This window comes from Mobula birostris, chromosome 10 (assembly GCF_030028105.1).
Source record: "Mobula birostris isolate sMobBir1 chromosome 10, sMobBir1.hap1, whole genome shotgun sequence".
NCBI lineage: Eukaryota > Metazoa > Chordata > Chondrichthyes > Myliobatiformes > Myliobatidae > Mobula > Mobula birostris.
Window position 1 is genome coordinate 54,747,804 of NC_092379.1, and position 54,821 is coordinate 54,802,624.

At 44.2% G+C, this 54,821-nt stretch overlaps 2 protein-coding genes across 4 annotated transcripts; one reads left to right on the plus strand and one right to left on the minus strand.

The window, feature by feature from the left end:
* Positions 1 to 2,555: 2,555 nt before the first annotated feature.
* On the minus strand, positions 2,556 to 19,504 carry snrpa (small nuclear ribonucleoprotein polypeptide A). Of its 3 annotated transcripts, XM_072270299.1 has the most exons (8): positions 19,225 to 19,290; positions 17,499 to 17,599; positions 13,438 to 13,519; positions 11,850 to 12,022; positions 10,988 to 11,155; positions 8,777 to 8,950; positions 4,284 to 4,372; positions 2,556 to 3,307 (listed from the first exon to the last, which is right to left on the minus strand). In XM_072270299.1, exons 3-8 carry the CDS (start codon positions 13,508 to 13,510, stop codon positions 3,148 to 3,150), a joined length of 837 nt encoding a protein of 278 aa, XP_072126400.1. In that variant the 5' UTR covers positions 13,511 to 13,519; positions 17,499 to 17,599; positions 19,225 to 19,290; the 3' UTR covers positions 2,556 to 3,147. The 3 variants fall into 3 exon arrangements, with proteins under 3 accessions (XP_072126400.1, XP_072126401.1, XP_072126399.1); XM_072270300.1 differs by lacking the exons at positions 17,499 to 17,599; positions 19,225 to 19,290 and adding an exon at positions 19,410 to 19,504; XM_072270298.1 differs by lacking the exon at positions 17,499 to 17,599 and having other exon boundaries at positions 19,225 to 19,326.
* Positions 18,923 to 49,558, plus strand: actmap (actin maturation protease). The gene is made up of 5 exons (XM_072269735.1): positions 18,923 to 19,107; positions 21,222 to 21,585; positions 32,492 to 32,560; positions 37,358 to 37,482; positions 49,335 to 49,558. The coding sequence occupies exons 2-5, from the start codon at positions 21,371 to 21,373 to the stop codon at positions 49,556 to 49,558; spliced, it is 633 nt and encodes a 210-aa protein (XP_072125836.1). The 5' UTR covers positions 18,923 to 19,107; positions 21,222 to 21,370.
* The last annotated feature ends 5,263 nt before the right edge of the window (positions 49,559 to 54,821 follow it).

The window sequence follows — 54,821 nt, forward strand, 5'->3', positions numbered from 1 at the left end:
GCAGTTCTGGCAGCGTGTGAATGAGTAAGAATTGTTGATGCTATGGGTCAAGACCCTGCATCTGGTCCTAATGCAGAGTTACAGCCTTCAACATTTACAATCTGTACCCCCCCACACACACACCACAGCTGCTGCTCAGCCCGAGCAGCAGATTGTGCCGGCTCCAGGTCCAGCTCCTACCCTGGAACAGTGTTGATGAATCACAATCGTGCTCGACTGTTTAGAAGTTTGCTGCCTTACAGTCTTTGTAAATGCAACACCCTTGAATAGACCCCATTTCCAGGAACAGTCCCTACAACTACCTCAGTAAAACGTACATATCCATTGCACCTCTCATGACATCTCAAAATGTGACAGGAATCTCGAAGTGCAGTTTCAGTAGCTACATTTGCACACAGGCACCGAAAAGAAACCAAATGTAGATTGGGTGGTAACGTTGCACAACGCTTTAGTTTGAGCTTCCATTACTTGCCCCCAACTCTCCTCCCCACTGAACCTTTAACTTTTTTCCATCCAGATTAAAATTTAAAATTCCAGCAACCACTATGTACAACCTCTGTTATGACGTTTCTGCTCCCACCCTTGTTTTCGTACATTAATAACCAGATGGTTCCAGAAGTGTTGTCAACCCAATCATAGATTCCTTGTTCTGTTCACCCTTTCTCCTCTCAGCAACTAAGATACTTATTTTAACTTTTTTTGTTCTGATGTAAGGTCATCTGAAATATTAACTCCACGGGTGCTTCTCAACAATCCCCAGAGTTCACTTCTGTTTCAGGTTTCTAGCATCTACAGTTACTTCATTTGTTAACCCAACAGTACTGTAGGTTGGTGTGACACCTGTTCCGCCCGCTGGTCTGAATCTGGACTGAGCCCAAGCTCAAATGATTCTCAGTTATCTACAAGCTACAAACCTGATATTGCTGATGAGGCCACAGCAGGAGAGTATCATCAAATGACTATTCCTGCTGTTCGTCAATCCCCATTGGCCAACATTTTCCCCTCTCGCCCAGGGCAAACCAATGGCATTGTTCCCTCCCGGGACATTGCCAGTAACAATGGCCTGACCAGTCCGATGAGAAGACTGCATATCTGATACTGTGAAAGCAGTGCTCAACTCTTGAGCTGATATGGAAAACAATTTCAAAGCTGCCCTGAAAGCCTCCTTGTAAAGAACACCCACTAGCCCTGGGGCAGGACTGCTCGAACTGGAAGAGGAGCACTCAAGCCTAAGAGGCCAGGCACCTTCATCCATCCACCCTACCAAGTGCCACTTTGATGAAGTCTGCAGATCCCACATCATACTTGGTGACCTCCAAAATCCAGGAAGTGGAAACAAATCATGCTAGATTCCTGTAGAGATTCCCTAAGAACTCAAGAAGGACAAGGCGAGGGTATTGTGGGTGCCTGGCTCAGGAAGCAGGTGAGGGAAGAGGTTCAGAAATGGATGCCCAATCAGAGTGGGCCAGGAACTCTTGGTTGTGTAAAAAGACATTAAAGCAATTCATTTTACATGGTGCTGGAGAGAGTGAGGATTATTATTAGGGCATCCGTTAGTCTTGCGGGACCATGGATCTGTGCCTGGAAAGTGTTCACTCTCCAGGGCACAGGCCTGGGCAAGGTTGTATGGAAGACCAGCAGTTGCCCATGCTGCAAGTCTCCCCTCTCCATGATACTGATGTTGTTCAAGGGAAGGGCAAGGGCCGATACAGCTTGGCACCAGTGTCGTCGCAGAGCACTGTGTGATTAAGTGCCTTGCTCAAGGACACTGCATGCTGCCTCGGCTGGGGCTTGAACTCACGACCTTCAGGTCGCTAGTCGAATGCTTTAACCACTTGGCCACGTGCCCACACAAGAGTGAGGATATGGACACCGGAAATATACGGATCTCTCTTGTAACTTAGATGACCATTTACACTAAGTATTACAGATCATCAGACACAGTAAGAAAAAAAAAGACCAGAAAAAGATGTATAAAGTGAGTAAGGGGCAATAAATACGAGACCATTGTAATTTAAATACATTTAAAGGAAGCATTTTTACGATGTGGAATTGATGTGATCATTAGATGCCTTCATTAGATGTCTTAAGCAGCTGAGCACAGAGGGAGTTCGAGGAGTATGGCAGAGTACTGATTAACAGAACGTTTTACAGCACCAGTGACCCAGGTTCACTTCCCACCACAGTCTGTAAGGAGTTTGTACACTCTCCCCATGACCGCGTGGGTTAGTAAATTGTGGGCTTGCTACATTAGCATGGTGACACTTGCAGGCTACTCCCAGCACATCCTCAAACTATATTGGTTGTAGATGCAAATAACACTTCACTATGCTTTGTTGTACGTGGGAAAATTAAAGCTTTAACTAAATCTAAAATAGCCCATTAAACCCAAAGTTGGGGGGGGGGGGGGAGAGAGAAGAAAAGAAGGAATCTCAGATGAAGCCAAAATCTGTGGGGCTGAACAAATGAAATTGTGTAAGACCAAACAGGCTGATAGTTTGACTCTTTAACACTAAATAGCAGATCTCAGATAATAAAGAAATACACACAGCAGGTTATTTAAAAAAAAAACTTTAATTCTTCTATTGGAAAGCTCCAGGTGCAATGTCACTGAGACTCTGGGTGAACAGCTTTCTTGATGTGGTTAAACAAACTTTGCTTCAGTCAGTCAGACACAGACATTCATTCACTCAAAGCTGCAGCCACAACAGGGCACACAAACGCAAAGAAACCAAGGGCACAGGAAGCTCCATTCAGTTCCTTCAGACATGGTTAAGGCTGTTAGCTGTTTCTGGACATTACTGGAAAACGGATGGACTGATTCAGGTTGATGTATGTGGCCGAGGATACAACATCCACAAGAGAATCTGCACAGACCTCTGACTATACACTCAACTCCACTGGAGGAAGAGCTGGCCACATTCACAGAGGGCCCACATGATACTGGAACTGGAACAGAGTCAATTGGGCTGGGTATGATCTCCCAGGGAACAAGGTGAATGCAAGGGGCTCTTCACCCTCACTTACCTGACGCACCTAAACACGAGTCTAACACGCAAACCAATTACTGTACTATTTGTATTAAAAAAAACATGAAAGGGCTTTGAAAGCAAAGCCAAAATTAATCAGTTCGATCCTCTCGAACCTTCATTTCTTTGCAAAGGAGATCTTCATTGCATTTGACTGCGTGATCTTGAATCCCTGCAAGGCATCACGTGCTGCACCAGCCTGGACCTCGTTGTCGAACTCCACAAAGGCGATGTCGTGGCGACCTGGAACCAGCCGGACTTCTTTAAACCCAGGGAACCTGGAGAAAGCAGACAGAAGCTTGGTGGAGTACAAGGCAACTAACAAACCCCAGCACCCACCACCTCTCTATCAGGTCACCCCAAAGAGCTTGCGTGGCTGATAAAGTATTGGGAAGTCAGGCAAAGTAATTTTTTGGAAGAGCTCACTATGTATTAATGAAACAACAAGAGAAGTGTTTGTGGCGATGCCCACTGTGGGACTGATACCAAATACCAGGATACTGATACCAGGACAATACCAAAATGTGCTGTGGGATTTATTTATCATGTCTGAGATACCATAAGCAGCTGCACAACACTCTCTCAGCCAGTCCAGAGCCAGCAGCGCTTCTAACTGGGTGACGAGCTCAAACCATCCTTTGTCACAGAGCAGAAGGCTACCACTGCGTGAGAGCTGGCAAATTACAGCAAACATCTTTGCTATGCCATGAAAAAAATACAGTATGTCAGCATAAATGGCATTATTTACCATTTGTCCCATTGCATCAGGGAGAAGGCTGCATAATATTTACACCAGGACCACCAGACAGAAAAAAGTTACTTTCCCCAAGCAGCAAGGCTGATCAACCTTCACCCACTAACTCCACCACTACTTTATTATTCCCTACCACTCTCCTTATGTACAGCCTAGTGTGCTGTAATTTGTCAACATGAGGTGGAGAGCAAATGTGTAAATCTGGAGGGACCAAAGGGTGTTAGGACTGGCCATGGTGAAGTGGGTGGGACAGATGGCCAAAAGGTGGTTTTCTTTTTTGGATTTCCCTCCTCTCCTACAAGTTGGAGGCTCAGAAGGTCCAAGGAGAATTGGAATTTTCCTTGATCTTGAGAGACATCACTCCAGGAGCCTCAGATGTCCATTGTTGCTCCCACCAACAGTACTTTCCAGCAATATCTGCACATTTATTTATTCAACACCACCTCCCAACGTAGTATACCAGCTGAAGGTCTAGTAGCTTCTATCCCTTCTATACTTACTGATTGAAAAGCATGGAAAGCATCAACTCGTTAGTCTCTTCAGGCAGGTTGGTCAGGAAGAGGATGTGATTGGGTGGATTTTCAGATACCTAGAAAGCAAAAGATGGCATTTAACTTTCAAGCAGGATACTGTTATTTTGCTCCACCGGTGCATCATGTGTGGTATCTCTCCATTTTCTCATCCTCACGAGCACTTGCTTCATTGCAAAGCCAAATCTTAAAGCTGCCTGGTAGTCCAGCTCGGACACTGAGCCCTACCACATAATAGAATGCTTTGAGTGTGTAGCAGAAATAAACCAAGGCCACAAGCCCCAAGAAGTGGAGGAATCAGTTTATTCCCAATGAAATTGGTGGCTTTGTGGCCATGTTTGCAGACAATACAAAGATAGCTGGAGGGGCAGGTAGTGTTGATGAAGCAGGGAGTCTGCAGATGGAATATGACAGAAGGATCTACTGCTTTCCCTGATGAAAATGGCAAAGTCTGTCATCAAAACGTCAGTGATACCTGTACTCGACTGGAAGCCAGAGAAGAGTTAGAAACATAGAAACCCTACAGCACAATACAGGCCCTTCAGCCCACAAAGCTGTGCTGGACTTGTCCTTACCTTAGAACTACCTAGGCTTACTCATAACCCTCTATTTTTCTTTTTTTTTATTTTATTTTTATTTGGATAAGGAATTCACACATATCATGTACTTTTTTCACACATATAACCTTTTCCATTTTTTTATATGTATAAAACTACAATTATTTATACATTCTTAAGTACACATTGAGATGATATAAAAGGAAAATAAACATTTAAATAGATAATTATGTACTGTGGTAAATCTAACCTATTAGGCTAAGTAATGGAATTAGTTGTTAAGAAAAATGGTAATAATAGTTTCCATTTAACCCTTCTGGACCATTTCCACTGGTCCAAAATGTTGTATATAAGCCTATGTATCAACCATTGTAGGTGTTTATAGCCTAATTTGTTCATGCTTGCTCCTCCCCGCAGACATAATTATCCAATCCCTATGTACTTATTTACTTAATTTTTTCATTTTTTTATCCCTTTCCCAAATCTTTCCCTTTACTTGTGTTAATTCTCTATTTTCCAAAAGAAAACAAAAAAAACAAACATTTAGACTAGGCGTGCTTACGTTAGCAATATTACTGTGTTGATGAGAAGAGCAGTATAAATCATTAGGAGAGTCATCTAAAGTCTGCTCGCATTGGGGTTATATATTCAATCCATTTATTCCAGATTTGATAAAATTTTTCTTTTTGAGTTCTCAGGGAGTAAGTCAACTTTTCCATTTTAAATATTTCCAAGATAATTTCGTACCAATCTTCTAATGTAGGTGGTATTGGATTTAGCCATTTTCTAGTGATTGATTTCTTACTTGCCGCTAAGAGGGCCTGCAGCAACTTTATATCTTCCTTCTGTTCAAAAAACAATACATGCCCCAAATAGAGCGTCTCAAAGTTCAGAGGTATCTGGGACCTAAGTACCTTAACTAATGTTCTATGAATACCTTCCCAAAATAGACTTAATTTAGGGCAATCCCAAAAAATATGAAAATGATTTGCCTCCTTGGAGCCGCACCTTCTCCAACACATCACATTTGTATCTTTATATTTTTCCTGATATGGGGTCTTGAAGTATCTTATAATGTTTTTCCAACAATGTTCTCTCCAAATCAAAGAATTAGCCGAGGACCATTGAAAGCTGCAGATTTTCTCCCAAGCCTCCTCTGAAAGTACCAACCCCGCTTCTTTCTCCCACTTCTCTTTAATATACAGTGTATTTACATTTTTAGCATGGGAGAGTGCATTATATAATCGAGAAACTGATTTACTAGGTACTGAACTGCAAGCCGAGTTCAGAATCCTGAAAAATTCTAATTCTACTGTTGATAGGTCTGTATATCTACAACTCTGGTTAACATAGTTTCGTACTTGAAGGTACCTAAAAAAGTCATTATGTTCTAGGCCATGTTTGTCCTGCAGGATTTGGAAACTTTGTAATACTCTTTTATCTATAAATGAGAGGTAGGTTGTAAGACCTTTCTTTATCCATAGCTCAAATCTTTTATCTCCTCTGTTGGGAAGGAATTCGGTATCATATGCACACCATCTAAAGAGTTTTAATATGTTGTTAATTCCACATGAATTAACCACCTTCTGCCATACTTTTAATGTAAGATTTATCCAAGCGTTATTAAATTTTTCCAACTGGGCCACCAATCCTTTGTCAGCTATTGAGGCCTGAAGAGGAAAACTGTCAACTAATCCAAATTCTATTTCCTTCCATCTAGCCTTATATTCCCTATTACACCAATATAACAGAGGGATTATCTGTGAGGCATAAAAATAATTTCTCAGGCAAGGAAGAACCATACCTCCTCCTTCCTTCCCTAACTGTAAGGTGTTATATCGAATTCTAGGTTTCTTTCCTTGCCAAATGAAGCGGGAAATCCATTTGTCCCATTCCCTGAATTGATTATCATCCACCTCCACCGGTAAAGTACGGAAAAGATACAATAACCGAGGAAGAATATTCATTTTTATAGTATTTATCCTTGAATTTAAACTTAAAAAGGGGATAAGATTCCATCTATGCATATCTGCTTTTATCTCTGAGATTAATGGCCCATAATTTACCTGTGACAGTGTTGAAAGATCCTTCGGCAGGGTTATTCCTAAATATTTTAATGATTTAGCTTCCCACTTAAGATCATGTGTATCCTGCAATTTTTTGGATGGTGGATAATTTAGGGACATAACTTGCATTTTCTTTACATTTATTTTATAACCTGATATTTTCCCAAAGTCATCCAACAGTGTAAACAATCCTATAAATGATTTTTGTGGTTCACTCAGATAGACCAAAACATCATCTGCGAATAACGCCACTTTCTGTTCAATCCCTGCCACCTTGATACCTTTTACGATTTCGCTCTGTCTTATTAGTTGGGCAAGCAGTTCAATATATAGCGCAAAAAGGAAAGGAGAAATTGGGCATCCCTGTCTAGTGCCTCTCTCTAAGATGAAGGAGTCAGAGAGGTCCCCATTTATCTTAGTTCGGGTTGTAGGGCTGTCATATAGAGTCTGAATTACTTTAATAAACTTTTCTTGAAAGCCGAATCTTCCTAACACTCTGTATAGGAATGCCCAACTAACCGAATCAAAAGCTTTCTCAGCGTCCAATCCTACTACGATTGTCTCTAACCCTCTATTTTTCTATGCTCCATGTATCCATCCAGGAGTCTCTTAAAAGACCCTATTGTTTCTGCATCCACCGTCGTCGCCAGCAGCGCTTTCCACACACTCACCACTCTCTGCATAAAAAACTTACCCCTGACATCTCCGCTGTACCTATTTGGATTTGGACAGATTAGGAGGATGGACAAAGAAATGGCAGGGAAGTGTAGCGTATGGTTAGATGGAATAAAGGCAGAGAGTATTTTCTAAATGGGAAGCAAATTTAGAAATTGGAAGCACAAGGAGACTTGGCAGCCCTCGTGCAAGATTCCCCAAAGGGTAACTTGCAAGTTGAGTCAGTGGTAAGGAAAGCAAATGCAATGTTATCATTCATTTGGAGATGACTAGAATATAAAACCAAGAATGTAATGTTGAAGCATCGGTCATTGGTCAGACCACACTTGGAGCATCGTGAGCAGTTGTAGGCCCCATATATCTCAGGGTGTGCTGGCATTGGAGGGGGTTCACAAGAATAATCCCAGGAACTTGTCAGCTCTGGGGCCATTCTTACTATAGTTTAGAAGAATTCGGGGGGGGGGGGGTGAGGAGAGAGGAAAGAGGATGATCTATTGAAACCTACGAAATATTGAAAGGCTTAGATAGATTGAATATGCAGAGGATGTTGCAATAGTGGGTGAGAGGACATGGCTTCAGAATAGGAGGACATCTCTTTATAATAAGAATGAAGAATTTCTTTAGCTAGGGTGTGGTGACTTTGTGGAATTCATTGCTACAGATGGCCGTGGAGCCCAAGTCATTGGTTACATTTAAAGCAGAGGTTCTTGATTGATCAGGGTGTTAAAGGTTATGGAGAGGAGGCAGGAGAATGAGATTGAGAAAGATAAATCAGTCACGATGAAATGGTGGAGCAGACTAAATGAACCCAATTGCGCACCAATGTCGTGGCTTAGCAAAAAGAAAGATTTAGGATTATAAATTAGGTCAATGAATTCTCATCCAGAGGTCAACAAGGAGCAAATTTAGAAACATCTGAGAAAAACACAATCTTAAAATGTCAATTTCCTTGTAAAAACTCACACAGGGTCCCTCCAAGAGCAAAATGCAGGTTTAGACACCGTGCAGCAAGTGTGTACTCACTGGCTAGGGACCAAAGTCACAGAGGCAGCGTGGGAATTCACTACATAATGAGCGGCTTTCTTCAGGAATTTTTCAAATGGCAAGTTAACAGTTAAGAGGGTTCTTGTACTTCCATCACCTCCAACAACAGCTGGACACTTACCGTCTGAGCAGGTGGTGGCATCTGGCCAGGCATCATTTGGCCAGGAGGAATGGAACCTGGTGGCATCTGTCCAGGCGCCATCCCAGGTGGAGGCATCATCCCAGGTGGTGGCATGTAAGGAGGCTGCCCCGACATTGGCATCATCCGTGGGGCCTGGCTCATCATTGGCATGCCCTTGAAGAAACAAACAGCAATGAATGAACAGACCGGTTAGTGGAGTAGCGAGCGCTGGATGAACAAATATTGTGTTAATACTCTCCCACCCCCACGAACAGCCATGTTGCCCCCACCCTAGCTGCTCAATGATGGCCACTTAAATATTGCATTGATTATACAAACATTTAACTATTGAAATACAGTGTGAAATAGGCCCTACCAGCCACACCACGCAGTCCCAGTCTAATCACAGGACCACTTACCGTGACCAATTAAATTACTAATTTGGGTTGTAGGCGGAAACCAGAGGACCCGGAGGAAATGCACGCATTCCACAGGCTCTTTACAGATGATGTTGGATTTGAACTCCAATGCCCCAAGCTGTAATGGTGTCGCACTAACTGCACACCCAATGGTACAAATTTGGGAGGTAGTACCTGAGTATACTAAAGATCAAAGACAAAGGTCAATGTGGAGGGAGCCCAGGACAAATTAAATTGATATGATTGATCTCAGAAGCCCCCACTTAGATCAGCAGAGTGCAAGGAAAATGACAGCGAGGAGAGACAGATGACTCCACTGACAATGTTTAGGTTTCAATTCAGCCTAACCAATTGCTCAAGTTCTAGTAAAAGTTCACCTCTCAAAAGTCGAAATGGGCATTATCCAGCAACGTAGCAGGCAAATCAATTTTAAATGCAATGATTCACGCAACAACTGAGATTCGTGCATCCACCTGTGATTGTTCTTTAAGAAACAACTTTAGCATTAAAGAACCAATTTTAAAAACCTAGTGAAAAACATTACAAAAGTTTAGATAGACTAGGCAAAGACACTAAATATCCAGCTGACTGGAAAAGCCCTTAAAGAGTTATCAAAACCAATTCACCCTCTAGCTAAAGAGTGTTCTAAAGTGACACTCTTCTATTCTGAGGCTGTGCCCTCTGGTCCTAGACTCACTCACGATTGGAGATATTCTCTTCATGTCCACCCCATCTAGGCCTTTCAATATTTAAAAGGTTTCAATAAGACCCCCACCGGGCCAGCTGGTGGTGCAACGACATCAGCGCCGGACCCGGTAGCAGAGGTTCCTGGGTTCGAAACTAGTCGGGTCCGCCCCCGAGTACGCTTTCCATCAGTGCCGGGTTAAGTGTCGAGATCGCAACTCGACCTCGTAAAATAAAGGGAAAATACTGCAAAAATATCTGTGTGAGGAGCGGCGCACCACACAGTCTCTCTTTCATTCCGCGCCTTGTAAAAGCCATGAAAAAGACATCATCACTCACGCACGGACACGCAGACGCACGGACTCGCACGCAGGCACACATCAAAAAAAAACGTCCACCCCCACATCCATTTTTCTGAACTCCAGTGAGTACTGGCCCATAGTTATCAGACAGTCTTTACATATTAACCCTGTCATTCCTGGGATCATTCTCTGGCTGTGGAAGCCAAGTGATTAGGTATACTTAGAGTGAAGGCTGATAGGTTCTTAATTAGTAATAGTATCAAAGGTTACACGGAGAAGGGAGGAAATGGGATTAAGAGGGATAATAAATCAGCCATGATAGAATGGCAAACGAGACTCATTGGGCCAAATACTGTTCCCATGTCTTATGGTCTAATTCCAGTCAAGATTCACTTATGGCTTGGCAATGTGGAAAGAAGATAGTTCGGACTACATCAACAGAACCAATGTTGGACTACCATTTGCCTGTTCTCTGTCGTTCTTGAACAAACTTGCACAACACTAATCACTATCTCGGTATAAGGACACCATGACCACTTTGCACGACAACAGACTGATTTTTTTGGTTTGTTTTAACTTGTTCTTTGTGTAATTTATGATTTTCTAGTGAATGTTCTGTGTCTAATGTTATATGATTGCAATGCTGCTGCAAGTAAATTTTTCGTTGCACCTGTGCATACATATGACAATAAACTCTGCTTTGACTTTGTCACCCCAGACCTACACACCCAATCAAGCAAGTGTCCGATCCAACCAGTGAATAAGTAGGCAATATGATTCATTCTAATTCAGATGGCGTCACTTACTGAGACAGGAGGGGGAACAGCATTGGCTGTTGGTGGGGCATTTGCCTTCTTGTTGGCTGAAGGTTCAGGAGCCTTCACCTTCCTCTTCTCCTTCTTCCGGTCACGTTCTACGTAGGTACCCTTCATCTTGGCGATGATATCGGAATCAGTCTTTGCATATTGGATCCGCTGTTGACGGGAGAGAAGTTGCATCAGACTATAGAAATGCCACATGAGGGTTGTTTGCTGAAGTTAAAAAATGGCAGGTGTGGGATCAACTTGGCCTGCAGAGATAACCTTCTGTAGAGAATACAAGTCATAGCAGTGGAGAAGGAAAGAGAAGAGCACTAGCTGAAAGTTAATCAAGTAGCGAAGATCAGACTTGCTGATGAGCCAAGACTTCTATCAAATCATCAACACAAGAGGATCTTCACAATGCTGAAAACCCTGAATAACAGACACAAAATGCTGGAAAAACTCAGCAGGTCAGGCAGCATCTCTGAAGAGGAAAAAAACAGTTGACATTTGGAGCTGACACCCTTGCGTTTCAGCCGAAAATGATGGCTGTTTACTCCTCTCTTAAAAAATGCTGCCTGACTTGCTGAGCTCCCCCATCTTTATTAGATCTTCAGTTCAGTTTGAACTTGCTACATCCCAAGGACATCTTAAGTAAACTAGATCAGAATAGATTATACTGAAAGCATCAACAGAAGTTGGATGCAAAGAGGTACATGAGGAATAAACAGACCAGCAGATACTAGTGGGTGAAATGCCTCAATAGTGACATTATTTCTTTGCACTTGGGTCACATTAGTAGAACAATGAAATTGAAATGAAAGGGCTGCATATACCCAATAAAGCACAACCATCATGAGGAACTCACCATCGGCTTGTCATAGAACGGAAACCCTTGCATAGACCTTAAGGCATTGGTAGCACTGCTGACTTCCTTGAAAATGACAAAGGCTTGCCCCCGCATCTTTAGGTTCCTGGAGACAAGGATGTCCAGAATCTGACCAAACTGGGAGAAGATGGCATAGAGCGATTTCTTCAGCTCTGGAGACACAGAACCTCAATCAGCTTTTGTATCAAGTGAGCACTCAGTGACGTGTCATCACACCTTAATCACCGCCATAGTTCAAAGTGATATACCTCCTCCCTCATTACCATTCAGGGCCCCAAACAGTCCTTCCCAGTTGAGGCAACAGTTCACCTGTGAGTCTGTTGGGGTCATCTACTACATCTGGTCCTCCCGGTGAGACCCAACGCACATTGTCAAGCACCTATGCCAGAAAAAGCAGGATCTCCCATTTTAATTCCACTTCCCGTATGTCAGCCCATGGTCTCCTTTACTGTCGCGATGACGCCACTCTCAGTTTCCAGGAGCAACACCTTATATTCTGGATAGCCTCTGGCCTGATGGCATGAAGATCGATTTCTCGAGCTTTTGGTAATGCCCACCCCTCCCTTTCATCATTCCCCATTCCCATCTCTCACTTTATCACTTCCCTCTGGTGCTTCTCCCCCTTTTCTTTCTTCCATGGCCTTCTGTCCCCCTTCTCCAGCCCTCCAGCTCTTTCACCAATCAGTTTCCCAGCTCGTCACTTCATGCCTCCCAGTTTCACCTATCACCTTGTGGTTCTTCCTCCCCTCCCCTCCCTTTCTTACTCTGACTCCCTCTTATTTCCCCCAGTCCTGATGAAGGGTCTCAGCCCAAAATGTCAACTGTACTCTTTCCCACAGATGCTGCCTGATCTGAGTTCCTCCAATATTTTGTGTGTGTTGCTTTTATTAAATGCTCCCAATACTGTCCATTTCAAATAACCTCTAACAACCAAGTCCAACAGTTAGCCTCCACGTGTGGCTTAACTACTAAGACTGGGCAGAACCGTTTCTACTAACAGGAGAAGGGGCAAATGTGGATTATTGCCACCTTAAAACCAGTCACTCCAGGCAAATGGGGCTCGTCAGCTAAGGTTGGTAGCTCATCTAGGAAAGGGAAAACACTGATCTCAAACCTCCGCTGCCTCGTGACTTTACCCACTAATGGGGAAGGCTACAAGAATAAAGCCAAAAAATCCGCAGTGCCAGGTAGTGTTCAATTCTGACTGTAACCCCTGTTGACGATGCTGGTACCAAACTGAATCACTCTCTGCCATTCTGTTAGATTCATCAGCTGCCTGGAGAGGAGGTGCCAGTTGCACATGCAAAAGCTTGCTCTCCGTATCGTACTGCCCTGGCTTACGTATCACACACACAGCTAGGAAGCAATATCCGTGGTGAACCCTTACCAATGGAGGGTCTCACTCTCCTTGATAAACACAAGGGAGAGTGGGCACAAACCAATTAGTTCAAATGGCCCGCTGTTAAATCAAGTTTCCATGCCATCGTCTGTGACCCTGCTATCAAATGCACGGAGGTGCAACCATTAACCTAATGTGTTGTTGCTTCAGATGCTCTCAAATACTTACCATCTTTTTTAATCTTCTCGTTCAGATTATTGATGTAGATGGTGTGGTTCGGACGGGATTCCTGGACAGACATGACTCTTCACTGAACCAAATGAAATTCAAAACAAGAAAAAAATATGATCAGTTACAGCCGGCAGCAATCAGCAGAACAAACCTCCTTCCCACATGAGAGCAAAAGTTGACCTGGAAATCACAAACTTAAAGTCAATCATAGCAACTTGTGGAATTTAATAAATCCAAAAGGATTTTGGCTTTGTTGACAAAACAGCAACCACAGATCAACACTAAACCCTTACTTGTTCACCAAGAGTCAACACGTGGGTCTAGTGCTGTCTATGACAACAAGCAGGCACACAAGCAGCAACTATTTGTGCCACTTTTCATACAGTCACCCTGTACGGTTCCACAGTACACATACTCTAGAGTAGAACCATAGAAACTACAGCACAGAAACAGGCCCTTTAGTCCTTCTTGGCTGTGCCGAACCATTTTCCTTAGTAAATACAGACGCAAAAAACCTATTTAAGATCTCCCCCATTTCCTTTGGTTCCGCACAAAGCCGACCACTCTGATCTTCAAGAGGACCAATTTTATCCCTTACAATCCTTTTGCTCTTAATATACTTGTAAAAGCTCTTTGGATTATCCTTCACTTTGACTGCCAAGGCAACCTCATGTCTTCTTTTAGTCCTCCTGATTTCTTTCTTAAGTATTTTCTTGCACTTCTTATACTCCTCAAGCACCTGATTTACCCCGTTTCCTATACATTTCATACAACTCCCTCTTCTTCTTTATCAGAGTTGCAATATCCCTTGAGAACCAAGGTTCCTTATTCCTATTCAATTTGCCTTTAATCCTGACAGGAACATACAAACTCTGCACTCTCAAAATTTCCCCTTTGAAGGCTTCCCACCTACCAATCACATCTTTGCCAGATAACAACCTGTCCCAATCCATGCTTTTTAGATCCTTTCTCATTTCTTCAAATTTGGCCTTCTTCCAGTTCAGAACCTCAACCCTAGGACCAGATCTATCCTTGTCCATGATCAAATTGAAACTAATGGTGTTATGATCACCGGAACCAAAGTGCTCCCCTACACAGACTTCTGTCACTTGCCCTAATTCGTTTCCTAACAGGAGATCCAATATTGCATCCCCTCTAGTTGGTCCTTCTATATACTGATTTAGAAAACTTTCCTGAACACATTTTACAAACTCTAAACCATCTAGACCCCTAACAGTATGGGAGTCCCAATCAATGTATGGAAAATTAAAATCCCCTACCACCACAACTTCATGTTTCCTGCAGTTGCCTGCTATTTCTCTGCAGATTTGCTCTTCCAAGTCTCGTTGACTATTGGGTGGTCTGTAATACAATCCCACTAATGTGGCCATACCTTTCCTGTTTCTCAGCTCCACCCATAAGGACTCAGTAGACAAGCCCTCTAATCTGTCCTGCCTGAGCACTGCTGTAATATTTTCCCTAACAAGCAATGCTACTCCCTCACCTTTCATTCCTCTGCCTCGATCACATCTGAAACATTGGAACCCTGGAATATTAAGCTGTCAGTCCTGCCCCTCCTGTAGCCAAGTTTCACTAATTGCTACAACATCATAATTCCACATGTCAATCCACGCCCTCAACTCATCCGCCTTCCCCGCAATACTCCTAGCATTGAAATATATACACCTCAGAAGATTTTTACCATCACTCACAACCTTTCTATCGGCGGATTTGCTTAAACTTTCAACATCATTTATTTTCACCCCAGCCACACTGTCAGCTCTGGCACTCTGGTTCCCATCCCCCTGCAAACCTAGTTTAAAGCCTCCCCAATAGCACTAACAAACCTCCCTGAAAGGATATTGGTCCCCCTGTAGTTCAAGTGTAACCCGTCTCTCTTGTACAGGTCCCACCTGCCCCAGAAGAGGTCCTAATGATCCTGAAATCTGAAACCCTACCCCCTACACCAGTTCCTCAGCCACTTGTTCCTCCTCCAGAGCATCCTATTCCTACCCTCACTGGCACCTAGCACAGGTAGCAATCCTGAGATTACCACCCTTGAGGTCCTGCTTTTAAAAACTGAAGATTTCTGCCTTCAGTCAGCAGATCACACTTTTCCTTGGGTTAAAGCAAATTGTAGGCTGAAGATAGCAAAATTAACACCATGATTAATCGGAAGAAAGTTGTGGAGTGTAAGATACTATCAATGCAATGGCTGACTGCACACAGAAGCAGGAAAGAACAATGTGGAGGAAGTGGCAGAGATTGAACACAGATGGCAAACAAAAGAAAACAGGCGCAGATTCTGCAGATGAAATGGGCACCAGAGGGAGGTGATATCCACTCTCCTCTCTCACTAGATTCCTTCATCGGCACCTATCACCTTCCAGCTTCTTACTCCATCCTCCCCACCCCACCCACCTTCCCCTCACCTGCCAGCTTGTACTCTTTCCCTTCCCCCATTCTTTCCAGTCCTGATGAGAAGTCTTGGGCTGAAATATCACCTGTCTATTCTTCTCCTAAACAGGAGGAGTAGGCCACCAGGTCACTTCACAATGTCCTGCCATTTACTATGATCATGGCTGACCTCGATCCCTCTTCAATGCCAGATCCCCATCACCCTCAATTCTTCGGTCCTTCAAATATTCATCTATCTCCACCTTAAATACTTCTAGCAATCAAGGGCAAGTAACTCAAGATTCACCGCCCTCAGACACATGAATATGCATCTCAGTTTTAAATAGCCACGTTCCCTGTTTGAGACTTTCCCACAAATGGAAACATTACAACATTTACACTGACAAATGAAAACCAAAGCTTATCCAAACGCTGGAATCTGGAGCAAAAACTGCTGGAGGAGCATCTGTAGAGTCAACATTTCCAGTCAAGCCCCCGATAAACTTTTAATGTACAGCAGGTCTATTCAATAGTCAAACACAGCACAACACTGACCATTCGACTCATAATATTGTGTTGACTTTATAACTTACTCCAAGACCTAGACCTTCTCTCCTACATAACCCTCCATTTTTCCATCATCCATGTGGGTATCTAAATATTTCTTAAATGTCCCTAATGTATCTGCCTCTACCATCCCTGGAAGCACATTCCCCACATCCACCACTCTGAAGAACTCACCTCTGACATCCCCCATACTTTCCTCCAAACACCTTAAATTATGCCCCCTGGTATTAGCTGTTTCCGCCAGGGGAAAGGGTCTATGGCTGCCCATAGAAAGGAACAGAGTCGATGTTTCAAGCTGAGACTGAAATCTACAGATCCGACACATCGAAAATCATTCTGCTCCTTTCCCATTCACGAATGCTGCTCAACCCACCAAATCCTCTAGTAAATTATTTGCTTCTGCTGATTCCAGTGTTTATTTTATTCTGCACTCTTACTGATCACCCAGGAGGTGGAATCATAGAAATCTACAATATTGTGCTGATCTAGAAACTGCCTAGAATTTCCCTATCTCTATTCTTCTAAGCACCACGCACCTATCCAAGAAGCTCTTAAAAGGACCTACTGTATCCACCTCCACCACTGTCGCCGGCAGTGCACTCCACACAGCCACCACTCTCTGTAAAAAACTTAGTCATCTCCCTTGTACCTACTTCCAAGCACCTTAAAACTGTGCTCCCTTGTGCTAGCCATTTCAGCCTGGGGGGCGGGGAGAGAACCTCTGGCTATCCACAGAATGCCTATCATCATCTTAAACACCTAGAGGACATGCCCTCTTCTCATTGTTACCATCAGGAAGGAGGTACAGGAGACTGAAGGCACACACTCAAGCGATTTAGGAACCACTTATTCCCCTGAGCCAGGAGACAATGGCACCATGGTCCTGGAAAACATTGTCTCATTTTTACAATGTTCTGTACCAGCAGTTATGGTTGAAATGACAATAAAAAGTGACTTGACTTGAGATTTCTGAATAGACATTGAATCCATGAACACTACCCCACTACTTTATTTTTGCACTACTTATTTAACAGAACTAATATATGTACGTGTACACACATTGCAAGTCATGTTTTCTCTATGCTGTAACTTGCCTCATACGCGGTTCCCCACTACGTCAGAGAGGCATGGAAGGAAATCGTCCGCTAACCGGAGAAACTCCAGATGCAACATACCTTTCCTTTATTGCATAATACTGCTGCCAAAAAGATAACAAATGTCATGACATAGTCAGGTATTAAACCTGATTCTGATCTTTAATTTTATTTTGTACTACCTCTATGCACTTCATAAATAATGTACATGGGACAGTAACAAACCAATTCCAATTGGGTTTCCTGTCCAGCCTCCTGCAATCACACCGCAGCCATTAAAACACCCCATCACTGAGCCAAATTTTCAGCCAGGACCTTTGAACTCCAGACTAGCCCACCTCAGTCTCACTTGAAAAGTGTTTACATGAAATCAAATACACTGGATACTGGTTAATCGGGGCAGCCACTTATTTGGGACAACTCTTAAAGAACAAAGGCAAATCAATAAAATAGCTGGGATCCCTTTCATTAATTTGGGACAGTATGTAACTTAATTGGGACAGGAGACTGTTGCCAACATTTTCTAACTAATGTCAGTGGTGTACTAATTAGATATTCATCATTGACTGCCATGTTGAATGACAGGAGCAGTCATGGTTTCCATAACCATGATTGTTCTTAGCAAATTTTTGCACAGAAGTGGTTTGCCAATGTGTTCTGCTGGACAGCGTCATTACAAAGCAGATAACCCCAGCCCCTATCTATACTCTTCAGAGATTGTCTGCCTGGCATCAGTAGTTGCTTAACCAGGACTTGTGATCTCAACAACCACCCACCACCTGGTCCCATGGCTTCACATGACCCTGATCTGGCTAAGCAGGTGCCACACCTTGCCAGAAGGGGTGACCAGCTGGCTAGCAGAGGGAAGGAGTGCCTTTGGTATCCCACCACCCATATTAGACACTACAGCATATTAGAGTGAACAGCTTTTAAATAGTGTCACTTGCATGTTTGTGTTCAAAAAGCAGTAATTTTTGTCACTGATAGCTAAACATTAAGTCAGTTCAAAACTGTGGTTTCAAGCATTCAGGCTTGAAGATACCATAAACAGCCAGATGTCAAAAATGACACATTTTCACTTCTTCAACAAGTTAGGACTATGAAGAATTTAAAGGTATCAGCAATCACCTTGAGTGTTACAATGAAAATGAAGACTTGGAGGATGCAATCATCAAAAAGCACTGCTTGAAGGTAGTTCTATCTGCATTTTGTTCATTTACAGTCAATCAAAAGGACACAGCAGCATCCACTGACTGAATTCCTCTGTCAATATCATTAGGAACATTTGTTCTCCTGTACCACTTGCATCTGAACGGAATGAATCCACGAGATTCTCTGCTGTAGCGTGTTACATGCGGTAACGTGCCCCTCCCGAAGGCACCAGACCCGCTCTCCCACACCCCCATCATTTCCCGGCGTCCGTCAGCAGGCCAGGGCCGCAGGTGCCCCACGCGTCCCCCTCCCTCCTCTCCTGGACTCTCATCCCCGAGACTCCGGGCTCCATCCCGGGGCCACCGAGGTCCTCAGGCACCTCCCACCCTTCCTGGAAGCCCCGCCCGCCCGACCGACTGAGACCTCGCACGCCGCAGGCCCGTTCACACTCAGCCCGGTAAGATCGTAACTTCGCAGCCGCCGCTGCCAGCGCGCCGTGGGCAGCTGCACACGGAGAGTGGTGGGCCCACTCGATCCCACCGATCCGCCGCCACCATCCCGGCCCAGTACTCACGGATGGACGGCGATTGTCCTTCCACTCCGACCGACAGCCTGGCCGTCAGCGCCGTCTGACGTCCCGCCCACCCCCTATCCCGGTTGGCCGGTTCGGCCGACACGCCGCGCAGTGATTGGCCTCTTGCGGTATCAATCAACTCAACACAAAAAAAGCGAGAGCGCGATCAAATCCGCAGCTCCTACCGGGTTTGTTCGCGTTTTCCACACGAGTCGGAGATCCTGTCAGCAAAAATAATCCTTCGTCTGCCCGTCCTCCCTTTTCTAATCTCCGTCGCCCAACAAAGGTAAACTGATTGGATGAGGGGGAACCGATCGGCCTACCAATTGGTAGGTCTAAATGTCAATCAGGAATTGTGTGCCCTTTCATCCAATAACAGGAGTGCTGAAATATGATTGGTCTATTTTCCAGCGCCGTAACCCTATGATGACCACAGTCTTTTGCTGAACCCAGCGCAACTCTCACACTTCCTTCTTAATTCAGCTAATGAGTTGGTCAACCCACACTTACCTCCATCACCATCCCACATCTTCCTTGGAATGAAGACTGTAGCTACAAAGAGAGGTAACACACACAAAATGCTGGAGGAACTCAGCAGGTCAGGCAACATCTATGGAAAGGAATAAAAGTTATAAAGAGACTGGATAGGCAGGGTTAAAGGAACGGTCGGGGCTGAGGAAATAGAAATAGACTAGTCAATATATTTCACAAGTTTAGGGGAGAGAACAACGAGAGTGTTTAGGTTCAAAGTGACAGGGATTCATTTAATGGAAATCTGAGAGCTAAAATTCAAAGTTGGCAAAAACATCTCCTTACCATCAGTACAGCAACACCACAGGGATGTGTACTGACCCCCCCCCCCCCCCCGAACAATCTCCATCAGTACAGAAACATCACAGGGATGTGTAATGACCCCCCCCCCCAAACAATCTCCATCAGTACAGGAATATCACAGGGATGTGTACTGACCCCCCCTCTGAACAATCTCCATCAGTACAGAAACACCACAGGGATGTGTACTGACCCCCCCACCCCACCCCGGCTCTACTCATTACCCTGATGACTGTGTGGCTAAGCACAGCTCCAACACCATGTACAAGTTTGCTGATGACACCACTCTTGTGGCCTGTAGCAAAGGGGACGATGAATCAACATACCAGAGGAAGTTTGAAATCTTGGCTGAGTGATGTCATAACAACAACCTCTCACTCAATGTCAATAAGACCAGGGAACTAATTGTAGACTTCAGGAGAGGGGAACCAGAGGTCTATGAGCCAGTAATCATTGGAGGATCAGAGGTGGAGAGGGTCAGTAACTTTAAATTCCTGAATGTCACTATCACAGAGGTTCTGTCCTGGACCCGTCATACAAATATTATTGTGAAGAAAACACAACAGTGCCTCTACTTCCTCAGGAGTCTTTGGAGGTTCGACATGTCATAGAAACCTTGGCAAACTTCTATAGATGTGTAGTGGAAAGTCTGCTGACTGGCTACAGTGCACCTTGGTATGGGAACACCAAGACGAGTACATCACTGGTAAAACTCTCCTGACCATTGAGCACATCTACATGAAATATTGCCATAGTAAAGCAGCATCCATCATCAAGGATTCTCTGCACCAAGGCCATGCTCTTTTCTTGCTGCTACCATCAGGTCAAAGGAACAGGAGCTCCAGGACTTGCATCACCAGGTTCAAGAACTGTTACTACCCCTCAACCATCAGGCTCTTGAACTAAAGGGGATAGCTGCACTCATTTAAGGAATCTGATATGTTGTTATCTCATGCTCATTATTTGTTGCTGTTTATTTATGTCTGGATATGCGCAATTTGTTTACAGTTAACAGTTCCTGATGTTTACAGTTTACAGTTACTGTTCTGTAGTTTGCCCACAGAACAAAGAATCTCAGGGTTGTATGTGGTGACATGTATGTACTCCAATAAAAATTTTACTTTAAACTTTGAACTTCGAAATTTACACATTTCCCCCCCTTGTAGATTGTGGATTCCCACTGCTTTGATTGTTGAGGAAAGTTGAGAAGAGAAGAGATCTACATTCCAGGGAATGTGTAGCCTGTCCAATTCAGAAACTGAAGCACAGATTAACTGACAGCATCTCCCAGTGAACACAACATCCTGTAACACGAATGTCGCAGCAACGGGAGGACAACCCCGTGATATCGTCTGATTCACAAGGGTCACAACTTCCTCCGCCTCCACCTCCACCTCCGCCTCCACCAGAATTTTCCAACCAATCATTATTACCTGCCAAAAGATTGTACCAAGTTCTTGCCAAAGGCCAATTGCAGCAAAGAAGTGACCGAGAAGAACTGAAGAAGCTGTTGCAGAACCGATCCAACAGGTACAAAGATGTCAAAAAAGTATCAGCCTGCTTCATGGTTGCCCCCTTACTTCATACTTCTCTGTAATATCAGTAACTCCAGAAGGACATTGAAAAGAAAAAGGAAAATGGTATACAAGATCAGCAGAAACCTGATAGCGGGGTCTCATTGAAACCTGCCAGATATTGAAAGTCTTAGATAAAGTGGGCATGGAGAGCATGTTTCCAATAGTGGGAGAGCCTAGGACCAGATTGGAAGGATGTCCATTTAGAACAAGAATTTACTTAGCCAGATGGTGGTGAAGTTGCCATGGATGCCAAGTCATTGGGCATATCTAAAGAAGAGATTGATAGTTTGTTTGCTTGTTTATTATCCACTTATTTATTCATTTGTTTGTTTATTGTCCATTTATTTATTCATTTGTTTGTTTTTTTATTGAGATGCGGCGTAAATAGGCCCTTCTGGCCCTTTGAGCCACGCTGCCTAGCAATCATAAGACCATAAGACAAAGGAGCAGAAGTAGGCCATTCGGCCCATCGAGTCTGCTCCGCCATTTTATCATGAGCTGATCCATTCTCCTATTTAGTCCCACTCCCCCGCCTTCTCACCATAACCTTTGATGCCCTGGCTACTCAGATACCTATCAATCTCTGCCTTAAAAACACCCAATGACTTGGCCTCCACTGCAGCCCGTGGCAACAAATTCCATAGATTCACCACCCTCTGACTAAAAAAATTGCTTCGCATTTCTGTTCTGAATGGACGCCCTTCAATCCTTAAGTCATGCCCTCTCGTACTAGACCCCCCCACTCATGGGAAACAACTTTGCCACATCCACTCTGTCCATGCCTTTCAACATTCGAAATGTTTCTATGAGGTCTCCCCTCATTGTTCTAAACTCCAAGGAATACAGTCCAAGAGCGGACAAATGTTCCTCATATGTTAACTCTCTCATTCCCGGAATCATTCTAGTGTATCTTCTCTGTACCCTCTCCAACATCAGCACATCCTTTCTTAAATACGGAGACCAAAACTGTCCACAGTACTCCAAGTGAGGTCTCACCACCGCCTTATAGAGCCTCAACATCACATCCCTGCTCCTATACTCTATTCCTCTAGAAATGAATGCCAACATTGCATTCGCCTTCTTCACTTCTGACTCAACCTGGAGGTTAACTTTAAGGGTATCCTGTACGAGGACTCCCAAGTCCCGTTGCATCTCAGAACTTTGAATTCTTTCCTCATTTAAATAATAGTCTGCCCGTTTATTTTTTCTGCCAAAGTGCATAACCATGCACTTTCCAACATTGTATTTCATTTGCCACTTCTCTGCCCATTCTTCCAATCTATCCAAGTCTCTGCAGACTCTCAGTTTCCTCAGCACTACCGGCCCCTCCACCTATCTTCGTATCGTCAGCAAACTTAGCCACAAAGCCATCTACTCCATAATCCAAATCGTTGATGTACAATGTAGAAAGAAGCGGCCCCAACACTGACCCCTGTGGAACACCACTGGTAACCGGCAGCCAACCAGAATAGGATCCCTTTATTCCCACTCTCTGTTTCCTGCCAATCAGCCAACAGTCTATCCACGTATGTAATTTTCCCGTAATTCCATGGGCTCTTATCTTGTTAAGTAGCCTCGTGTGGCACCTTGTCAAAGGCCTTCTGAAAATCCAAATATACAACATCCAAAGCATCTCCCTTGTCTAGCCTACTGGTAATTTCCTCAAAAAATTGTAACAGGTTTGTCAGATAAGATTTTCCTTTAAGGAATCCATGCTGAGTTCTGCCTATCTTGTCATCTGCCTCCAGGTACTCTGTAACCTCATCCTTGACAATGGACTCCAACAACTTCCCAACCACCGATGTTAAGCTAACAGGTCTATAATTTCCTTTTTGCTTCCTTGCCCCCTTCTTAAATAGCGGAGTGACATTTGCAATCTTCCAGTCCCCCAGAACCATGCCAGAATCTATCGACTTTTGAAAGATCATCGCTAATGCCTCCGCAATCTCCACAGCTACTTCCTTCAGAACACGAGGGTGCATTCCATCTGGTCCAGGAGATTTATCTACCTTTAGACTATTCAGCTTCCTGAGTACTTTCTCTGTCATAATTGTGACTGCGCACCACTTCTCTTCCCTGCCACCCTTGAGTGTCCGGTATACTGCTGATGTCTTCCTCAGTGAAGACTGATGCAAAATACTCATTCAGTTCCTCTGCCATCTCCTTATCTCCCATTACAATTTCTCCAGCATCATTTTCTATGGGTCCTATATCTACTCTCACCTGTCTTTTACTCTTTATATACTTGAAAAAGCTTTTAGTATCCTCTTTGATATTATTTGCTAGCTTCCTTTCATAGTTAATCTTTTCTCCCTTAACGACCTTCTTGGTTTCCTTTTGTAAGGTTTTAAAAGCTTCCCAGTCCTCTGTCTTCCCACTAATTTTTGCTTCCTTGTATGCCCTCTCTTTTGCTTTAACTTTGGCTTTGACTTCTCTTGTCAACCACTTTTTCCACTCGAAAATTTCTTCTTCTTTGGAATATACCTGTCTTGCACCTTCCTCATTTCTCGCATAATCTCCAGCCACTGCTGCTCTGATGTCTTTCCCGCCAGTGTCCCTTTCCAGTCAACTTTGGCCAGTTCATCTCTCATGCCATTGTAATTTCCTTTACTCCACTGAAATACCGACACATCAGATTCCGGCTTCTCTTTTTCTAATTTCACAGTGAACTCAATCATGTTATGATCACTGTCTCCTAAAGGTTCCTTCACCTCAATTTCTCTAATCACCTCCAGTTCACTACACAATACCCAGTCCAGTACAGCTGATCCCTTAGTGGGCTCAACAACAAGCTGTTCTAAAAAGCCATCCTGCAGACATTCTACAAATTCTCTCTCTTGAGATCCAGTACCGACCTGATTTTCCCAATCTACTCGCATGTTAAAATCCCCCACAATTATCATAGCACTGCTCTTCTGACAAGCCTTTTCTATTTCCAGTTGTAATTTGTAGTCCACATCCCTGCAGCTGTTTGGAGGCCTATAAATAACTGCCATCAGGGTCCTTTTACCGCTGCTATTTCTTAGCTCAACCCATAAAGATTCTGCACCTTCCGATCCTATATCACCTCTTTCTAATGATTTAATATCATTTCTTACCAATAAAGCCACACCTCCCCCTCTGCCTACCTTCCTATCCTTCCGATACACCGTGTATCCTTGGACGTTCAGCTCCCAGAGACATGCATCCTTTAGCCAGGTCTCAGTGATGGCCACAATATCATACCTGCCAATCTGTAGCTGTACAACAAGATCATACACCTTATTCCTTATGCTGCGTGCATTTAAGTACAACACTTTAAGACCAGTATTTGATACTTTTCGCTTTGATTTCACTGCAACTCATCCTAATGGCTACAAATTTGCCCCATCACCTGCCTGTCTTTCCTGACATCTTTACTGCTCACTATCTTAGATTTATTTCTGTTTTCCCCTTCCTCCGCTCTGTCATTCCGGTTCCCATCCCCCTGCTAAATTAGTTTAAACCCTCCCTAACAGCTCTATTAAACTTTCCCGCCAGGATATTGGTCCCCTTCGGGTTCAGGTGTAACCTGTCCTTTTTGAACAGGTCATACTTCCCCCGGAAGAGATCCCAATTATCCAAGAATCTGAAGCCCTGCCCCCTACACCAGTCTCTCAGCCATGCATTCATCTGCCTGATCCGACTATTCTTGCCCTCGCTAGCACGTGGCACAGGTAGCAATCCCGAGATTACTACCCTGGAGGTCCTGCTTCTCAGCTTCCTTCCTAACTCCTGGAAATCTCTCTTCAGGACCTCCTCCTTTGTCCTATCTATGTCATTGGTACCAACATGTACCAAGACAACTGGCTGCTCACCCTCCCCCTTTAGAATATTCAGGACCCGATCCGAGACATCCCGTACCCTGGCACCTGGGAGGCAACACACCACGCGGGTATCTCTGTCAGGCTCACAGAATCTCCTGTCCGTTCCCCTGACTATGGAATCCCCTATGACTACCGCATTCCTCGTCTCCCTCCTTCTCTCCTGCACAACAGCGCCAGGCTCCGTGACAGCGACCCGGTCACCGTGGGCGTCCCCTGTCAGGTCATCCCCCTCAACAGCATCTAGAACAAGATATTTGTTGCTGAGGGGGACAGCCACAGGTGTGCTCTCCACTATCTGGGCATTTCCCTTCCCTCTCTTGACAGTGACCCAGTTTTCTGACACCTGTAGCCTAGGGATGACTACCTCCCTGCAGCTCCTGTCTATCACCTCTTCACTTTCCCTGATAAGCAGTAGGTCATCAAGCTGCAGCTCCAGATCCCTAACACGGTCTCTGAGGAGCTGCATCTCGGTGCACCTGGAACAGATGTGGCCATCAGGGAGGCTGGAGGTCTCCCAGGATTCCCACATCTGACACCCTGAACAAAGCACTAACCCTGCAGGCATGCTACCTAATTCTACAGGAATGAAACAGGAAAAATAAGTCTACTCACCCACTTACCTCGCTAAACAGACAAACTTTTTAAACCGTTAGCTCGTACCGTTAGCTGTGAGAGCTCTGCTGTTCCTGTCTGTCCGGGCCGATTCGCGAAAGGGGGGGGGGGGGGTGGAGAAAAAAAAGAGTTGGCGCTTTGCTCTTGCCTCTTCCTGTTTACCGCCAAAGCCCTACACTCTGCTCCCATTCACTCCGCTGCCCGCAGTATAGGGTGGTCTCCTTTTTAAACTCTCCGCGCGGTCCTGTTGACGTCACGCGCCTGCGCAGTCTCGCCCTTCTTGCACTCGAAGTTTTTTAAAAAACTACCTTCCTTCAGAATTCAGCTCCCACGATGCTCTGTAGTCCCGATTCAAATCCCCCGATTTCTTCCTAAGCACAGGACAATTTACAATGACTTGTCGCCTTCTTGTCAGTTTGAACCAGTATGGCCATTCTCCTCTGACCTCTCTCATTACAAGGCCCTTTCACCCACAGAGCTGCTGCTGAGTGCACGGCTTTTGTTTCACAACTGTCTCTAGAATTTAATCTGTAAAGTCTAGAGACGCTTGTGCATGAAAATCCTAAGAGATCAGTAGTGTCTGATACCCAAACCACCCTGTCTGGCACCAACAATCATTCCGCAGTCAAAGTCACTTACATTACATTTCTTCCCCATTCTGGAACAGCAACTGAACCTCTTGACTTTGACTGTATGTTTTTATGCATTGAGTTGCTGCCACATGATTGGCTAAATAGATATTTACATTAATGAGCTGGTGTACCTAATAAAGCAGCCACTGAGTATTACTTTAAAGATAGTAAAGGAACAAGAATTGGATTGCAAGATAAATCTAGTTAGAAATGTAAAGAACGAATGGTAAAAGTTTCCATTAATACAGAAAATGTTAGCAATATAAATATTAGTCCTAGAGTCTGGGGAAATAGTTATTACAAAATAAGGACTCGGTACATGTGGCAAACAGGTATTTTATATCCGTCTTTAGACCATAAGACCATAAGATAAAGGAGCAGAAGTAGGCCATTCGGCCCATCGAGTCTGCTCCGCAATTTTGTCATGAGCTGAACCATTCTCCCATTTAGTCCCACTCCCCCGCCTTCTCACCATAACCTTTGATGCCCTGGCTACTCAGATACCTATCAATCTCTGCCTTAAATACACCTAATGACTTGGCCTCCACTGCTGCTCGTGGCAACAAATTCCATAGATTCACCACCCTCTGACTAAAAAGTTTCTTCGCATTTCTGTTCTGAATAGGCGCCCTTCAATCCTTAAGTCATGCCCTCTCGTACTAGACTCCCCCATCATGGGAAACAACTTTGCCACATCCACTCTGTCCATGCCTTTCAACATTCGAAATGTTTCTATGAGGTCTCCCCTCATTCTTCTAAACTCCAAGGAGTACAGTCCAAGAGTGGACAAACATTCCTCATATGTTAACCCTCTCATTCCCGGAATCATTCTAGTGAATCTTCTCTGTACCCTCTCCAACATCAGCACATCCTTTCTTAAATAAGGAGACCAAAACTGCCCACAGTACTCCAAGCGAGGTCTCACCAGCGCCTTATAGAGCCTCAACATCACATCCCTGCTCCTATACTCTATTCCTCTAGAAATGAATGCCAACTCTGCATTCGCCTTCTTCACTACTGACTCAACCTGGAAGTTAACCTTAAGGGTATCCTGTACGAGGACTCCCAAGTCCCGTTGCATCTCAGAACTTTGAATTCTTTCCCCATTTTTGCCTGTTTATTTCTTCTGCCAAAGTGCATAACCATATCCTTTCCAACATTGTACTTCATTTGCCACTTCTTTGCCCATTCTTCCAATCTATCCAAGTCTCTCTGCAGACTCTCAGTTTCCTCAGCACTACCGGCCCTTCCACCTATCTTCGTATCGTCAGCAAACTTAGCCACAAAGCCATCTATTCCATAATCCAAATCGTTGATGTACAATGTAAAAAGAAGTGGCCCCAACATGGACCCCTGTGGAACACCACTGGTAACCGGCAGCCAACCAGAATAGGATCCCTTTATTCCCACTCTCTGTTTCCTGCCAATCAGCCAATGCTCTATCCACGTATGTAACTTTCCCGTAATTCCATGGGCTCTTATCTTGTTAAGCAGCCTCATGTGTGGCACCTTGTCAAAGGCCTTCTGAAAATCCAAATATACAACATCCACTGCATCTCCCTTGTCTAGCCTACTGGTAATTTCAAAGTCTTTACAACAGAAAAGACTGAGAAATGAAGCAATTTTGGAGTTGGAAGAGAAGGAGGAATTCTCTCAGGAAAGTTAGTCACTGGTTAAGTGGTAGTGGTTGGAGCAACACTCACAACACGCTGGAGGAACTCAGCAGGTCGGGCAGCATCCATGGAAAAGATCGGTCGACGTTTCAGGCCGGAACCCTTCGTCAAGACTGTAGAGGAAAGGGGCAGAGGCCCTATAAAGAAGGTGGGGGGAGGGTGGGAAGGAGAAGGCCGGTAGGTTCCAGGTGAAAAACCAGTAAGGGGAAAGATAAAGGGGTGGGGGAGGGGAGGCAGGGAGGTGATAGGCAGGAAAGGTGAAGAAGGAATAGGGGAAAACACAATGGGTAGTAGAAGGAGGCGGAACCATGAGGGAGGTGATAGGCAGCTGGGCGAGGGGGCAGAGTGACTTAGGGATAGAGGAAGGCAGGGGGAGGGAATTACCAGAAGTTGGAGAATTCTATGTTCATACCAAGGGGCTGAAGACTACCCAGACAGTATATGAGGTGTTGCTCCTCCAACCTGAGTTTAGCCTCATCATGGCAGTAGAGGAGGCCATGTATGGACATATCTGAATGGGAGTGGGAAGCAGAGTTGAACTAGGTGGCTACTGGGAGATCCTGTCTGTTGTGACGGACGGAGCGGAGGTGCTCGACGAAGTGGTCCCCCAATCTGCGTCGGGTTTCACCGATGTAGAGGAGGCTGCACCGGGAGCACTGGATGCAATAGATGACCCCCACAGACTCACAAGTGAAGTGTTGCCTCACTTGGAAGGACTGTTTGGGGCCCTGAATGGTGGCAAGAGAGGAGATGTAGGGACAGGTGTAGCACTTGTGCTTACAGGGATAAGTGCTGGGTGGGAGATCCGTGGGGAGGGACGTGTGGACCAGGGAGTTGCAGAGGGACCAATCCCTGTGGAAAGCGGAGAGGGGTGGAGAGGGAAAGATGTGCTTAGTGATGGGGTCCTGTTGAAGGTGGTGGAAGTTGTGGAGGATAATGTGCTGGATCTGGAGGCTAGTGGGGTGGTAGGTGAGGACAAGGGGAACCCTGTCCCTGTTGTGGTGGCGGAGGATGGGGTGACAGCCGAAGTGCAGGAAATGGAGGAGATGCGGGTGAGGGCATCATTGATGACAGCAGAAGGGAAACCACGATCCTTAAAGAAAGGGAACATTGGAGATGTCCTGGAACAGAAAGTCTCATCCTGGGAGCAGATACGGCGGAGACGGAGGAACTGGGAGTAGAGAATGGTATTTTTGCATGTGGTGGGGTGGGAAGAGTTATAGTTGAGGTAGTTATGAGAGTCAGTGGGCTTATAAACGATGTCAGTGGACAGTCTGTCTCCAGAGATGGAGACCGAGAGATCGAGAAAGCTGAGAGAAGTGTCCGAGATAGACCAAGTGAATTTGAGTGCTGGGTGGAAGTTAGGAGTAAAGTTGATGAAATTGACGAGCTCAGCATGGGTGCAGGAAGCAGCACCAACACAGTCGTCAAGCTGGGACCTGATGGTCTCTATCCCGAAGAAGAGGCCATTGGGATGTTTAATGCATTGGTTCTGATTTTCCAAATTTCCCGAGATTCAGGGAAGATATGATGAAACAGAAGCAGTGAATCAGTTCCTCAGAAAGGAGGGGAAACAGAAAGGAGCGAATTAGGACCCATGAAAATGAAAGAAACTGCAGATGCTGGAAATACAAAGGGAAAGTACTAGAAACATTCAGTGGGTCAGGCAGGGCTGCTGCCAGATCTACATTAAATGACAGAACAGGTTCCAGGGTCAAGTGGCCAATTCCTATTTATACTTTGAAAGTTCATATTGCAGGATAGCATCATATCTTACATATTAACGCAAGTGTGGTGCTGTAGATGACATGGAAAGAATGTGTACTGTCTGCAATGACAGCCTATTCACCATTGGAATTCAGCACAGCACTCGGGTAAGGCATTCCTTTGATGGATTAACCCTCGGGCCCTGTGGGCTAGTTAATATTGTAACCCTGTGGGCTAGTTAATATTGTCAACCCTGTGGCCTAGTTAATATTGTAAGGGCTAGTTAATATTGTAACCCTGTGGGCCAGTTAAAATAGACTCCATGTGCTTAGAGATCACCCAAGGTGTAGGCGCCGCAGTAGTGTAGCAGTTAGCTGAATGCTATTATAGCTCGAGGCATCGTAGTTCACTGTTCAATTTCAATGTCACAAGATCAGAAGATATCAGAGCAGAATTAGGCCATTTGGCCTATCGGAGTCTGCTCTGCCATTTCATTGTGGCTAATCCAAATTTCCTCAGCCCCAATCTCCTGCCTTCTCCCCATACCCCTTCATGCCCTGACAATCAAGAATCCATCAACCTCTGCCTTAAATGTACATAACGACTTGGCCTCCACAGCTGCCTGTGGCAAAGAATTCCACAGATTCTCCATTCTCTGGCTAAAGAAATTCCTCCTCATCTCCGTTCAAAAAGGACGCCCATCTAGTCTGAGGCTGTGTCCTCTGGTTTTAGACACTCTCACCACAGGAAACATCCTCTCCACATCCACTCTATCTAGGCTTTTCACCATTCAATAGGTTTCAACTAGGTCACCCCTCATTCTTCTGAATCCCAGCAAATACAGGCCCAGAACCATCAAACGCTTTGCATATGACAAGCCATTCAATCCTGGAATCATTTTCATGAACCTTCTTTCGACCCCCTCCACTTTCAACATGTCCTTTTGAAGATAAAGGATCCTAACTTGCTCACAATACTCCAAGTGAGGCCTCACCAGTGCTTTATAAAGTCTCAACATTAAATCCTTGCTTTTATATTCCAGTCCTCTTGAAATGGATGCTGACGTCTCATTTGCCTTCCTTACCACAGACTCAACCTGGAAATAAACCTGTAGCGAATCCCAAGTTCCTTTGCATCTCAGTTTTTTAAAATTTTCTCTCCATTTAGAAAATAACCAACCTTTAATTTCTTCTACCAAAGTGCATGACCATACATTTCTCAACACTGTTTTATCTGCCATTTCTTAGCATATTCTCCTAATCCTTCTGTAGCCTCCCTACTTCCTCAAAACTACCTGCTCCTCTAGCTATCTTCATATCATCTGCAAACTTTGCAACAAAGCCATCAATTCCACCATTCAAATCATTGACATGCAATGTAAAAAGAAGCGGTCCCAACACAAACCCCTATGGAACACCACTAGTCACCAGCAGCCAGCCAGAAAAGGCTCCCTTTATTCCCACTCTTTCCCTCCTGCCAATCAGCTGCTGCTTTATCCATACTTGAATCTTTCCTGTAATACCATGGGCTCATAGCTTGTTAAGTAGTCTCGTGTGTGGTACCTTGTCAAAGGCTTTCTGAAAATCCAAGCACACAACATCAACTGATTCTCCTTTGTCTATCCTGCTTGTCACTTCTTCAAAGAATTCCAACAGATTTGTCAGGTAAGATTTTTCTTTGAGGAAACCAGGCTGACTACAGTCTATTTTATCATGTGCCTCCAAGTAGCCTGAGTCCTTATCCTCAATAATCACCTCCAATGTCTTTCCAACCACTGAGGTCAGACTAACTGGCCTATAGTTTCCTTTCCTCTATCTCTCTCCCCTCTTGAAGAGTGGTGTGACATTTGCTCCCACAGTCCAAAGCTGTATGGGGTAGAAGGTTAATTGGTGAGTATACATCATCCTGGGGGTTGAATTAGGGGCTGCTGATGGGGTAGAAGGTTAATTGGTCATTATACATCGTCCTGGGTGTTGAATCAGGGGCTGCTAATGGAGTAGAAGGTTAATTGGTGAGTATACGTCATCCTGGGGGTTGAATTAGGGGCTGCTAATGGAGTAGAAGGTTAATTGGTGATTATACATCATCCTGGGGGTTAAATTAGGGGCTGCTGATGGGGTAGAAGGTTAATTGATCATTATACATTGTCCTGGGTGTTGAATCAGGGGCTGCCAATGGGGTAGAAGGTTAATTGGTCATTATACATCATCCTGGAGGTTAAATTAGGGGCTGCTAATGGGGTAGAAGGTTAATTGGTGATTATACATCATCCTAGGGGTTGAATCAGTGCGGTGCAACTCGAGGGGCTGGAAGGTCCTGCACTGTTATAACTCTAATAATAATAAATTGAGCAATGTAGATTTTATAAGATTCTTTTTATCCCCTCGCAGTTTTGGTAAAAAGTTGAACTGGTTACTAATCAATGCACCCGTACCCTCGATGATCCAGGATGGTCCACAGTAAGTATACATCATTTTTTTTAACTTGAGTAAACACCGTTAATTTGTCTAAATTATTTTAGCATCTTGGATATACATTGTAGGTTCAAGCCACATTCTGGTTCAAAGTTCAAAGTAAATCATTCTCGTTCAAAGTAAAGTTATTATCACAGTACATATATGGCACCCCATACCTGAGCTTTGTTTTCTGAAACGCATTTACAGAAAAATTAAAAGATATTATAAGGTTCATGAAAACAATAAAGGCTGACAGACACCAATATGCAAAAAAATTGTGCAAATAACATTTAAAAATAAATAAATAATACCAAATTGTAAAGTTGGGTGCCTTGGTAGCATAGTAGTTAGAGCGACTCCTACTACAGCTCGGGAAGTTGGAGTTCGGAGTACAATTCTGACATCCTCTATAAGCAGATTGTGAGTTTTCTCCAGGAGCTCCCATTTCCTCCCACAGTCCAAAGAGGTACCGGTTAGTAGGTTAATTGGAGATTGCACATTGTGCCGTGATTAGGCCAGGTTTCAGTCAGGGGTTGCTAGCCATCTTGGCTCGAAGGGCCTGTAGGAACCATGTGGCCTGTGCTGTGTGTTTATTAGGTATACTAGGGTAACAAGTCACATTATCACATTGACACAGATCAGAATGGCCTATTTAGCTGAGACAACAGATATTGAGGGATAAGAACACCTTAAAGGAACAGTCGAAGAAGCTAGGAAGAAAAGGCGGAGCAGCTCCGAAGAGACCGGGGCAGCTGCGAAGAAATCAGGAACAACAGCTTTGAAGAGACCAGGAGCAGCTTTGAAGAGACCAGGAGCAACAGCTTCAGAAGAAGATGGAGGAGCTTAAGTTGCAGCCAGGATGGCAGGAGTTAAAGCGCAAAGGGCTATGAGTGCTGAACATGCTCCAGCAGAGCAATTCTCTGTGTGAGTTCCGATGCTGACATGGAACCGAGAAAATCCAGCTTCCTCAATGTCAAGGTGGATGCATTTGAGAATCAAAAGCCTATGAACCACGAGTTTGAAGCCCAAGGGGTAGTTCACTCTCTGCCTGCACCAAGGAGGTACTCTGGACCCATGCCATATTCAATAACGCGGGCTTCTGAGAACACTGATGACACTGGTGTTTCAGACGATAAACATCTAAGTGCCGTGCTGGAAACCGTAAGGACACGGAAGGAAATAACAAGCACAGTGAAGCAACAGTAACACATTGCATCTCCACCTAAAAGGGAGATTCCAATCTTCGATGGCGGTCCACGGCAGTAGCATTCATTTATGAATAGCATTGAAGGCAAGGCTGAAGATTATTGTGACTGTCTCTATTTTCTTGAACAGACCCTGAAAGTTACCCAATAGAGCTTGTCAGAAGTTTCCAGCAAGCCAGCCAGGGCAAGGATATCTAAAGGCCCATTTTTGGTGATGAGCTCAAAATTATTGTGTCCTGCGTGGAAAAGGTTCCTTTTTGGCCACATGTCAAATCAGACAACATGAAACCTCTTCAATAGTACAGGCTTTTTCTGAGAATTTATTGCAATGCCATGGGAGAAATGCAGGCCCATACATGAGTTGAACATGCCTGCTAATCTGAAGATTGTCGTAAATAAATTGCCCGATGAAAGAATGGCGATCGGAGCTATATGAACTACAAGCAAGGCACAACCGTAAGGTTACTTTCATGGACATTGTTGATTTCATTGAATGGCGAGTGAAGATTGCTGCACACCCAGTGCTCAGGAAAGTATACAATGCTACATCGCGAGCAGTAAGCAAAGGTGTGAACAAAACTGGGTCACCAGTTCATTCTCAAGCTAAAGGAAGCAGCCTTGCCACTACAGTGGCTACTGTGGAAAGTGAAACTGAGCCTGGAGCTGATGAAAAGGGAAGTTTGGAACGAGACATGAACGAAGCAAACACAGCAGCACCTTGGTATCTAATGGTGTTGGGGGCTGGTGATCACGATAGTAATTGCAGTTCAGGTGAAGTCAAGAGTAACAAGCCAGTGGTTACTTGTGCTTGCCTAGATCAAGGAAGTACAGCAGTGTTCTGCACAGAGAGCCTCATGAACAAGCTCAACCTGACGGGAAAAGGAACACACATTCTTTCTTGTGCCGTGGTCACGAGAAGGATGTGAGTAGCTATTTCATTTCAGGATTGAAAGTGGCTGACTTGGATAGTAAAAACTATTGTGACCTGCCTAACATCTATACCAGGAAAGTATGCCTGTCTACAAAGGGAAGTATGTCTTGTCAAAGGGATCTTTGGGAATTGTCTCACGTGAAGCATATTTATTTGCCGGAAATTGCTTCAGAAATTGAGCTGCTGATAGGAATGAACAAGGCACTTGAATGGCAATGTTAATGATGCATCCTATGCAATCAGAACAATGCTGGGCTGGAATGTTATGGACCATTGGAAGGAGATCATGATCATGGAAGAGACTGCACTCAGCCAGCGCTGACAGCTAATGCGACTTCAATTTTGTGCTTGGATGAGATTTGGCAGCAGTAATTCAAGACAGATTTTCCTGAATGCGGTCAGGAGGAACAACCTGGTTTGCCAGGAGAAGAGCAATAGCCTGCTTACCAAAAGAGGACACGTTGAGATTTCATGTCTCCTGTGTCCTAGCAGCACTGAGTTGTAATTATTCTAGTATAATAATTAGGGAGCTGGAACATAGGAGCTTTGTATTCTGTGCCGTGCATTTATTATGTGTATATAGTAACTAGTCACATTAGAGGGGGGTGTGGTAGAAGCAGAGGGAATAAGTTACATATTCTTGCTTATTTCATGGCAGTTTGTAGCTTGGGAGCAATGGAGGTGGTATCTTTTACTGACCGCTGAGACAAAGCTCAATAATGCTGAATTGTATGCTTGCTAATTGCCAGTGAAGAATTGAATAAAGGGTTCGACTGAATCATCGGGGCTGTGGGCTGGTGCCGCAGACTGGCAGCAATTGTTTTGTTTTAATTTTAGATCAATTTTTTGCCACTACAGGACCTATTCTGTGCTGTATCTCAATAAATAAATACATAAGGTCCTTGAAAGTGAGTCTCTAAGTTGTGGAGGCTGTCCATGCTGTTCCAGTGGCCTGGTAGTTATAGGATACTAACGGTTTGTGAACCTGGTGGTGTGGGACCTGTACCTCCTGCCCCGTGGGAGTAGCGAGATGGATGGTGGGGGCCCTTGATTCCGGATGCTGCTCCTTGTAGATGAGCTCAGTGGTGGGGAGGGGTTTTCCTGTGATGGTCTGGGATGCATCCACCATTTTTTGTGGAAGTTTTCTTTCCCACACTTTGGTATTTCCATACCAGTCCATACCCTCCACTGTGCATCGATAGAAGTTTGTTCAAGTTTTAGATGACTTGCCAAATCTCCACAGATGTCTAAGAAAGTAGAGGTGATATCTCGCCTTCTTTGTAATGGCACTTACGTGCTGTTCCCAGGACAGATTCTCCAACATAAGTAACAGTAATGAATTTAAAGCTACGATCCTGCCATTCTACCGACACATACGCATTTTTTTTAGCTGTGGGCTGCAATACAAGTGAGTGCCACAGTGTCAAAGGTCTTCGCCGTGCTTTCTCTGTTCAGTGGGCTGGTGGAAGCTGTTGTAAAAGTGCTGAGTTTCCCCAGTTGTTCCTATATTCATACCTCAACCAGTCTAACAAAACCACAATGACTGGCCTTCTGTCTCATCGTTTTTCTTTGTCTAGTGTGCCCCTTGTGTTCACTGAAATACCATCCAGGCCATGCACTCTTCTCGCTACTGCCATCAGGAAGAAGGTACAGGAGCCTCAGCACACACACCACCAGGTTCAGGAACAGATATTACCCCTCAGCTATCAGGAAGAAGGTACAGGAGTGTCAGGACCCACACCACCAGGTTCAGGAACAGTTATTACCCCTCAGCTATCAGGAAGAAGGTACAGGAGTGTCAGGACCCACACCACCAGGTTCAGGAACAGTTATTACCCCTCAGTGATCAGGCTCTTGAACCAGAAGGGATAACTTCACTCAAATTCACTCACCCCATCACTGAACTATTCCCACAAACTATGGACTCAGTTTCAAGAACTGTTCATCTCATGTTCTCGATATTTATTGTTTATTTATTTACCATTATTATTTCTTTTGTATTTGCACAGATTATTGTTATTTGTGCACTGGTTGCTTGTCTGTCCCTTGAGTGCAGTCACTCATTGATTCCATTTTGGTTCTTGTATTTATTGTGAATGCCTGAAAGAAAATGAATCTCAGGGATGTACATTGTGTCATATTTGTACTTTGATTATAAATTGATTTTGTAAGTTGTAAGATCATTAATTGCAAAGGCATTTTGAATCATACATGCACAGAGTCCGCACTAAGTGCCTAGCACCCATTTACACTGATCCTGATCCTGTTTCCTTCTGCCCCCACATTTTACAGTTTACAGTGACCAATTAATGTGACAACCTTGTTGGAATGTGGGAGGAAATTGGTGCACTCGGAAGATGTGCAAATGTCATACAGGGAGATCCAGAAGTCAAGATCAAACCTGGCTCTCTGCAGTTTTGAGATTGTACAAATTGTGCCACAATCAACTCTTTCCAAATTTAATCCAAACATTCAAAACATTCACATGCCTACCTCTAGTCCAATTGGGTAAAATTCCAAAACAAAGAGCTCGGGGTATAGAATAAAGGATAAATTTGCTGCCTGGATTCCCCCGTCTAAGCTCCATCTCCCCTTGCCATGGGTCCATGGGTTGTCCCCCGCATTTTTCAGCTCTTGCTGCAGCGATGGTTTATTCTGTTCCAGGTGCGGCCTGGTTGCCCTCTGGATGGCTGGACACTTGCTGAATGCACCACAACCTGTGAGTCTGGAGGACATTGTGAACTGTGCCATAGAGAAGAACTACACCGCTCAGGGAGAGATGTTCTCAGGTGCTGTCCAAAGCACAGTGTCATATAACCCTGCAGCTTCTCTACCTCACTCTTTCCATGATTGGTTCCCATTGGTTCTATGATTGGCTCCCGTCGGTTCTGTGGTTAGTTCAGTGATTGGCTCCCGTCGGTTCTGTGGTTAGTTCAGTGATTGGCTCCCGTCGGTTCTGTGGTTAGTTCGGTGATTGGCTCCCGTCGGTTCTGTGGTTAGTTCAGTGATTGGCTCCCGTTGGTTCTGTGGTTAGTTCAGTGATCGGCTCCCGTCGGTTCAGCGATTGGTTTCCATCCTTTCTACTTTACAGATTAGCCTGGCTTAGTGTTACAGAGCACAAAAACAGGCTCTTTGGCCCATCAAGACTATACTGACCAAGAGGTATCCATTCTATGTATCAGCACAGGAACAGACTGTCTAGCCCACAATGTCAGTGTTTACAATGATGCCAAATTAAACTAATCCCATCAAGCTGCACCCCTCTGTTCCCTTCCTGTCTAAATACCTCTTAAACATTGCTGTTATGTCTGCTCCTGCCTCTTCCCCTGCCAGGCAGTTAACACCTTATGTGTAAGTCGGTTTTAAACTCGCCCCCCCCCCCACCCCTGCCACTCCGAAGCTATGTCCTCTAGTATTTGGCATTTACTATCCTGTGCCTTTCATAATTGTATAAACTTCAATCAAGTCTTGACCAAGCCTCTGACACTCTCTGGAAGACAATCCAAGTTTGTCTAATCACTCATTATAGCTAATATTCTCCAGTCCAGACAACATCCTGGTAAACCGCTTTTGCGCCTTTTCCAAAGCCTGCTCATCCTCTCTAAAGTGTGGTGACATTTTTGACCTAACCAAACTTGTACACACAAAATGCTGGAGGAACACAGCAGGTCAGGCAGCATCTATGGATAGGAAAACCAGTCACCACTTTGGCTGAGACCCTTCACCGGGACTAAAATGTCAGCTGTTTATTCCCCTCCATAGATGCTGCTTGGATTGCTGAGGTCCTCCAGAATTTTGTGTGAGTTGCTCAAGATTTCCAGCATTTACAGAATCTCTTATGTTTGTAACCAAAGTATTATACAGCTGCAACATGACTGGCAACTTTTATCCTCAGTGCCCTAGCTTGCTGTAAGTTACAACCCTATCTACCTGGGTTGCAAGTTTCAGGGAGCTATGAACTTCCACCCCAAGATCCCTCAATCCCTCAGTTTCCCTGTGCATCCCTCTGTCCCTCTGTACACGCTCCCTCTGTTCCTGAAGGTCCCACCATTTATTATTTTTTTCATTGTTGAGAGGTACAGCGGAGAATGGCTCTAACAGGCCATTGTGCCACATGGCCCATTTCCTATGGATTTTAACCCGTCTGATCATGGGACAATTTAGAATGGCCTACTGACCGGCATATCTATAGACTGTGGGATGAAACCAGAGCACCCAGAGAAAATCCACACATTCCACTGGCAGGATGTACAGTGTCCTTACAGATAACCTTGGGATTGGTCTCTGGCACCCACAAGCTGTAATAATATCATACTAACTGCTACGCTACCATATTCTCCTCCTGTATTTGACAACTGGAAGTACAACAGTTCACAATGAAATGCTGTCATTTCTCTGCACAGGTTAAGTCCTAATGTGGACCACGATCTCTGGCAGCTCACCCTGCCCTTTCAGAATGTCCCGTGCCTGTTCAGGGACGTCCTTGATCCTGACAAGAGTGAAGGCAACACACCACTCTGGAGTCTCTCCCCTCCTCATTGCCTCTGAACATGCAGTGGCCTATCATTACCACTCACCAAGAGTCTGACCTTCTCTGTAGTCATGCTGTCGCTGCTTTGCTTTACCAAATTGGTGTATTTTCAGAGAGGGCAATAGCCACAGGAATGAAAGGGTTAATATGAGGAGTGTTTGGCTGTGAGCCTGTTCTTGCTGGAGTTTAGAAGAACGGAGTTCAGAGGTATAATAAATCAACCATGATGGATTAGCGGAGCAGACTGGATGTGTCTGCTCATGGACAGGAATGGTTACTTAGAGTGCCAGGCTTTAGATGTTTCAGAAAGGACAGGGAGGGAGGCAAAAGAGGTGGGGGGCGTGGCACTGTTGGTCAGAGATAGTGTCATGGCTGCAGAAAAGGAGGAAGCCATGGAGGGATTGTCTGCAGAGTCTCTGTGGATAGAAGTTAGGAACAGGAAGGGGTCAATAACTCTACTGGGTGTTTCTTATAGACCACCCAATAGTAACAGGGACGCTGAGGAGCAGATAGGTAGACAGATTCTGGAAAGGTGTAATAATAACAGGGTTGTCGTGGTGGGAGATTTTAATTTCCCCAATATTGATTGACATCTCCCTAGAGCAAGGAGTTTAGATGGGGTGGAGTTTGTTAGGTGTGTTCAGGAAGGTTTTCTGACACAATATGCAGAGAAGCCTATAAGAGGAGAGGCAATACTTGATCTGGTATTGAGAAATGAACCTGGTCAGTCGTCAGGTCTCTCAGTGGGAGAGCATTTTGGAGATAATGATCACAATCCTATCTCCTTTACCATAGCATTGGAGAGGGATAGGAACAGACAATTTAGGAAAGCGTTTAATTGGAGTAAGGGGAAATATGAAGCTGTCAGGCAGGAACTTGGAAGCATAAATTGGAAACAGATGTCCTCAGGGAAATGTACAGCAGAAATGTGGCAAATGTTCAGGGGATATTTGTGGGGTGTTCTGCATAGGTATGTTACAATGAGACAGGGAAAGGATGGTAGGGTACGGGAACCATGGTGTACAAAGGTTGTTGAAAATCTAGTCAAGAAGAAAAGAAAAGCTTACGAAAGGTTCAAAAAACTAGGTAATGGTACAGATCTAGAAAAATATAAGGCTAGCAGGAAGGAGCTGAAGAATGAAATTAGAAGAGCCAGAAGAGGCTGTGAGAAGGCCTTAGTGAGCAGGGTTAAGGAAAACCCCAAGGCATTCCACAAGTATGTGAAGAACAAGAGGATAAGATGTGATAGAATAGGACCAATCAAGTGTGACAGTGGAAAAGTGTGTATGGAACTGGAGGAGATAGCAAAAGTACTTAATGAATACTTTGCTTCAGTATTCACTACAGAAAAGGACCTTGGCGATTGTAGGGGTGACTTACAGCGGACTGAAAAGCTTGAGCATATAGACATTAAGAAAGAGGATGTGCTGGAGCTTTTGAAAAGCATCAAGTTGGATAAGTCACCAGGACTGGACGAGATGTACCTCAGGCTACTGTGGGAGGCAAGGGAGGAGATTGCTGAGACTCTGACAATGATCTTTGCATCCTCAGTGGGGACGGGAGAGATTCCAGAGGTTTGGAAGGTTGCGGATGTTGTTCCCTTATTCAAAAAGGGAGTAGAGATAGCCCAGGAAATTATAGACCAGTGAGTCTTACTTCAGTGGTTGGTAAATTGATGGAAAAGATCCTGAGAGGCAGGATTTATAAACATTTGGATTTACAAGGATGTTGCCTGGATTGGGGAGCATGCCTTATGAGAATAGGTTGAGTGAACTCGGTCTTTTCTCCTGGAGTGACAGAGGATGAGAGGTGACCTGATAGAGGTGTATAAGATGATGAGAGGCATTGATCGTGTGGATAGTCAGAGGCTTTTTCTCAGGGGTGAAATGACTAACCCGAGAGGGCACAGTTTTAAGATGCGTGGAAGAAGGTACAGAGGAGATGTCAGGGATAAGTTTTTTATGTAGAGAGTGGTGAGTGCGTGGAATGGGCTGCCGGCGGCGATGGTGGAGGTGGATACGATAAGGTCTTTTAAGAGACTCCTGGATAGGTACATAGAGCTTAGAAAAATAGAGGGCTATGGGTAACCCTAGATAATTTCTAAAGTAAGTACATGTTCGGCATAGTTTTGTGGGCTGAAGGGCCTGTATTGTGCTGTAGGTTTTCTACGTTTCTGTTTCTCTGTGTCAAATGGCCTAATTCTGCACTTCTGTCCTATGGACATTCCTGCTTTATGTACCTGCCCCTCCTAGTGATCACCTCTGACTGAACCCGTGGTGTGGCCACCTCTCCTCCGTGCGACTCCCTCCGCCCCTTGAATGTCCTTCAGTAAGTTCATGTGCTGCTCCACCTCATCCATGAGGTCTGAAAGGAGACAGACACACTTACTGCAGAATTAGTCATCGGGGCCCTTGACCTCCCATCCCTCACAGGAAGAGCACATCACTCCACTCATTCTAGTCCTCGAGTAGCCACTAGCTTAAAATAGAGAAGGAAAGAAAGTTATCTTCCCTTGAACATTGACACCAGTCAGCCTTCCACTTAAGTCTCCATAGTAGAACCCTCTGAACTTTGACCTCAAAAGAGCCCACATCAAGAGGACTGCTGCCTCTTGCCTCCATTTTGTGTGCCTTTCTTTGATCTTAATACGAACTCACCTCACTCTTCTTTTCAGAGCTTGGTAACTCACCTTGTCTCACCTCACTCTTCTTTTCTGAACTTGGTAACTCACCTTGTCTCACCTCACTCTTTCAGAACTTGGTAACTCACCTTGTCTCACCTCACTCTTTCAGAGCTTGGTAACTCACCTTGTCTCACCTCACTCTTCTTTTCTGAGCTTGGTAACTCACCTTGTCTCACCTCACTCTTCTTTTCTGAGCTTGGTAACTCACCTTGTCTCACCTCACTCTTCTTTTCTGAGCTTGGTAACTCACCTTGTCTCACCTCACTCTTTCAGAACTTGGTAACTCACCTTGTCTAGCACTTTTAGCTGCTCCTGATATTCTTTCATGCCAGATTCCAGGCTAACTGACTGGTGGGCTGGAGGTAACAGTGCACTGTTAAAGTGACATTGTATTGATAAGGTGTTAAACAGAGACCCAGTAGCTTTATCAGGTGTGCTCATTATATGAAGGGCAATAATAGTCAACCAAAGTCATGAATGTCTTTATATAAAAAAAAACACCACTGAAGGAATTCGGCAGGTCTGGCAGTATTGGAGGGAATTGGACTGTCGACATTTCAAGTTGAGACCCTTCATCTGGAATGAAAGGTAAGAGGGATAGAGCCAGCTGAGAGAGGCGGAGAGGAATGGTGGAACAATAACTGGCTGGTGATAGCTGGACCCGGGTGAGGAGGGTGATAGGCGGACAGAGGAAGGGGGAGGGGGAATAGCGACAGAGGCTGGGAGGTGATAGGTGGATCAGGTGAGGAGGGTGAGGCGGACGGAGGAGGGAAGGGGGTAATAGTGACAGAGGCTGGGAGGTGATAGGTGGGGACAACAAAGGATCGCAGAATTTCTTTTTTTTTAATTTTATTTTTATTTGGATAAGGAATTCACACATATCATGTACTTTTTTCACACATATAACCTTTTCCATTTTTTTATATGTATAAAACTACAATTATTTATACATTCTTAAGTACACATTGAGATGGTATAAAAGGAAAATAAACATTTAAATAGATAATTATGTACTGTGGTAAATCTAACCTATTAGGCTAAGTAATGGAATTAGTTGTTAAGAAAAATGGTAATAATAGTTTCTATATAACCCTTCTGGACCATTTCCACTGGTCCAAAATGTTGTATATAAGCCTATGTATCAACCATTGTAGGTGTTTATAGCCTAATTTGTTCATGCTTGCTCCTGCCCGCAGACATAATTATCTAATCCCTATGTACTTATTTACTTAATTTTTTCATTTTTTTATCCCTTTCCCAAATCTTTCCCTTTACTTGTGTTAATTCTCTATTTTCCAAAAGAAAACAAAAAAAACAAACATTTAGACTAGGCGTGCTTACGTTAGCAATATTACTGTGTTGATGAGAAGAGCAGTATAAATCATTAGGAGAGTCATCTAAGTCTGCTCGCATTGGGGTTATATATTCAATCCATTTATTCCAGATTTGATAAAATTTTTCTTTTTGAGTTCTCAGGGAGTAAGTCAACTTTTCCATTTTAAATATTTCCAAGATAATTTCGTACCAATCTTCTAATGTAGGTGGTATTGGATTTAGCCATTTTCTAGTGATTGATTTCTTACTTGCCGCTAAGAGGGCCTGCAGCAACTTTATATCTTCCTTCTGTTCAAGAAACAATACATGCCCCAAATAGAGCGTCTCAAAGTTCAGAGGTATCTGGGACCTAAGTACCTTAACTAATGTTCTATGAATACCTTCCCAAAATAGACTTAATTTAGGGCAATCCCAAAAAATATGAAAATGATTTGCCTCCTTGGAGCCGCACCTTCTCCAACACATCACATTTGTATCTTTATATTTTTCCTGATATGGGGTCTTGAAGTATCTTATAATGTTTTTCCAACAATGTTCTCTCCAAGTCAAAGAATTAGTCGAGGACCATTGAAAGCTGCAGATTTTCTCCCAAGCCTCCTCTGAAAGTACCAACCCCGCTTCTTTCTCCCACTTCTCTTTAATATACAGTGTATTTACATTTTTAGCATGGGAGAGTGCATTATATAATCGAGAAACTGATTTACTAGGTACTGAACTGCAAGCCGAGTTCAGAATCCTGAAAAATTCTAATTCTACTGTTGATAGGTCTGTATATCTACAACTCTGGTTAACATAGTTTCGTACTTGAAGGTACCTAAAAAAAGTCATTATGTTCTAGGCCATGTTTGTCCTGCAGGATTTGGAAACTTTGTAATACTCTTTTATCTATAAATGAGAGGTAGGTTGTAAGACCTTTCTTTATCCATAGCTCAAATCTTTTATCTCCTCTGTTGGGAAGGAATTCGGTATCATATGCACACCATCTAAAGAGTTTTAACATGTTATTAATTCCACATGAATTAACCACCTTCTGCCATACTTTTAATGTAAGATTTATCCAAGCGTTTTTAAATTTTTCCAACTGGGCCATCAATCCTTTGTCAGCTATTGAGGCCTGAAGAGGAAAACTGTCAACTAATCCAAATTCTACTTCCTTCCATCTAGCCTTATATTCCCTATTACACCAATATAACAGAGGGGTTATCTGTGAGGCGTAAAAATAATTTCTCAGGCAAGGAAGAACCATACCTCCTCCTTCCTTCCCTAACTGTAAGGTGTTATATCGAATTCTAGGTTTCTTTCCTTGTCAAATGAAGCGGGAGATCCATTTGTCCCATTCCCTGAATTGATTATCATCCACCTCCACCGGTAAAGTACGGAAAAGATACAATAACCGAGGAAGAATATTCATTTTTATAGTATTTATCCTCGAATTTAAACTTAAAAAGGGGATAAAATTCCATCTATGCATATCTGCTTTTATCTCTGAGATTAATGACCCATAATTTACCTGTGACAGTGTTGAAAGATCCTTCAGCAGGGTTATTCCTAAATATTTTAATGATTTAGCTTCCCACTTAAGATCATATGTATCCTGCAATTTCTTGGATGGTGTATAATTTAGGGACATAACCTGCGTTTTCTTTACATTTATTTTATAACCTGATATTTTCCCAAAGTCATCCAACAGTGTAAACAATCCTATAAATGATTTTTCTGGTTCACTCAGATAGACCAAAACATCATCTGCAAATAACGCCACTTTCTGTTCAATCCCTGCCACCTTGATACCTTTTACAATTTCGCTCTGTCTTATTAGTCGGGCAAGCAGTTCAATATATAGCGCAAAAAGGAAAGGAGAAATTGGGCATCCCTGTCTAGTGCCTCTCTCTAAGATGAAGGAGTCAGAGAGGTCCCCATTTATCTTAATTTGGGCTGTAGGGCTGTCATATAGTGTCTGAATTACTTTAATAAACTTTTCTTGAAAGCCGAATCTTCCTAACACACTGTATAGGAATGTCCAACTAACCGAATCAAAAGCTTTCTCAGCGTCCAATCCTACTACCATTGTCTCTGTCTTGTTCTTATTAACCTTTTCCAATCTGCACGCTAATATAGATGTAAATAGTTTGTAATCTAAATTAAGAACACTAATTGGCCGATAATTGCCACATTCTAGTTTATCTTTACCCTCTTTAGGAATAACTGAAATAATCGCTTCTCTCCAGGAAGGTGGAGTTTCTCCTCTCCGCAAGATCCAATTAAAGGTGTTAAGTAGTAATGGGGCTAACTGTGTCTTCAGGGACTTGTACCACTCTGAGGTAAACCCATCAGAACCCGGGGACTTTCCAGCCTTTAACCTAGAGATGGCCACGTTCAGTCCTTTGACAGTTACTGGTTCTAATAAACTTTCATTTTGTAAATCTGTAAGTTTAGGTAGATCTAAAAAATTCAATACACTGTCTATATTGGGCTCATTGGGGGCCCGGGGTTGGGAGTACAGCTCTCGATAATATGTTTCAAAACTCTCTTGAATTTTCCCTATTGTACTCTCCCCAAGCTTTGTCTTTGGATTCTTTATTTTATGAATTGTATTGTCTGCTTGTTGTTTTCGTAATTTATATGCTAATAATCTAGCTGATTTACCTCCTACTTCATAATTCTTTTGTCTCAGGTAAAGAAAATTTCTTTGAGTTTCCAACGTATAAATATCGTCAATTTCACTTTGCAATTTCCTAATTTCCTGTTTTCAATTTGAATTACTTTTGTTGCTATCTACAACTTGAAGTTGTTTTAATTTTCCTTGAAGGTCTGCTAATTTTTGTGCATTGATTTTTTTCATGTGAGCGGTAACGGAAATAATTTTCCCTCTCAGTACAGCTTTCAATGTATCCCATAAGATCAATGGTGATGTTTCTCCTGTGTCATTAAGGTCTAGATATTCTTTGATTTCTCCCCTTAATCTCTCCATTACTTTCAGGTTATTGAGTATATGTGAGTTTAGCCTCCATAGTGTTTTCCTCATTTTCCTTTCCAGGATTAGAGACATAGAGACTGGGCTATGATCCGACAGATCAATTGTTGCAATATTACAGTTTTTTATCCTGAGTCTATCTGTACTAAAGATAAAGAAATAGTCTATCCTTGAATAGGCTGAATGAGGTAAAGAGTAATATGCATAATCTTTACTAGTAGGGTGTAATTCCCTCCAGACATCTATAATTCCCAACTCCTCCATCATGAATTCACTTTCCGAGTCAGAGGTTTATTCTGAGTAATTATTCTTGAAGAATCTAATATGGGATTTAATCTAATATTAAAATCCCCTCCACAAATTACTACCCCTTGAGAACTGACCATTAGGTCAAAAATGTGTCTATAAAATGACCATTCACAACCTGGAGGAGCATAAACATTCAGCAATGTTATTTCTGTACCTTCTATTCTTCCTGTGATTTTTACAAACCGTCCTTCTTTGTCTCTAGTCTCTGAAATATGTTCATAATTAAGAGTACTTGATATTAAAGTACCCCTCTTTTGTGACTCAATTTATATGATGAATAAAATACATGCTTAAAGCCCATTCTTTTTAATTTTCCATGTTCAGATTGGCTCATATGTGTTTCCTGGAGGAAAGCTATTTGTGCCCTCTCTTTTTTCAATTTAGACATAATCTTATTTCTTTTAATTGGATTCAAAACCCCATTAACATTATAGGAAATTATTTTTACCAATTCAGTTTGCATTTTTCTCTAGTAGAAAAAAAACACTCCTTTTCTAACCAAACAGTAAGCAATCCCTTCTCAACAGTAAACCAAGACATATAACCACACCCTAGACATTTTTGAACGTGCAACATTTGAAAATTTTTCCCGACTTCCCACAGTGAGGCCTGAGCACCGACCCGCCTCAGTTCAGAGGGATAACCTCTATCTTCACCCTGTGTTAGAGGGCCCTCAGCAGTTTGAATAATCATAGAGAATTTTCTCCTATTTATGTCTCGACCATATTGCTATCATTCAAGTTATTCCGTCTAGTTTATTTTCAGTTACCAGTTTTCATTTTACCTTTAAGTCCGATTTACTCTTTTCAGTCATTTCTCTTAATTAATCTGTATTCTCTGTACATTCGCATCTGAATATTTACAGCTTTTCCTTGTAGTTTGACACTCTGGTTCGTGTGGAGCGTCCTCGCCCCACTAACTGCCACGACTTCTGCCGAATCCTCTCCAGTAGCGACTCTGGTTGGGTGATAACTTTAATAGGTAGCTCCCGGTCCGCCAGGTCCAACGTTGCCTCCTCCACCGTAGCGTAAGTTTTTGTCCCTTCGTCGTAAAAGACTCTCAGCCGAGCTGGATACAGGGTCTGGAATCTGATGTTGTTTTCCTTCAGGACTCTCCGTGTTTCCGTATATTCCTTCCGTCTGGCAAGAATCCCCAGTGCGTAGTCGTGGTCTAAACTGATTTTACAGTTGCTCCACATGAAACCTTTCTTTTGCCATGCCCTTTTAAGCACCTCTTCCTTCGTTCTGTAGCTGAGAAATCTGACCAGAATCGATCTGGGCTGGGCGCCTGCTGGAGGCTGTGCTGCCAACGCGCAGTGAGCCCTTTCTATCTGTAGTTCTTTTGCGGCCGTTATATCAAGGTTCTCTCTAAGTAGCTTCTCCACGAAGGGAATCATCAACCTGGGTTTACCTTCAGTTCCTTCGGGAACACCGTAAATCCTCACATTTTCCCTTCTCGAGCGGCCTTCTTGATCTATTAGTTTCCACTGGAGCTGGTCTTGCAGCTTCAGCATTTCTGCTATCACCTCCTCTGCGTTTTGTAGCTTCTCTTCAATTCTAACAATCCTCGCTTCGGCTTCATCTATCCACGAGTTAGTTTTTACTATTTCTCCTTTAATATCTTCCAGCTGTTTGCTGTTATCTTGTCGGAACTCGCGAATCTCTCCGAGAATCAAGGACAGAGTCACCGATTCCCCCTCATTATCTCCGTCCTGGCTTGCCGTGGGGGAGCTAGGCCCGTCGCCTTGCTGCGTCTCTTTATGTTTGTCAGCCTTCGGAGCGGACTTTTTAATCTTGTTCTTAGACATCATCCTTGCCCCTTTTATTAATATAGTTATGCAATATTAAGTATTTGTCTAAATTCGATTATGGAGCAGTTTACCTTCTTTTTTGTCGAGAGACCCTTTCCTTACGCCGCCATTCCCTTGATGACCCCGGCTTGATGACTAATTTCTGGATCGCAGAATTTCTCCAGTAGTTTCTTTCTTAGTCCAGATTCCAGCATCTACAGTTTCTTGTGACTTCACTAATAAATATTATTTGATCCCTAAATGTTTGCAAGGTGGCAGAGATTTATACAGGAACAGACTGCTGCTCTTTCTGTATTATAACTAGTTAAACTATGATATCCTAATATTGTGAATTGGAGGTCCTCCACTGGTTGGAGTGGACCATAGAAGTTATGTCTTAGCAGCCTATGTTTAGTAGATACGTAAGCCAGGCCAGTACGACATGGAGAGTAAGCTGTCGCCCATGCAACAGGCTCCCCGTCTCCGTGCAGCTGATGAATCGAAAGGAACATCAGCGACCAAAATAGTTTGGCACCAGTGGTGTTGCAGGAGTTGCCAGTCAGTGTTGAATTCTACGTAGCCTTAGGGACACCAGCTCTGGATTTTTACTCGGAGATTTACTTCCGCAGCTTTCCCCATGAGTAGGTATAATTGCAAGGCAGCTGAGGTTTGAGATCAGAGTTTTCCTTCTCCTGGATGAGCTGCCAACCACGGCTGACAAGCCTCACGTGCCTGAAGTAACTGGTTTTAAGGCCCCAGTGACCTTCCTTTACCTCTTTCCCTGTCAGTAGAAATGTTTCCGCTGGGTTTACTAACAAAGCCACACCTGAAGGCCAGAATCTGGACTTAGTTGACACAGGTTATTTGAAACACACTATAGTGAGCATTTAATAGGTGGTGGAAGCTTATTCCCACTAACTCCCCTGTCCCCTCCACCCCAACCCCGCCTATGACAATCTTAAGGAACCAAGATGGTGAATGGAGCTAAATTAATGCCTATGATCATTTTTCTGACTGCAGGTGATAATATGGTAAAGCTGGCAAAAGAAGTTTTTGCATGTCACGGGGAAGTGCTCTCTGGTGGTTTATTGGGCATTAACAAAACCCGAATACTGCGTCATCTGAAGGCTGGATATCCTGTGTTAATACCGTTATCCTTGCAAATTACCTCACTGATGCAAAGCCTGCCCAGACTGGGGCTGCTGCTCATGGATGCTTGGCCAGATGTAGACTTGAATTGCTGAATCTACGGAAAGGTACAATGAAACTCCGATAATCCGCTCTCCAACGTGGAAATGCAGATGGTTCCGCATTGGTCAGACGAGACGACACTTGGAACAGTTTTGGGCTCCTTATCTAAGAAAAGCTGTGCTGTCAACAGATCAATGGGTTTCAACAGGTACATTTAATGTCAGAGAAGTGTATACAATATACATCCTGAAATTCTTTTTCTTCGCAAACATCCACAAAAACAGAAGAATGAATGAATGACAGTTAATCATTAGAACTCCAAAGGACCCCCCCCCCCCCAACCCCCAGCTCATTGGAGAGGGTAACTGGAAGCAGTAACCATGAATGAGATTCCTTCTTGGATGGGTGAACGTGCATTGATCAGCAGCTGCTTTATACCGAGTCTAATGCAGGGAGTCACTGAATGGTAATCAGGAACAGGGACCAGGGAACATTCATTCTCCCTGGCACATCAGGGAAAAATGCTGGCTGCTGTTTCCTCCATCACTCTCATGACAAAAAAGCAATAGCAAACCCTCAGTGCAGTGTTTTACCCCACAATCTGGGGAAACTGGACATGAAATGCAGAAGGAAATTTCCAGAGGCATATTTAGACCACAAGACATAGGAGCAGATTTAGGCCAATTGTCTCATCAAATCTGCTCCACCATTCAATCAAGGCTGATTTTTTTTTCCCTTCTCAACGCCTCTCTAGCCTTCTCCCCATAACCTTTGATGTTTTTGTCCAATCAAAAACCTATCGATCTCTGCTTAAATATACCCAACACAGCTGTATGCGGTGACAAATTCCACAGATTCACCACTCCCTGGCTCAAGAAATTTCTCCCAATCTCTGTTTTAAATGGAAGCTTCGCTGTCCTGAGACTGTGCCTCCAATGCCAGCACATCTTTTCTTAGATAGGGAGCCCAAAACTGTTCTCAATACTTAAGGTGAGACCTCACCAGTGCCTTACAAAGCCTCAGCATCACATCCCTGCTCTTGTATTCTAGACCTCTTGAAATGAATGCTAACATTGCATTTGCCTTCCCCACCATCAACTCTAACTGCAAGTTGACCTTGAGGGTGTTCTGCATAAGGGACTCCCAGGTCCCTTTGCATCTGAGAATTTTGGATTTTCTCCCTGTATAGAAAATAGTCTGCACACTACTACCAAAGTACCTTGTATTTTCCAACATTATATTTTATTTGTCACTTTCTTGCCCAGTCTCCTTATCTGTCTAAGTCCTTCTGCAGCCTTCCTGTTTCCTCAATGCTACCTGCCCCTCTATCAATCTTCGCATCATCTGCAAACTTGTCAACAAAGTCATCTATTCCATCATCTAAATCATTTATATTCAGCTTAAAAAGAAGTGGTCCCAACATAGACCCCTGCGGAACACCACTAGTCACTGGCAGCCAATCAGAAAAGGATCTTTTTATTCCCACTCGCTGCCTCCTACCAATCAGCCAATGCTCTAAGCATGTTAGTAACTTTCCTGTAATACTATCAACTTTCAGTTTGGTAAGCAACCTGATGTGAGGCACCTTGTCAAGTCTTTCTGAAAATCCAAATATACAACATCCACTGCATCACCTTTATCTATCCTACTTGTAATGTCCTCAAAGAATTCCAACAAATTCATCAGGCGAAATTTTCCCTCAAGGAAACTACACTGACTTTGCCCTATCTTGTCCTGTGTCACCAAGTATTCCATAACTTCATCCTTAACAATTGACACCACCATCTTCCCAACCACTGAGGTCAGGCTAACTGGTCTATAATTTCCTTTCTGCTGTCTTCCTCCTTCCTTAAAGAGTGGAGTAACATTTGCAATTTTCCAGCCCTTGGCACCATGTGAGAGTCAAATAATTTTTAAAAGATAATGCCTCCACAATCTCCACTGCTACCCCTTTCAGAAACCTAGGGTACAGTTCATCTGGTCCGAGTGACTCATGTACCCTTAGGTCTTTCAGCTTTTTGATCACCTTCTCCCTTGTAATAGTAACGACCCTCATTTCTCTTCCTTCACACATTACTGCACCTGGCTAGTGTCCTCCATAGTGAAGGATGATGCAAAATATTTATTTAGTTTACCTGCCATCTCCTTGTCCCCCATTATTATTTCTCTTGCCTCATTTTCTAGCAGTCCTATATCCACAGTTATCTCCCTTTCATCTTTTACATACTTAAAAAGCTTTTGCTATCCACTTTGATATAGTTTGGTAGCTTGCTTTCATATTTCATCTTTTCCCTTCTAATGATTCTTTCAGTTGCTCTCTGTACATTTTTTAAAAGCTTCCCAATCCTCCACCTTCCCATTAATTTTTCCTTTGTTGTATCCCCTTTCTTTTATTTTTACAATAGCCTTGATTTCCCTTGTCAGCCACAGTTGTACTGTTTTGCCATTTGAGTATTTCTTTGTTTTTGGAATACACATGTCCTGTACCTTCCTCATTTTTCGCAGAAACTCACACCATTTATGCTCTGCTGTCATTCCTGTCAGTATCTCCTTCCAATTTATTTTGGCCAACCCCTCTCATACCACTGTAATTTCCTTTACTCCACTATGATACTGCTACATCAGACTTTACTTCCTCCCTATCAAATTTCATGTTGAACTCAGTTATATTCACTGGCTCCTAAGGGTTCTTTTACCTTAAGCTCCCTAATCGCCTCTGGTTCATTACATAAAACCCAATCCAATATAGCTGATCCCCCAGTAGGCTCAATGACAAGCTGCTTTAAGAAGCCACCTTGTAGGCATTCAACAAACTCACTTTCTTGAGATCCATTACCAACCTGATTTTCCCAATTAACCTGCATGTTAAAATCTCCCATGACGACCATAACATTGTCCTTTTGACTCGCCTTTTCTGTTTCCTTTTGTAATCTGTGGTCCACATCGCAGCTACTGTTGGAGGCCTGTCTCTAACTGCCATTACGGTCCTTTTACCCTTGCAGTTTCTTAACTCAACCCACAAGGATTCAACATCTTCTGATCCTATGTCACATCTTTCCACTAATTTGATGCCATTCTTTACCAGCAGAGCCACACCACCTCCTCTTCCTACCTTCCTATCCCTCCAATATAACATGTAACCTTGGTCATTCAGCTCCCAACTACAACCAACCTTCAGCCACGATTCAGTGATGTCCACAACATCCTACCTCACAATCTGTAATATTGTAACAAGACCATCCACCTTATTTCTTATACTCCATGCATTCAGATATATTACTGAGGACTGTATGTGCTACTCCTTTTTGATTCTGCATCCCTAATGCACTGATACACACCCTGCTGGCTGTAGTTTTGCTCTATCATCTGCCTGCCCTTCCTGACTGTCTGACTTCACGCTACCTTTGCTTTTATACCATCCGTCCTATCCATCCATGATAGTAGTTTATAAAAGTATGAGGCAGAATCCTTTTCCCAGCGGAGAAATATCAAATACTAGACGGCATGCATGTGAGGAGAGATGGGAAACTATAAAAGCAGTGTTCTTGTTGGAATTGGCTTATTGTTGTCATGAGGACTGAGTTATAGTAAAGACTTGCCTTGCTTTCTGTTGGTACATTGGATCATTACACAGAGCATTGAGCTAGAACAAAGTTAAACCACAATGCACACTGCCACATATAAAATGCATGGCAGGTAACGAAAAAGTTGCAAGATCATAGTGAGATAGATTGTGAGGTCGAAAGTCCAACTTCTCACATGGGGAAATTATTTATTAGTTTTGTAATGAGAAGCTGTCCTTGATTGGGGAGACACAATGGGCTGAATGGCCTAATTCTGCTCCTATGTCTTGTGTCGTTTTGTGGGTGCGGGAGTGCAGAGAGCACCTGTCATGGTAGTGGTGGGTGTAGATACAATAGTGGCATTTAGATAGGGGAATTGGGTGGGATGTGGATCTTGTAGAGGCAGATGAGTTTTGGTGTTATGTTCTGCACAGATGTTGTGGGCTGAAGGCCTGTTCCCTGCTCCATGCTGATCGACCGGGGATCTCTTTTCCCTCCCCAATCCAACTGTCACTGGGTGGTAATCGGGAGCTGCCTGCTTTCCCCTTTCTCCAACACGGCATGGGGAAGAGCTTCTCTCATGCTTCATGAGTAGAATCAGGGCAGGAAACCAGGTGGATTCCCATCTCGCCGCATCCCCCACCCCTGCCTCTACATCCTCTCTCTCTCTCCACATCCGCCCTCACCTCTCTCTCCACGTCCGCCCTCCCTCTCTCTCCACGTCCGCCCTCCCTCTCTCTCCGCGTCCGCCCTCCCTCTCTCTCCGCGTCCGCCCTCCCTCTCTCTCCGCGTCCGCCCTCCCTCTCTCTCCGCGTCCGCCCTCCCTCTCTCTCCGCGTCCGCCCTCCCTCTCTCTCCGCGTCCGCCCTCCCTCTCTCTCCGCGTCCGCCCTCCCTCTCTCTCCGCGTCCGCCCTCCCTCTCTCCTCCGCGTCCGCCCTCCCTCTCTCTCCGCGTCCGCCCTCCCTCTCTCTCCGCGTCCGCCCTCCCTCTCTCTCCGCGTCCGCCCTCTCTCTCTCTCCTCTCCGCGTCCCCTCTCTCTCTCTCTCTCCACGTCCCCTCTCTCTCTCTCTCTCTCTCTCTCCACGTCACCCCCCTCTCTCCGCGTCCTCCCCTCTCTCTCTCTCTCCGCGTCCTCCCCTCTCTCTCTCTCTCCGCGTCCTCCCCTCTCTCTCTCTCTCCGCGTCCTCCCCTCTCTCTCTCTCTCCGCGTCCTCCCCTCTCTCTCTCTCTCCGCGTCCTCCCCTCTCTCTCTCTCTCCGCGTCCTCCCCTCTCTCTCTCTCTCCGCGTCCTCCCCTCTCTCTCTCTCTCCGCGTCCTCCCCTCTCTCTCTCTCTCCGCGTCCTCCCCTCTCTCTCTCTCTCCGCGTCCTCCCCTCTCTCTCTCTCTCCGCGTCCTCCCCTCTCTCTCTCTCTCCGCGTCCTCCCCCTCTCTCTCTCTCCGCGTCCTCCCTCTCTCTCTCTCTCCGCGTCCTCCCCTCTCTCTCTCTCTCCGCGTCCTCCCCTCTCTCTCTCTCTCCGCGTCCTCCCCTCTCTCCTCTCTCTCCGCGTCCTCCCCTCTCTCTCTCTCTCCGCGTCCTCCCCTCTCTCTCTCTCTCCGCGTCCTCCCCTCTCTCTCTCTCTCCGCGTCCTCCCCTCTCTCTCTCTCTCCGCGTCCTCCCCTCTCTCTCTCTCTCCGCGTCCTCCCCTCTCTCTCTCTCTCCGCGTCCTCCCCTCTCTCTCTCTCTCTCCGCGTCCTCCCCTCTCTCTCTCTCTCTC

Bases quoted from the DNA above. Each gene is read 5' to 3' on its own strand.
- snrpa (XM_072270300.1), bottom strand. From the start codon at position 13,510: ATGTCTGTCCAGGAATCCCGTCCGAACCACACCATCTACATCAATAAT. The intron at 4,373-8,776 runs GTAAGTGTCCAG...TTTGCTTTCTAG, and splicing joins TGCCACCACCTGCTCAGACG to GTATCTGAAAATCCACCCAA. The intron at 3,308-4,283 runs GTAAGTATAGAA...TGCTTTCTCCAG, and splicing joins CTTTCCATGCTTTTCAATCA to GTTCCCTGGGTTTAAAGAAG.
- actmap (XM_072269735.1), top strand. From the start codon at position 21,371: ATGTCGCAGCAACGGGAGGACAACCCCGTGATATCGTCTGATTCACAA. The intron at 21,586-32,491 runs GTACAAAGATGT...ATCCCCTCGCAG, and splicing joins TTGCAGAACCGATCCAACAG to TTTTGGTAAAAAGTTGAACT. The intron at 32,561-37,357 runs GTAAGTATACAT...ATTCTGTTCCAG, and splicing joins ATGATCCAGGATGGTCCACA to GTGCGGCCTGGTTGCCCTCT.